Raw genomic sequence first — 71,596 nt, 5'->3', positions numbered from 1 at the left:
AGATACCCTCTTACTCCTGCATCCTTAAGCAACATCGGCGGTTGGAGGGGGATGAGGTTGCACAGATTTGGAGGTTGAGAGGGGCATAAGGAGGGGTCTCTCGAGATTTCATGTGCTCAGGGATGGGGGCAGCCTGTGGGGCCACCACTGAAGGCACAGATCATGGATAGTGTGTGGGGACAGACGGAACAGAAGTGGGACCATGCCCTCTCCTACTGAGAGGATTCCACCACTTTTCTCATGACACAGAACAAATAAATAGCAGTGTCAGGATTCAAACCCAGAGCACAGGACTCCAAGTTCCAGATCTTTCCACTGCCACACAGCAACTCCCACTCGGGAACCTGGAGTTCGGAGGTTCATTCTTTTTTTTTTTTTTTTTAATTTATTTGACAGACAGAGTAGGCACAAGTAGGCAGAGAGGCAGGCAGAGAGAGAGAGGGAAGCAGGCTTCTTGCTGAGCAGAGAGCCCAATGCGGGGCTCGATCCCAGGACCCTGAGATCATGACCTGAGCCGAAGGCAGAAGCTTTAACCCACTGAGCCACCCAGGCGCCCCTCGGAGGATCATTCTGATGCAGAGGTAAGAACACGGGGCTGGGAGTCCAGGGGCTGGGTGTGGATTCTTGCTCAGCCACTGCCTGAGCCCCACATGTGAACAAGCCAGGAACCTCAGCTAGAATCCAGGGGCTTCTCCATGGTCACCTGAGGGACGCGAGTGCCTGCACGCTTGATGGTTTGTGTGTGTTCAGGTGTGAAGCCCTGGGCACCAGCCCGCCCTGCCAGGTCACACCTCCCCCCAAACCCTGCCACCCTGCCCTTACGGAGGATAGAGCTGCTGTGGGGCAGCAGGGAGGGTAACAGACCTCAGCGGTCCTTGGCTGTTCTCAAAATTTTGCCAGCTCTGCCACCCTCTCCCGGATGCCACCGTGGGTTTGGATTTGCCACGTTGGGGTGGGAAGTGCCCAGAGGAGTAAAGGGGGGGTGGGTATGGTAACTATCCCTGTGCATGCTGGAGGGGCGGTGAGTCTCGGGGCTAAGACAGAGCTTGAAAGGTCCCCTGCCCACAGGGAACTCCGGGTAGGAGGGAAGAGACCAGGTTCTGTTCCCTGGGAGCTCCCAGTCTTAGAGAAGAGAAACAGGCCCTGTTCTACAGCAGCTCCCAGTCTGAGAGGGAAAACAAGCCAAGCTACCCTTGACGAACACCTTGTCTGATGAGAGAGACGGATCATACCCTAAAGAAAGGACGCCATACATCAGAGGGACATACAAACGGGCAAGTAAGCCCAAAGTACTTGGTGCAAGCCCCTAGCCCACAGAGCAGAGAGAGCGAAGCAAGTGGGGAAGGCAGGCAGGAATCCAGAAAGGCAGCCTAGAGCCAGGTTGTCCATGGTGCTGAGGGGAGTCGTGAAGAAGGGTCTACCAGATGGCTGGGAAGTCAGACTCCAGCTTTTAGGAGCTTGAGAGGCAAGGTGGATTTCTTTTGGCTGGACGGAGAGAGCTCTGCAGGCACTGGACCAAGAGGAGCAGGTGTGAGGAGGGGAGGAAGTGACGCTAGAGAAGCCCTGGGCTGCTGGGGAGAGTGCCGCTGTCCAGGTGTGGGAGAGCCTGGGGAGAGGTCCTAACCCTTTCTGCCCCTCGAGGGGGAAAAGGAGCCTGGTAACAGCGGGGAGGCCTGCATCAGGGCCAAGAGTCTTGGCTTCCAGTCCCCTGGGCCACCCCCTCATAGTGTGACCTGGCATGAGTCTGTAGCCCTTCTCTGTGAGACAAGGGATGTGGACTAGATGTCATCAGAGGACCCTCCCAGGGCTGTGCCTTTGTGCCGTCCCATCAGAAGCCCAAAGGTGACCCATGCGCAGACTCATATACATACATTCAAACATAGGCCTCACGGTGCCTGGCATCCCTGTCCTGGGCACTGAGCATGGACCTCAGGCAGGAGCACTGGGGCTGCTCCCTCCAGGAGGGGTCCTGCCCGCTAGGAGAACTGACAGCAAGCCCAGGGAGCGAGGGAACGTGAGCAGGGCCCTGGCGTGGCTCTCTGGGTCCCGTGTTTAGCACCTAGCCCTGCAGCCCAGCGCTTGCCTTGAAAGTGGACTCCCCTTTCAGCCCTGCACCCTGGACCTCTCAGGGAGGAGAGTGGGAGAGAGTTACAGAGAGTGAAGTGTCCCCCTAGCCTCCCCTTCTCTGCCCCCCACCACCTCCACACATAGTCTTCCCTCCCCTAGAGCTAGGACACTGCTCCCAGGCCTCCTCCCTCACACACATTTGCCCACCCCACAGGGTCTTCCTGCCTCTGCCCTCCTCCTTGCCGCTCTGGTCCAGATTCCAGTCCCCTGGTGAGATGGCTTTCTCGGGATCCAGGGAAGCGGTGGGCCCAGGGGACGAGAGCTAGACAAGGGTTAACCCTCTGGGCAGGGATGGCTTCTCCCAGGGAAGGGAGAGGGGAGGCGGGGGGAGCCCAGAGCACTGTCAGCAGCTGAGCTCCTCTGGGAAAACTCCAGATATGCCAGAGCCACGAGCTGACCCTCCACCCCAGCAAATTCTGCTCCATGAACAGACACCACGAAGCCCCAGAAGCATCCGGTGACTCCACTGCTGCCTCTGTCAAAAGATGAGGAACCGGGCTCCGGTGAGTGGCTGGGCAAGGAGAACGCACAGACACATGCGTGGGCACACGCACCCAATGTGCGCACAGAGCACAGAAGTGAGTGCCCTCTGAGCACCACTGCTCACCCACATGCCCACCAAGCTTGCTGCCCCGAGCTGCAGGCATGCACACGCAATACACACACACACACACGCACAAGCGCGCATACAAGAACACATAGGCCGGCACACACGTGTGCCCGCTACAGCCCCAGCACGGTGATGGGCAGAGGCGGCTAATGCTTGAGCGCATAATGGGACAGAGCCGCCCCAGCCCCACTGCGCCACCAGGCAGGGTGGCCCAGAGTTACGGAAGGAAGGACAGTGGGCCTCGCCAGAAGGGCCCTGGTGGAATGAAGACAGGCCGCACTCTGGGCTCTCCTGTACCCAGGGGATCTCTGCAAAGAGGCGCTACTGCCCATCAGCAGAAATAACCCTGGGAGGGGTGGTTGGCTGCATGGGACCTTGTTGGAGTCAGGGTCGATCAGGAGCATATTTACCCCATACTTAAAACAATAAATAAATAACTAGTCTCCCAGCACTCAGAAGCGGTCCCATTTACATGCAAGCCATCACTGAGTTAATTACAAAGATTCTTATCTGTTCATTAAACCAGACTGGAGGGCCCTCTATTTGGAAACAGTGCAGGTTAAGGGACTATGTTATTAACTCTAATGAAATGATTTATTTGGACGGGTGCCTGGTGAGGTAGAACCTAGGACCGGAAGCCCTCGTGGGGGGGTGGCACACACCCTGGCTCTCTAGGCTAACATTCTTTGCACCGAAGTCATGAAGTCCCCTGTGGGAAAAGGGGACAGAGATCTGGAGAGGTTAACCCCTTTCCTGTGGATGGCGGGAGCCCCGCTGAGACTACCTGCACAGGAAGGGCACCCCAAGTGACTTGGGGGGGGGTCACCCCGGCCAACCTGACTTTGCCATGGAAAGCCGCGGAAATTGATTTCTCCCTGAGCTCCGTTCCCTGTCTATGAAATGGGGAGAAGATAGCGCTCACCTTGCAGCGTTCTTGAGAAGATAAAATGAGTTATTACATGGGAAGAACAGAAAATGTCCAGCCCATAGCTCACACCTCAGGAAATGCTAACTACTATTTTATCATTTTCCAGGGAACATGGATTTCCTAAAGTGATAGGACACCTGATCTGAGTCTCCATATGATACTCCCCCTTTTATTTTGTCCAGCTTGGTGTTTAGATGTGGAGCTTCCCTCCTGGACGGAGCCTCCTCTCTGGGGTACTTCAACAATTTGGAGGAGAGGCTTGTTGTCCCTAAAAGAAAGATATTGATGTTTTGCTAATCTGGGGGCAAGAGGGGTTCAATCAACTGGTCTGACAACCCAAAAGAGATCTGAATCCGGGCTGGTGTCATAATTCCTACATTTAAAATCGTCTTCGGGACAGACTCTTTACTGATATTCGGGACAGACTCTTTACTGATATTCATTGGAGCTATTCTAAAACTAGGAGGTCTGAACTGAATCTTTTGTGTGTGCTGGGAGGAGAAAGCTGGAGTGCCTTGATCTTGGTCCAGGTGACATCGTAAGGGACAGGAATGCTTGGAGAGGGCGGGCCCCTGGAGCCAAGGCCAGGGACACTGGGCTCAGAGAAGCAGGGCCTTGGTTAAGGTGGGCCAAGGAGCAGCCTGCCGGACCACACCAACCCCGCTCCCACTCAGCCTGGCACAGGGCGCAGAGGACCACCGTGGGCCGTAAGCATGCAGGCAGGCAGAGATAGGTATCTGCAGGTTGGAGATAAGGCCTAGCCTGACAGCAGGGAACTTATCTCATGCTGGATTTCTCTGGGCTGTGCTCACAGGCTGGCTGGCCTGCCGCCAGGGCTCCCCTCGCCATTCCCCATCCCTCTTCCCTTCCACGGCCTGAAGTTCAGTCCCCCCATGAGACTGCACAGGGATAGGGTGTGTGATTCTATTTGGGCTACTCTGCCCTCCAGGTCCCTCTGCTGGAAGGGAACAAATGTGCAGCAAGCTTGCTTCTTCCCCATGGGGCAAGCAGGTGGGGAGACAGCCCCAGCCGGCCCCAGGGACACAGTGGGCGGTGCCTACCTCCTTGATCCTCCTGTGACCCACAGGCGCTAAGCAGGCCTGGCCGGAGCTGCGCTCAAAGACAGCCTGGAGGAACCCCTACCCTCGTGTGCTCGGGCTCACTCCTGCGGGTGCCACCTTGCTCTCCTGTAAATACAGGCTCTACCTTTTTGCCTAGAGGGTTTCCCAAGGGCTAGAGAGGAAGGTCGAACAAGTCCAATGGCCACATAGAAAAGGCCTTAGGAAGGTCAAAACTTTCTTCTAGAAACCTCGTAAGGAGAACTCTGTCTGGAAGGAAACCCAGACTCCAGAGAGAGAAATAAGAGCAGGGCCTGAGGACTGAGAGACACACATGGCTTCTCTCCCGGTGCTCAGCAAGCAAACTGGGGGGCAGGCAGGGCCAAAGTAGGAGTGTGGGCAATTTCCTGGGGCCAGTGTGCACCAGTGGGGACTGACAGAGTGGCCCCGGAAGGTCAGGTCTTGGAGAGATGGCATCAGGGGCCTGGGGCTCACTGAGAGATAGAACTACTTGAGGCATTACCTGAGTCCCAGAATGGGAATGCTTTCCCCAAGAGCTCTCTCAAGACTCTCAAATCCCTCCTTTTAGTTATTTATTTCTCCATGAGATTCCCCACATGCCAGGCCCCCAAGAGTCCCTGCAGCCTGGGATGGGCACATGATCTAGTGAGAAGAAAAGACTGTGGAAATGACAGGGCTGGGCTGGAGTCTTGGGTCTGGCTTTTCCTTCTCGAACATCACTTCAATTCAGCATCTCAGTTATCCCACAGGGCTGGAGTTGTCCTCGACACAAGGTTCTTGTGAAGATCAGCCCTCTTTTCCATACAGTCTAAAGCACACAGTAAGTGATCAATAAATGGGGGGGGGGGATCCATACCATATCTTTCAATCCCCTGTTCGTCATCACTCACAAACACTGGGAGGAACCCATTCCAGTTCTGGAAGAAAACAAGACCCAGAACAGTAGAATGATTTGCCCCAAGTCCTAGAATTTCATGGGAGGAGCCAGGATTCAGGTCTGGGTCTCTGGACCACCGCCCCATCTTCCCAGCAGCCTCATCCCCGAGAAGTCTCGCCCTTTGTGGTTTCAGTGAAATGACGGCCTTGTAGCACAAGGTTTAAGACTGTGTAAGCCCTTTGGACCTGAATGCACAACTGTCCATCTCCCCCTCCTCCCCACCCCACCTCCTCTCTCTCTCTCTGTCTTGGAGCCGCGTCTGCTTCTGAGCGCCGTCCAGGCCAGAGGCCCAGCGTGGGGAGAGAAGGAGCCACAGGGAGGAATGTTTGTCTGGTCTTCCTCTCTCCGCTGGGCCCCAGACAGGGCTGAGGGATAGGCCGGTGCTCTGTCAGCCACCCCGTCCGAGATGGATGGGGAACCTGGTAGGACGGTGTCGGTAACACTTGGTGAGATTCATTCTCCCCGCTGCTCCCGGAGAAAAATGGGGCCTCCGCGTCATCCATCTGCTCTGCAGCAAAGTGGTAAACAGGCGAGCTTCTTGGACAACAGCCTGGAGCGGAGCCCAGCTCCGCGTGCCTCCCGCAGGGGCTGGGAGGCCCACAGAAAGCACTGGGATGCGTTTCCCAGTCGTGGGAGCCCGCGGGGTGGGGCCCTCCGGGGAGTCACACACACCCTCAAGAAGCCGAAGTTAAGAAGTCAGCAGGACCACGAGCCCACGTCGTGACCTTTCTCACCTCTGAGATGAATCCAGGAGAAAAAAAATGGCTGGACTTCCCTTGTTCCTGAAGCCTCCACCTTACCTGTGCTGATCCCCCGCACTGGGCTGTTCCTCTCCTTGGGTCCCTCTCCGGATCCTACCCAGAGCCAGCCCATGAGTCACCTCCTCCAGGGAGCCTGCCCAGATCCTCCCAGCTTTCTTTCTTTATTTCCCACTGCTCTGAGTATGGATCTTACGAGCAATTTGGCTTTAAGCAGTTGAATAATTCTTATCCCGCTTCTGCTTCCCATGGCCATATTATTTCTGGACTCTGTCCCTCCTGTCTACTCCTGTAGTGAGTTATCTGTATTCCATGGCAGTCGAGGGCTGGGCTAGAACATGTGGAAAATCATGGCTCACCATTTCCCTCCCAGGTCGAAGGCCGTCTCCTGTCAAGCTCTGTCAGAGGCTCTTGGCAAGTAGACACCTTGAGTGGAGTCTGAGGCTTCCTTCTCTGGCTCTCCCGGCCCCTTCCTCCCCTCCCCACCTCTATCGCTTCTTCCTACGCAACCTTTCTGGAAGGCTTGTCCACAATCCCACATCCGTTCTCCGTAGGCATCCAAGTGTTTCATGCCCGCCCTCCTGCCTTCTGGCCTTGTTTGCTAAGAAGTGTTGCTACTGTGATTATTTCCCATTTAACAGACGAGAAAACGGAGGCCAACTCATAGACCAGTCTTGCCTAGAGTGACACGAAGCCAAAGCAGGGACTAGGGCTAGATATGGTCTGAACCCTCAGAAGCAATCCCCTTTCCAGGTTTTCGAACTTCCTCACACCAACAGGAAGTCCACCGCTCCTTTGTGGGTCACCACAAGGGACAGAGACCACTTCTTTGCTCTTTCTCTCAGTCCTCTCACCAGGACCACAAGGACACCCTCCTGCCTGGCCTTCACTACAGCCTGTGGTTGCCTCACACCTCCATGAGGCTGCTCTCTGTCCCCTCCCCCTGCCACACACAGGTGTCTTTTGGGAGAGTACAGAGATGGGCTGCCCCAGGTGAGGGGTCTTTACAGGTGCTTTCCGTCTGCCTCCTGGAGCACCAAAGCCCCCTCGTAACCCCTAGTAACTAGGTTACCCCTAGTAACCTCTGGGGAAACAGGCAGGAAGGCTTGTGCACACACCACACATAACAGGATTTGCCAGAATCTCCCGGTCTCACCCTTGCCTCTCACTGCCCTCAGCCCTTTCGCCACGTGGTGTGCAAGGAGAAAGGCCATGCAGGGAGGACCAGGAGACTGGGGGTGCTCTCATTCAGTACCTCCCTTTAGCAGAGATCATGGGGAGATGAAGATGAACACAACCAGCCCAGCCCCTAGCATCTACACACCTGCCATGGGACATAGGACAGGCCCCTCTCTTTCCCTATCTGCTAAGCAAGTGGACAGAATCTTAACTTGGGGTGAGAAGTACCAATCCTTTAAAGAAGCCAAGGACAGCTATGAATGTATCCCCACCACTTTTCTCAAACAAATTCCCATGCATACAAAATTTCATCAGCTACTCAGTGGTGGTGGTGGACCCCTAAGGACCCTCCCATGGTCTCCTCCTTAAAACCCCTTCAGAGGCCCCTTCAGAAGCCCTTGGAAGATGGTTCCTAAGGACCTTCCCAGCTTCAGCTCTCTGAGATGATTGGCTTCTGCGTGCCCAGGTCAGGGCCAGGTGGATAGCAGTCCCCTCCTGTCCCCTGGTGGCAAGCCCCCAGGAAAAGCGAGGGAGGGGGGTCTCTCTCCCCTCATCCCTCACCGGGGGTGTTAGTGGAGCTGGCATGGCCATTACTCACAGAGCCAATCTCTCACTCTGACATTGCCCGACCCCACCCCCTCCTCCAAAGAACAGAATTAAAAGAGATTTGTCCTCGAGCCACTGCGACAGCTCATCTCTCTCCGCGCCAGCAGCAACAACTTCCCTGGGCTGGCGGCTCTATGGGGATTGCCCTGTGAGTCTGGGCAGGGGGCCCAAGAGCCCATCCCCTTGGCCTTGGCCCTCCTGCTCCCGGCAGCCCCTCCCGGTTCAGCCCCTCCCTCCAGGCCTCTCCTTCTGTCCCACTTTCAGCTCAGGAACATTTTAAATGGACTCAATTTTTTAAAACTTCAGAAGCAATCCCTCCCCACATTTTTAAAGTTCACAGACCCAGCATGAGGCCCTCATCTCTCATTTGTTCGCACGTTCATTCAACAAGTGGTCTAATCTGTCACCCTTTGCCCAAGCCTTCCCAAACCCACAAGCTGAATTATGGTGCCCTACTTGGAGCTCCCAGAGGGAGTGCTTCCTGAAGGCTTCTATCCTCAAAGTGAGGACCCAACCTGCTAGTCTCTCTGTGTCCCCCACTGGACAGTGAGCCTCTTGAGGGCACAGACCGTTTGGAGTCATCTGTGTAATCCATACCTGTGCCTGGCATTGAGCACCTGCTCAATGGCTGACCACACGTGAGGACCGGGGAGCCGCCATGTGCCGGGTACTATGTAGGCCCAATGGGACTGACCAAGAAAGATGCATCTACTGGGAAGATGGGTGTGAAATCGAACAAAATACTCCAACAGGGGTGCCCAGTACTGCAATAGGGGTGAGCAGCCCCTACCCCAACACTTTGCCTTTTACTCACTCCTCATCTCTGACCACATTGGCCCCCCTCTGAGTCTGAATCTGACTTCCCCAGGCAGGCGAGGGGCCCAGCTCACCAATATCCCTCGTCCAGGACACTGGGGCCAGAAGACAGAGCTTAGTATCAGCTCTGCTCCTTCAGAGGAGAGTGGAGAATTGTGGGAAATTCCATCATGGCTCTTCTTGTAAGGGCTGGGGACTGACTGACAGAAACAGGGAAGGAAAAAACCATTCTCTTGGTCAGCCCCAACCCTGTGCTTGCTTTGGCCTCGCTAAGGAGAGAATATGATCCCAGATGCCATGTATAGAGCAAATTCACTGCAGAAAACACCTCAGGTCCAAAGACTTTAATTTGGAAGGTGTGCTTTGGGGGGACCTCCCTGGTCCCCTTGATCTCTTCCTTTAAGGGGCTTGCAACCACAGCAGAAGTCTGTCCAGACTCTGGACAGCATAGGAGGTCTCAGCTCAAGGAGCCCCAAGGAGAAGAACCACTCAGACCGAGGCAAGACCCTGCCCTGGGTCGACAAATTATCTTAAAGCTCCAGGTAGCAACTATTTCAGGCCTGCGGCCATGCAGTGTGGTCACTACCATGCAGCTCAAAAGCGGCCCCAGACAGTCCCCGAGCAAATGGGGGTGACTGCGCGACCGCTTTATTATAACACCAGGCAGCAGCTGCTGGAACTCACTACATATGAGTTCGCCCCATAAAGAACACAAGGGCATCGCTTGCCACTCAGGAAGAATACGCTCAGGGCCGGCATCAGACGACCCATGATCCTAAGCGCCTGCCCTCATGATTGCCCAGTGAGGGCCCCAGGGACATGCACCTCCCCATCCATGTCGTTTGCTGCAGATTTCCAAAAGAAACAACACCAGTCAGAAACCTGCCAAGCTTTCTGGGACCTGCTGCCCCGCTGCCATCATGCTCCACTTGATGGAACGGGGAGCGTGGAGAAAGCACGGAGCTGCGGAAACCCTTAGGTAACCAAGAAGAAGAATTAATTAGCTCTTCGAACATCCTCACTTTTAGATAGCATGAATGCAACAGATCCTTGAAAAACAAATATCGCTTCCAAGTAATGCCGAGTGTCCTTTTCTAGCTATCTGACTGCTCATGCTAATGATCCTGGAAGCGCTCACAATTACCGAGTTATTACCTGTAGTATTTGCTACAGTTGACACAGCATCTAAGGAACATTCTGTTACGTGGAGCAAGTCAAATTAATCATATGGTCTATAGGCAGGTCGAGATGTAAAAAGCACGATACTGATTCATTACATTAACCAAAAAAATGGAAGAGTTAATACCATTTTCTTATGAAAATTTTTTATAAAATTATTGAATGAGGGGCGCCTGGGTGGCTCAGTGGGTTAAAATCTCTGCCTTCAGCCCAGGTCATGGTTTCAGGGTCCTGGGATCGAGCCCCACATCGGGCTCTCTGCTCAGCAGGGAGCCTGCTTCCCCCTCTCTCTGCCTGCTGTTCTGCCTGCTTGTGATCTCTGTCTGTCAAATAAATAAGTAAAACCTTCCAAAATAATTGAATGATAAATATCTTTTCCAAAAAATTAAAATAAAATTTCCTCACTATGTAAACAATTTTGATTTAAATTTTTGATATTCGTTAATTATAATATATAATCACAATAGGTAATCCATCTTTTGATTTAAATCAATCATTTTGCGTGCTTTTTAAAAAACGAACAAAATTTAATTTTTGAATTTTTTTCTATCAGTTGGACTTAAGTATTTAAATGAAAGTATATTCAAATTTTGTACACTTGGAATAAGATTGCATGTGATTTTTTTTTTTCATCCTTTAGCGGAGCTGTCCTAGACAGTAGCCACTCTCTATACAATAATTGAACACTTGAAATGTGACCAGTTTTTTTTTTAAGATATTATTTATTTGAGAGAGAGAGAATGAGTGGTGGGGAGAAGCACTAGGGGAGAGAGAACCAGACTCCTTGCTGAGCAGGAAGCCTGATGCATGGCTCATTCCAGGACTGGGAGATCACAATCTAACCCGAAGGCAGACCGCTAACCTGCTGAGCCCCTCAGGTGCCCATAAAATATAACCAGTTCGAACTGAGATATACTCTAAGTATAAAATACACACAAAATTCCAGAGAGAGATCTAGTAAGAAAAAAGAGCACAAAATAATGTCAGCAATTTTTTTTAAAGATTTTATTTATTTATTTGATACATAGGCAGGGAGGCAGGCAGACAGAGAGGAGGAAGCAGACTCCCTGCGGAGCAGAGAGCCTGATTTGGGGATCGACCCCAGGGTTCTGGGATCATGACCTGAGCTGAAGGCAGAGGCTTTAACTCGCTGAGCCACCCGGAGCCCCTGTCAGTAATTTTTTATATCAACTACTTGTTGTAATAAACATTCTGGATGCCTTGGATTAAATAACATATATTATCAAAATGAATTTCATCAGTTTATTTTCACGTTTTAAAATGTGGCTGCTAGAAAATTACAAATGTGACTCCCATCTTCGGCTCATGTTATTTCTACCGGGCAAGGTTGCCTTAGATCATTCCTGTAAATAGAACACGAATTATACAAATATCCTAATTATAACAACAAAATTGGTGATTTTGATGACATCATGGCAAGAGAAATAAATTTTGTGGAGTAAATATGTGACAGTTTAAGCATTGCTCACAGCTATTTTTATGATTTTTAATCCTAAGATCTAAATTTCTCATGATTCTGATGTTACGGGGTTTTCTGTTACTGTGTTTGAGGTGTAATTGACGTACGGTGTGACGGCCTCATTGGAAGTACCCAGTTGGATGAGTCTGGCTCGGTGTTTACCCCTATTCTCCCAACACCCCCCTCTAGATAGAAGACAACCCCAGACAGGTCCGTCATATTCCTTCTCCCTGAAACCCATTTCCCAGAAGCCACAGATGTTCTGATTTCTGTAACCATAGACGCAGCCTGCCTGTTCTTGAACCTCACATGAACAGAATCCTGTGTCTCCTACTCGTTGGCGTCCGGCTTCCTCACATGTTTTTATTTTATTACTCATCCAGACAGCAGCCCACCAACAGGACTCCAGGATGTGCATAGGCATCATCAAATTGTTCGGTAGTTTACCGCCGTAGCCTCATACATTCTCTGCAATTTTGTCATTACGCAGGTATGTTTGCCTGTCAGGTGGCTGTCTCAGTGACATTTAGGGATTTAGACGTGTGGTGTGTGGGTCTCCCTTTGCACCGTTGCCCAAGGCCCCCACAGATGGTAGGCATGGGTGGGCCCAGGCGGGACAGAAGAGAGACCAAAGCTGCAGGAGAGCCTCCTCCCACCCCAGCCCCACCCCCACCGCCACCCCACCGGAGCCCAGGACCCTGGCTGGGTGGTGTGACTCAGCCCAGAGGGAAGGATCCTCTGGCCCTCTGGCCGCCTCAGAAGCAGCAGAAAAATCCCATACGAAGGGCCCAGGGGCGGGAAGCTCAAGGTGGGTGGGAGTGCGGTGAAGGGTGGGGCAGAGCAAGAGGTCCTGGGCGCAGGACTCAGACAGGCCCTTCTCATTCGACGGACAGAGATGTACTGAGTATCTATGGTGTGCCAAGTCTGGGAAGGAGAAATAAATAGACAAGCCCTTGACCCTCAACGAGCTTACAGCTTGGGAAGAGAGACCGACCTCAATCAAATAGTCACGTTCCCAACGGATAAAGCCTACAGGATGCAGCCCAAACTTTCTAGATGGACATTGCAGCCTTACTGCTGCACCCCCAGCGCCTTCTGGCTCTTTCTTCTGCCTGAAGATGTCCTTACCTGTTCAGCCAGGCCCAGCTCCAAAGGCCTCCTCCATGAGAGATGAGCCCACCACCCCCGAGCTATGACTTTGTGCAGGTGCATTGGCGTCTGGCTGCGTCTGTTTCCCTGTCTGTACAATCGGAACAAGGACAGTTAATTTATAGGGTCTTCGGGAGGATTAATGATGTCTACAGGCACACACAGACTGTTAGTACATGTTTGTGTTTGCCTGACCCCCCATCTTCCCACCTTTGTTTGGGAGGCCCAGGATCCCCATGGAAGGGGAGTTGACCCCCCCACCCACCCACCTGCCCTTTGAGCCTCTGCATAGCCTGGCAGAGCGGACAGGCAGCTAGAACAGGGAGTGATAGGGGCAGAGGCAGGCTGGAGGCTCAGGGCCCCTGAGTTCCCTGCCCCCCAACCATGGGATGGGATGAATGGGTTCCCCCTCTATGATGTAGTGAAGGGTAGGGAAGAGGTGGCTTTTCTAGGCAGCATCCAGGCTTGGAATCAGCTGGCAGGATGGACCCTATGTGGCAGGAGGACAGGGCCCAGGGCAGCTGGGATCCAAGTGGGCACTGCCAGGAGCAGAGTCAGGACGCTGGAGCACCGCCCAACACCGCTTCCCAAATCCCATCTTCTCCCCATTCCCAGGGTGGGGCCGCCACACTGCCAACAAACCTGGCAGCCCCTGGCCCCTCCGTTTCCAGGGCAGCCTGGGAGCCTGGGACTCTGCCAAGCCAGTTGCCAGTGGGGTGAGGTGCCCCTGCCTGAGCCCTGACAGGAGAGCCTCTCACCGTCCCATCACCGAGCTCTGGGGTCCAAAACTTGATTATAAGTGGAACAAAGCCCTGCCAAGACCCAGGGACAGCCTCCTGTTCCAAACAGGAGACCGGGGTCCCAAGCTCAAGTTCACTGCTCCGCTGCTGACTCATTCTTGGTCCCAGGCTTGTGCCTGCCTCTTCCAAGAGCTCATTTTCTCATCTGTCCAATGGAAAGAACCTGCTCTGTCCTTCCTTCCTCCCACCATTCTGCGGTTGTAAAATGCGATCATGAAATGGAATGCATCAACTTGCTGCGTAACCTTAAGCAAGTAACTGCCTGTCTCTGAGCTTTAGTTCCTATGAGGCAGCCTGAGGAAAGCAGCCAGTAAGTGCTTCACCCCTTCCTGCCCTGGTCTCCATCTCAGGGAGAATGGTGAGATCATCTCCTAGCTGGCCACCAAGTTTTCTTTTCTTTCCCTGCAAGAAAGCCAAGGATCAGTTCTTACCCACACCCTCGTCTCCATCCATCCTTGGGCACGTCCAGGGGGCTGTTCAGTGTCCTGGAGAAAATCCAGAGGGCTCCTGCCCTGGGAGATAAGTCCCCAGCCAGATGCCAGCTCTCCTACCGGCAGCCAGCCTTAGCTGGGCCCATACCCCTCCCTCCCAAGCTAATTATTGCTGTCCCTGGCAGCTCCTCTTGGCAGCTCAGACCTCCACACCTTGCCCAGCTGGGCCTCTTCTCCTCTCAGTCCTTCCCTGTTCCTCCACTTCTGCCGTTTATTTCCAAAATCACTGTACCCAACTGGGATTCACTGCGAGCCTGCTAAGGTCCAGACACTGGACCTGGCAGGGGGGCACACAAGTAGATGAGACACAGCCCAGCCTGGTGGGGCATATGGTCATGACCAACCGCAGTGACCTGAGGGCCGTGCTCCGTCTTACAGGTGTATATGAGCAGCTCGCGGGCTCTAGCCAGGGATGGGGCTGGGGGATTTCCAAGCATGATTCCCCAAAACATCACCACACTGACAGGTGGGTGCCATTACTGGAATGAAATGGTCCCATTTTCAGACACAGGAACACTGAAGCTCAGAGAGGCTAGCCTTGTTGGAGGTAGCACAGTCTAAATGGCAGAGCCGGAGTTGAGCCCCAGTGTGTCTGATCTCAAGTCCCTTGTTCTTTACCTACACCCTAATAACGCGGCATGGCCGAGGGACGAGGAGTTGATGACGCCTGGGAGAGTCTGGAATGCTAAAGAAAGGTGACTTTCTGACAAGGACGGGCCCTGCCAGGGAATAGGACTCAGGCCGGTGGACAAGAGAGAGCAGCCTTCCAAGCAAAGGAAACAGCATGGACAAAGCCACAGAGGCGTGGAAGGGGGCGGCAGGTCTGGGGAACAGCACGCTCCTAAGTATCACCAGACCCACAGAGAAGTCAGAATTACCATGGCCCTGCTGATCTTACCATCTTACGTCACCCCTTCAACCAGAGAAAGGCTCCACCCACCAACACCAGGGCCCTGGGTGGGACCTCAGCCCCAGGTTTCCAGGCTGACACTTCCTGTTTCCTCATCAAACCACCTCTCAGCTTTTCTCCCTCTCTCCCTGCAAACTTTCCCTCCCCAACCTTCTGTCCCCACCAGAGCCCCTCCTCCTCTCTCCACCTCCTCCCGCAGCCGGCCCTCCCTCAGCTGGCCCCATCGCCTCAAATGTGCTCTGTCCATAATGCAGAGGGCACCTCCAGGGGTAGGGTCACCGGCACTGTTCGGCTCTTCCTGGTGGAGTGCTCCGGCCCCAAACTGCTCACCAGCAGGTGAAATGCAGGTCTCAGAGGGGCCCCTAAGCTCTGCCTGCTTCCAGGTTGTGCACAGGTGGGCCCCGCACAGCCCCTGCAGATGATGCCTGCCCACGGGGGAGTGGGCCGGCCAAGTGCAAGAAGGCAGCCCATTACCACCACGGGGCCCTTCTGATCTTCTTCCCTGGCCCCCTGCCCTGCTGTCATTCACATCCCAAGTGATCATCAGGTAAATAATTCTTGCTCATAGAAATGCAAATTGCTTTCCGGAGGCATGCAACCGATTGTTGTTCTGTGGATACTGACTAGACTTGCCAGTTTTTGCAGCTATTTGTAAATTCATTCCAGCATACCTTATTTGACTATATATGAGAGGTACTTCGAATTCTCCTTTGAACAGGTTGTAACATCTCACGGGGTCCCTCACTAATTAATGAGTTAAATACAATCTTGACACGTGTTCACTTTATTTCTGTGTGAGAGTCATGATGGTACTTTTTCAAAATAAATTATCCTTGAATACTCCCAAGACGGCTGGCAGTTACTCATCTGGAAACTGGGAAGGCGGGGGGCTCGGGGCATGGTGCGCCCCCACTTGTCTGACCGGTCCCGGTGCTGCTCATATGGCATGGCCAAGGCGGTGGGGGACTTCCAGTGATCTCTCCCAACAGCTGTTGCACAACGTTGTTGCTAACAGAAACATGGAAAGACATCAGGTTCCGTCCTGAGGAGAGGCCCCAGCCCCACATTCTGAGCAGAAAGGGACCTCCCTCTTCTCAGTCATGCCCAGAACGTGGGCTTCACAGAAGAGGGATCTGGAAAACAGGGTGTGAGCTCAGGATCTTTATGCTGGACCCCTCTGTCATTCGAGCTACAGTAATTAAGCCCCTGCTATGTGCAAAGTGTTCTGAGTGCAGAGCCAACCAGGAGCGCTCCCCTTTTGGGTCTCTCTCAACTTCCCTAGACCTCTGCTCTGCTGTCACTCACGTTCCAGCTGCCCCCAGCATCAGGTAGGGACTTAAGGAACCAGAGAGACCTTATGTTCCCACCACACCCTGCCCAAGCAAGCCTAGCCAAAGATCCTCCTGTGGGAGGCAAAACTCTCCAGACTCCAGGGCAGCTGCCTGCCTTGACACCACAGCATCCCCTGGGAAGATGTCCTTACAGTGGGGTCTCCTTCCCCAGATTAGAAATTGGCACCCTTCCCCACCAAAGTTCCTGAGTCTTTAGAGTCCCCCATGTGGTTCAGTGGTAGGTGTACCAGAAGCACATCAGACAAAGCGAGGCTGGAGCCCCTGCTCCTCCACAGGGTGCTTGCTGTGTGACCTTGGGCCAAGGGCTTCACTGTCTGCTTTGCCACATGGAGAATGGGGACCATAACAGCCCCTGCCCCATAAGGTCGCGAGCAGTAAATAGGACCATGCCGGAAAGCCCTAGCACAGTGCCCAGCACACACTGAACTCGGAATAAATGCTGGCAGGCATCAGTGTGGTTATTAATTATTAATCTACCCCCCCATAAAAGGCTAAGTGGGGTCAGAGTTGTTAATTCCATCCTATAAACCGGCTAATTGAGGTCCAGATGATAAGGAGATACAAAGTGTCTCTAAATGTAAGTTCAAGTACAAAGTCAGAAAACCAGAATTGCGAGCCCCCCTGACCCAGATTTGAATTCCCCTCTTCAGTTTCACAGGGAGGAAGACGGGCAGGATCATCTAAAGAGCAGATCAGGCAGAACAATAAGAATGACCACAGAGGCCCGGCCACCCAAATCCCAGGAGCCCTGAGCCCAGTTTGCTGTGTCCACCACAGTGTAGCGAAGGGCCATGCAGGAGCACACTGCTCCCAACGCTGGCTTTGGAACACCAGGTACTCCTGCTGGGGAGCAAGGGGGGCAAGAGGTCCTGCACCAAGGGGCTTCCGCTCAAGATGCTCTACCCTATTCCCACCCCACCTCCTCGGGGCTGCACCAGCCTGCTGGGAGCAGTACATAGGCCTCCTGGGAAACAGGTGATCTGAAAGCCCCCAGAGGGGCTCATTAAAGAGCTTTTTGGAGGCTCCAGCTGCAAGTTCACAGATGGATGGATGGATGAATAGAAATGTGGACAGAGATTGTCCCAGGAGACCACAGCCCCCCTGCTTCCCCTCTTTCCAGTCATAGCAGACAGGACAGGGATAAAGGGGGAACTCCCAGAGGAAGGGTGTCGGAAGACAGAGGAAGCCAGGACCGTAGGGGGAGGGGCCGGGATGGGACCACCTCCTCCTGTGGGCCTGGCATTGTGCTAGTAACAACAGGAGAGCCTCTGCTTGATGCCTACTCCGTCCCTGACAGTGGTCCAGTGGCTTTCCACCTGCTATTTCATTTATCCCCCTCACCACCATGGTGTTGCTGTTATTATCTCCAATGTACACATTAGGAAACTGAGGCCCAAAGAGGTTAAATAACTTGTCCAAGCCAAGACTGTGCATACAAGATCTTATTGAACTGTGCTCACGATGACTCTATGGTGAAAGAGACTATTTTTATCACCATTTTATAGAGAAAGAAACTGTGGCTCAGAGAGGTTAAGTAACTTGCCTAATATCACACAGCTAAGAAGAAGGGGAAAATATGACTTAGGACCTGGGTTTTTCGGTGATTTCCCACCCCAAGTTTGGGCTTTAATCGCCAAGTCATACTGCCATCAACCCTGAGATGTAGTATCCCCAGATTATCTTTTAGAGGAAGAAACCAGGCTTTCAAGGGCCAAGTGACCAGTCCAGGGCACACGGTTAGTGACACATTAATCAGCACTGGAGCCCAGCCTGTCCCCATTCTCCAAAGACCACTGTTTTCTGGGATACCACAAGGCTGCCACACGCATGGAGGCTACATCTCCCCCCTCGCACCAGGCCCTCCCAAAGCAGGAGGCTTGACCCCTCTCTATCTCCAGACACAAGGTCCCCAGCTAGGAGTGGCTCAGGGAAGAGATGATGCTTTCTTAGGCACAGCTGCCTAAAGGCAGACTAGCAGACTCACAGTAGGGTTTCCCAACCCTGAGGTACCCCATCAGACTACAGGGAAGGACTGGGGTGCACTTGGTAGGCTTAGCAGGTAGACAGGAGCCTATCTGCGGTAGGCCTCGGTGGATCAGATCTTAGAGAAATTTCACAAAGTTCTGCCCAGGTCTCAAGAGCTCCCCTGGAATCCTTGACCCCTGAGAGCCTCCCATGCCCCCTTGGACTTTACCCCCCCACACACACACCGTCCCAGTGAGTCTGAGCCTAAGGACAAGTGAGGACTTGGGGAGTGATCTGGCTTTCAATCTCGCCTCTCTCTAGTCCCCTCCTCATCTGCTGGGTGACCCTGGGGGGCAAGCTTTTCTACTGTGGGCCTTATTTCTGCAGGGGGGAACAGAGGGCCCCCACTCAAGGCCCCAGACACATGTGGCCAGGAGGTACTTGCCTCAGCTAAGGCAGGCAGGCCCAACTCATTCCAGAGCCACCTCCCCCCGCCCCCCGCCACTCACAGGGCGTCACAACGGCCTAGGAGACCCTCTCAGAGAGGGACTCACCCCCACTGCCTGCAGCCCAGTGTCGTGGGCCAGACAAAGCACCCGGGGTACAGCGGGAGAGAGAGGGATAGAGGGGAAAAGAAAGAGGGGCCGAGACCAAGACATGGGGGAGAGAGAAATGACAGAGAGACAGCACCAAATGGACAGAGAGATCGAGAGGGAACAGAGAGAGAGAGAGGAGCAATAGAGACAGAGATGGAGGAGAGATAGAGACAGAGACAGTGGAGATATAGAGAGAGACAGAGATGGAGGAGAGACAAAGATGGAGGACAGAGAGAGAGACAGAGATAGAGACAGAGCTGCAGGCTTACAAAGATAAAAGCAGAGAAAGGTCAGCCAGAGATGCAGGGAGGCCGAGAACACAGAGAGGGGTAGAGACACCTGGGCAAAAGCAAACAGAGAGGGGCGCCTGGGTGGCTCAGTGGGTTAACGTGTCTGCCTTCGGCTCAGGTCGAAGAGTCAGGAGACTCTTCGGCTCAGGTCAGGAGATCCCAGGGTCCTGGGATGGAGCCCCACATCGGGCTCTCTGCTCAGCAGGGAGCCTGCTTCCTCCTCTCTCTCTGCCTACTTGTGATTTCCGTCTGTCCAATAAATAAAAAATCTTAAAAAAAAAAAAAAAAAAGCAAACAGAGAGCTGAGGAAGCCCGCCAGGGGTAGCAGGGGCTAGTGGACTGGGGAAGAGGGGGAAAGGTGAGCCAGGAGAGCAGAGGCGTGGAAAGGAAACAGACAAGATGCGGAGGACACAGAACGGACCGGGGCCAGGAGACAGTCCAGCAGCGCAGGGGAGGCGCGGGGCCAGTGTGGCCAGTGTGGCCAGCGGGGAGCCGAGCGGAGGCGCCCCGGCCCCGCCTGCCTGGGCATATGGCTCCTGATTTCCTAAAGGCACAAGAACGATCACCATTCATCTCTATAAATAATTTTATCCGCTGAGCCTCCTAAATGGGTTCTCTGTGTCTACGAAAGCTTTTAAAAACCATTTGCTTGGTAAACATGCAGGCGGCAAACAAAGACCTCTTCCTCGAAGAGGGAGGGGAGGCTGGGAGACCAATTAGGCCGAGGGGGTAATTAAAAGGGAGAGTGCGCTCCGCTAGGCCCCTGCCCGCCTCCTTCCCTCCCAGGGCCTGGGAGCCAGCTGAGGCTGCCAGTCTGTCTCCGACAGAGCACTCCCCGGGCTCCTCACCCCACTCCCCACTATGCTCCTCTCTTCCTGGCTCAGCGCTCACAGCCATGCCCTGGGGGGGAGCTGAGAGGGACACCCCGAGGGCACCAGGGCCATTGCCCTGCCCTGAGCCAGCCCATCCACCCACAGAGGGCATCTTCATCCCCACAGATGCCTGAGCCTGGTATTCCTAACAGTTCACAATGTGCTTTGTTTGTCTCTAGCCCTGGCCCTCCTGCTTTCCCATGCCCTACAGCCTTTAGTCTAAGGCATTCTTGGTCACTGCTGTCTAAAACCGGACAGAGGCCAGTGCCCCCCAGGAAGTTTTTCATCCCTAACTCTAAACCCCGATGTGTAGTGCCAGGTCCAGACCCCCCCCACACACCAGGGCTACCCGTGGATGTGGACATCCTGCTTTGTCAATATCCTTCCTGAATCTTCCACTAGGAACTGGACTTGGCCCCAGAAGAACCCTCTGGCCCCTCATCTTGGCTCTTGCATCAGCAGAGCCTAGGAGAACATCTGCCTGGATAGCTATACCTTCCCCCAAAAGACTCACTGCTGCCTGCTGTCCGCTGTCTATCTGTTAAAGCCCCCAGGTCACCATCCCTCCTGCTGCTGGGCCCTGTCTTGGCTCTTGGGACACCCATAGCGGGATGCCCCCTTTGTCCCTGCTAAACCTCACCTTGTTCAGTTCTGGTGTTTGCTCCAGTCAACCGAGATCCTCGTGGACTCTGACTGGAGCATCCAGTTTATTCCCTAGTCCTTCCTGCCTCTACTCCACTCTGGCCGCTGGGCTCCTGAGCTCCGATGGGGACACTCTGAGTGTTGTTGGGTACAAGACAACCCCATCTCCCCTGACTCTTCAGGGGTGATCCACGCGTGGGCTGCTCAGGCTCCTTGAACCGCCCACTGCCAGCAGGCCTTCCATTCCTACCGCACATTGTTGCCATCGCGCCAGAGGGCCTCACTGGGGACCCTGGCTTCATAAAACATGCCCCCCAATGGCCCCAGGTGGTCCAGTGGTGCCAAGGCACCTCCAGCCAGCCCTTTCTGACCCCCAAGCACCCCACAGTTCCCCGACTCTATGAACCTAGAAGTCACACAGACTTCAGATAGCAAAGAGGGCTTGAACGCCAACCCCCAACCCACTCCCAGCTACAGCTGTGATGAAGCAGGAGCCTGCCACTGTCAATGGCCGGGGTAGGGTGGGGAGGAGGGTCATGGTTGACCGAGCATTCAAGAGCTCTCTGCACACAGGTCATCCAGGAATGTGGAAGTTAGGGGTTCCCAACCTCTACCTGATCAGAAAGGAGGAACTGAGAACTCCAGCCAGCCTTCCTCTGAGTCCCAGGTCCAGTAGGACCAAAGTGGAGGATGCACAGGACAGAAGTCATGGGATAGAATTTACCCTGGATTGACTCTTGGAAGAACGAGTCCCCTGATGGTGGACATTCTAATTCAGTGACTTGTAGAGTGAATAAGCCCAGGAATTTTGTGTTTGAGTGCCGCTCTGTTTCTTAGCAGCTAGACACCCCCGAGAAAGTTACTTAACCTGTCTGAGCCTCTGTTTTCTGACGTGTAGAATGAGAACACTACCGCCTCCTTCCAGGGGTCATCTGAGCATCTGTCGAGTGCCCACAGCATCCCAAGAGCCCGAAGAAGACTGCTTCCTTTCAACCCCATAGCGTGGAAGCAATGGGTCCAAATGGTTTTCAAAAACCCTGGGAACCAGATGTTTTAAAAGTAATTTGGTGCATAAAATGTTTATTTGATAAAGCCTCCAGGGGTGCACCCCATCATCAGATACATTAACGTGTCTGCAGTGAGACTTGTGATGCTTCACATCAAGCAAAATAAGTAAACTCGGTGTTCATAGTCTCATGTCAACTCAAATCAAATCTGTCACCAAATGAGTTTCGAGAAACAGCTCAGTTTTCAGGGACTGTAGGCTCCCTGAATTCCAGGTAAGGAATTTGGACCTCTGTCACTGTCCCCTCACTCAGAGGCAGAGGGGCAGAGGTCCACTGCATTTGGTATGTGTGGGCTTCATTGTGAGCCAAAGGCAAGCATGGAGAGGGAGGATTCAGGACAGAGTGCCTGCAGTGACCGAGGGACTGGGGGTCCGGGGCATGGCTTCACAGTGCTCTGGAAAAATCTCTCCACCCCAGCCCCCACCGCAGTCACCAGGCCAAGGGCACAGGCTTGAGACCTCCTCCTGCCTGCCTCCCCCCAGCTCTCCCCTCCAGCCCAGCCCAGAGGCCAGCCCCTTCCCCCAGACGCCACCCTGCGTGCTGAGCGGTCCCCAGGCCCAGCCACCCCCTCTGCTCAAGCTCCCGCCCTGAAACCAGGCAGCTTCCAGACATGATGTGTATTAGTTTCCTGTGACTGCCGTAACGAATGACCACATACTTGGTGACTTAACCAATACAGATTTAATATTCTACAGTGCTGGAGGTCAGAAGTCTGAAACGGGTCTCACTGGGTTGACACCAACATGTCACAGGTCTGGGTTCCTTCTTGGAGGCGCTAGAGGTCCCCGGAAGATCCCTGGCTTATGGCGTGGAGGGCCAGCGGAGCCCTCCCATTGTGTCATTTCACTCCTGCCTTTGCCATCACATCCCCCCTGCCTCTTCTGCCCTTCCCTTCCATGTCAAAAGGCCCTTGTGATTACTCTAGGCCCACGTGCATAACGCGGCACTGTGCTGCCTCGTCGTAAGCTTAGCCAAGAACGAACAATTCCATCTGCAGCCTTACTTGCCCTTTGCTGCCATCTAACATGGTCATCGTTCCAGGGGTTAGGATGCAAGCATCTTGGGGAGGCTGCTGTCCGTCTACATCCTGCCAGCCGCCACAGAAGCCTGGAACGCCGCGTAATGAGGGCAAAAAGGTCTAGGCTAGCAGGTGAGGTCTGCCACTTAATGCTGGGCTGGAGCTAGGCAAGTAACTCCACCTCCCTGTGCCTCACGGGTCTCATTCATGCAATACCTATGCGAAAAATACCCCCTCTAGGCTGGTCTAAGCTGGAGATAAAGCAAGGGTTTGTCCTCCCTCCAACCCTCTGTTCTAGTAGGAAGGAGAGGGGAAAGAACCGAATCAACATACAAAAGGTCAGGTGGTGGGGATAACTGTTATGCAGGAAAGTTAGCAGGGAAAGGGGCTGAGGACTGAAGGGTAGGGTAGGGTGTTATTTTAGGAAAAACGGTCAAGAAAAGCCTCTAGGGTGAGGTGACACTTGAGCAAAATGAAGTGAGTGGATCAAGGCCTGTGAGTGTCCAGGGGAAGCAGGTTCCCGGCAGGCAGAAACAGTAAGTGCAAAGGCCCTGAGGCGCGAGCGTGCCTGCAGTGAGTGCTTAAAGAGCATGAGGGAAACCAAGATGGTAGAAGGAAGCAAACTGTAGGTGAGGACTTTGGAGAGGCAATGGGGACCTCAGTGAGTAGGACGTGCCAGCCGCAGGAGGGAGCACATTGAGTTTTATGCCAAGCGAGATGGTCAAGTTGAGCATCATAACTTTGGGGAATTAAGGTTATGTACAAATACCTTGCACTGGGTCTGACATATAACAGTCACTTAATAAACTCGAATTCTTAACCTCCAGGACAGAGACCATGTCTCCTCAGCAAGTTGGGCAGTCCCTTGGGCTGTGCTGTGCCCAAGGGGATCCCCCGCAGCAGGGCACCTTCAGACTGCGCACCCACCCCAGCCACAGCCCAGAGCCCGGTCGTCTCCAGACGAGCTCCAGCGTCCGGGTCTGTGTTTGTGCAACATTTCCCTGCAGCCCCCATGGTTCTGTTAGTTTTCATTGCTCCTTTATTAATTGGCTTTTCTGTTCTTGGGATTATTTGATTTCCAATTAATTGCATGATGACAGCAAGGTTTGTTTTTGTTCTTTTCTTTCCCAGCAGAGGGGCAGATGCTGCAGAGCGGGCCAGGCTGGCTGCTCAGGGCTATCTGGCCTCCTCAGGGACAGCCTTTCTGCTTCCCAGGAGACAGAGGTGGGAGGCCAGAGCTGTGGGGGCAAAGGGTAGGGCCACCTTCTGGGTTTACAGCCAGAGCCTGGTGCCACAGATTCAGCTAAAACCCTAGGTTGGTTTACGGGTGGTGTATCCTTGAGCCAGCTGGGCCGGGCCTGGAGCACAGGCTGACACTCAACCTCAGGGGCCGGAAAGCAAAGTGGGACCCGTGGGGATCCCAGCTTAGACAAAAGAAGCTTCCAGGGAACTTGCCTGGGGCCAAGGAGCCAGCCTGAGGCAGGACTAAAGCCAGATCCAGAAGATACTACAGGCAGACCTCCTCTCCTCCCTGGGCGAGCCCTGCCTTGGGAGCTCTCAGACTAACAGTAACAGGCAGATAAACTGACAGTGAATTCTGAAGGAAGAAGACAGCCCTGCCCCACGGCTGAGTGAAAGATGCAAGTTAAAAAAAAAAAAAAAAAAATCCTACAGGGTGTTCCCACTTTAGTTAAATAAACTACACACACACAGACACACAGACACAGACACAGACACAGAAACACACACACACACGGAAGGATTCATTCCTTTAACAGATATTCACCGGACCATTGTGTGCTGTTTCTCATCTAGCTACTAGGGAACACAGGGTAGCAAAAAAAAAAAAAAAAAAAAAAAGAAAGAAAGAAAGAAAAGAAAAGAAAAAGAAAAAGTAAGGTCCCACCCTCGTGGAACTTACATCATTCCAGAGGGAGAGATGGACCCAAGAGGAGTAAATCAGCAGTTTCTAATTTTAAACAATAATACACGTTGTGAAAAAAAATAATAATAATAATAAGGAGTGTCGCTAGAGAAGAATTCTCCAAGAAGGTAGCATTTTTTGGAAACTTAAGTATGAGGAGCTGGTTATGTGACCATAAGGCCAAGATTGTTCCTGGCAGACAAAACAGCCTGTGCAAAGGCCCTGAGGTGAGAAGGAGTTTATTTAGTGTTTAGAAGCCAGGTAGAAGCCTGGTATGTGCATGATGGAGGGAGAGGAGGAAGGGAGCAGAGGGTGAGGTCAGAGAGGAAAGCAGAGGCCGGCTCAGAAAAGGTTTTGTCATCTACAGTATGGAGTTTGGATTTTATGTTAAGGGAAGGATTTTAAGCTATGTAAAGAAAAAGGCCTGGAGGAACACCTGTCATGCTCTGAACAGTGGTTATCACTGAGAGAGGGTTGAGGGGCAGAAGAGGAAAGGACAGGATATCAGAGACAGCAAGACTAATGTCAAGTTATAGGGTGGGATTTAAATTTTGGGCCACTCACAGCCTCAGAGGGACCCAGCTTCAGGGAAGCAGGAGGCCTCAGCCAAGTCTGGGGTGGAGACAGGGCAGGGAGCAGGGGGGACAGGGTACCCAGACACCAGTGGGAGAGGCCACTGGACAGGGAGATAAGAAGGATCTAGAAGCTGGGTCTAGCCCCCGGGGACTGCCAGCTTATAGCAGACAGCAGACTGGTCTCCCCAGACCGAGCAGAGAACCAACTCTATACACTGGGCGCTCACGGTGGAGAGAAGGAAGAGTTAGGTGAAGAGGTAGTAACCTCCAGATTCCAGGTACGGCATCTCTAGGAATCATTTCTACATGCATTCTTTTATTTAGCAAGCACATATTAAACACTCAGGAAGTACCAGGCGCACCCTCATCATTGAAGAGGGAAGACCTTCTTGGACCCTGCAGCACAGCGATTACAGCAGTGTAGACAGACGGGACCAACCCTACCTCCTGAAGGAGGAAGGCGGAGGGAAGGGAATTCGGGGTACACACCACGTGCTGGACACCCACTGGGCCTCTTACATTTGTGCTTCATTTAATCTTCAGAACAACTCTAGGTGGCAGAATTATCGATCGCGACTTACAGATGAGGTCCCTGCAGCTCAGAGAGGATAAGAGATTTGCTCAAAGTCACACAGCTCTTAAGTATGAGCCAGAATAGGAACCCAGATCTGTCAGGATCCAAACGCCGGGCTCTTTTAATACCACTGTGCTGGGAGCTGGAGGGCCCCTGTTTTTGTGGGCTGGGCCATGCAGGCATGAATCTGTGGATGGCTGGGGTTCCTGGGTGTGGGGATTCCGGGACAGGCTCCTCAAGACTGCCGGTCCTGGGGATAGGGAGCATGCTAGGGAATCTGACAGAAGGTGCCTCCTACATCCACTGGGGACCTGGGCCCGGGCCCTTGCAAGGAGCATCCAGCAACCCTCTGAGCTGCCTCCTGCCCTTGAGGCCTTCCGTCTGGGAACCCTCAGAGCCTTCACTTCAGGCTCCATCTGCCCCCTTCCCTTCCACTACATCTGGGCTTCCGAGGCACTCGAAAACTTCAGCGACCCTCCGTCTGCATACAACCCACAGAGTTACATGTGATCTGGAAGCACACCGTTCCAAACCCTGCCCAACCTGGTCCCCATGCCTCGGACTCCTCTCTAACACCTGCCCCCTCCCCGGCACACATGCACCATCCTATAGCAAGCCAGAGCCGCCCCCCCGCCCCCAGGGCTTGCTGGTGCCAGGAACATAAACCCGCTGGTACTAACTAACTCAAGGGAGTTTCATGGAAGCAGAACAGGATACCTTGGATAGGGTCTCCAGGGTCATATCAGCCTCCGTCCTCTCTCTACTATCCTCTCCTGCTCTTCATTACACGCCGGCTTTTTCTGCTTACTCAGGGCCCCATAGCCCTAGGCTGGCAGGCGGCTTTACCTGGTCTGCCCCCAATCTCTGCCGCCATGATGGGCTTCCTGCCCGCTCACCTCCCCACCATCCATCTGACTAGCTCTGAGTCCAAATTCCCAATTCCCAGGAGCAGGGCTCTCTGCTTGGCTCAGCATACCGTAATCCAATCAGCTGTGCCAATAAGAGCCAGAGTTCCCTAGACATAAGACTGGACTGTCAGAGGGTCCTGGGTCTCTAGAATGAGCAATGGGCCTAGAAACTATAGCTGACATCGGGCCACCTCCTGTTCCTCCAACAGACCTACACTTGCCCGCCTCCAGGCCTTGCGTCATGCCATCCCTTGGCCTGGAACACCCTGCCGACAAATCTTTGTCCTTCGTGGTCCGCACCCAGTGACCTGATTCCTCCAGTCCTCCAGTTAGTTGACAACCCTGGTCCCCCAATCACTTGAGATGGCCCCGTACACCCCCACCTCTGACACCATGGCCACGGCCAAAAACTCACTCCTGGCCTGCTCCGGCTCTTCCCGACATAGCCTGGTTCGGTCCTGCCTGGCCCCAAATTGCACTGGGCACAACATCTTTTGTGCCAGTCCTCATTTTGACCCCAGTGGCTGGCACTGATGTTCAAGCAAATTCTACAAGAGGAAGCCGATGCAAATTCTGAGCGGAGGCTGCCTCACTGGCAAAAGCCATTTGCAAGGCTTTTCCTCAGCAAAACTTACTCCTTCTCTAGACTGAGAAAATTTCTCACCAGTCCAGCCTCCGAGCCACCCCCAACCCTCAGACCAGCCATATTTGGCCCGATTCCTCCAGCTGTCCCCCACCTGCATCTTCCCCTGTTTCCCACTCTGAGGCCTACCTGTTTCCTGTCTAACACCTAATCTGGAACTCCCCCACCCCCTCCCCACACCTGCAACACTTTTTAAATCAGAGATAACAGATTCCAAAAGCTCAGATGCTAAAGATAATAACCCTCCCCCCCAACCCTCTTTGCCCACAAAGCAGGTTGCACTCAGACTTTCCATTCTAAGCCCCATTAATTTTTTTTTCCCCCTCTCTCTTCTTTTTTAAACACAGGGTAATTTAAACCCTCTTTTCACGGATGAGAGGCTTTCAACTTTGGCACTAGAACCTGGGTTTGATTCATTTTTTGATCCTCAGAATAGATTTTTTTTCCCGGCCAGAGGGACCCCCTGATCCTCTGGGCCAAGCTGGAGCTTTCACAGAAATGATTGCTCAGGACCCAGGGAGGAGAGGTGACCCGTCCAAGGCCACACAGCACAGGAAGGGTGAGAACCCACATTTCCTAAGGTCCCTTGTGTGGCTTTCTCTCTCCTCCCTCTCCTGCAGAGGGTCATTTTTTTTTTTTTAAGATTTTATTTATTTATTTGACGGACAGAGATCACAAGTAGGCAGAGAGGCAGGCAGAGAGAGAGGAGGAAGCAGGCTTCTCGCTGAGCAGAGAGCCCGATGTGGGGCTCCATCCCAGGACCCTGGGATCATGACCTGAGCCGAAGGCAGAGGCTTTAACCCACTGAGCCACCCAGGTGCCCCCATTTTTTTTTTCTTTTCAAAGATTTTATTTATTTGTCAGAGAGAGCGAGCGAGAGCGAGCACAGGCAGACAGAGTGGAAGGCAGAGTCAGACGGAGAAGCAGGCTCCCTGCGGAGCAAGGAGCCCGATATGGGACTCGATCCCAGGACGCTGGGATCATGACCTGAGCCGAAGGCAGCTGCTTAACCAACTGAGCCACCCAGGCGTCCCCCCATTTTTTATAACATGCACAAACCACGCACTTAAAGAGAAAAGCAGGAGGTAATAGGACCAGCAAGTGGCACCTGAGAGAAGGCAGAAGCTGCACAGAGAGCAGCACGAATATGAGGACAGTCCTGGGGTAACCCGCAGTGTGAGAACCACAGCCACCTCCAGAGCCCCCTGGCGCACCAAGCAGGACCTTGGGCACTGAGCAATAGTGGCTCTGTTGCCTCTATTCCCCCAACCCTCCCAGTGAGGACTTGCTCTGTGCCAGGCACGATTGTCATATCCAGCCCTCCCACAGCGGCACCATTCCACTCTGCCCACTCTACAGATGAAGAAACTAAGGCACAGAGAAACTGAGCCACTTGTTCAAGATCACAGGCAAGTGGGAGACCTAGAACTGCAAGCTGTCCGGCCTCAGAGCCCACGCTCCCCCCAGTACTATTTTTTGAAAATCCCACAAGCTGGGAAGCTTGTGGAGAGGTGGAGAGGGTCAGAGTAGGGCTGGGGGGGGTGGTCATCTCATCCACTGAAAAACAACACTGTTGGTCACAAGTGCTAGGTCTGAGCAAGCCGGCAGACAGCTAACCTTGCTTCCGGCCAAGGTGGACCCCAGCCCGCGGCACCCGCAGATCAGACACTTGCCTGGGATCTGGCCTTTCTTCTCTCCCCGCAGATTCTCGCCCTGCCTGTGTGCATGGCCCAGCTGTGCCAAGGCCAAGGCACCTGGACGCCCCCAGAACAGGCATGGAGACTAGATGGAAACGCACATACTGCACCAGGAGCACGGAAGGACCTCCCCCCCCATTCCAGAAAGTTCTGGATAGGTGGAGGAAAAAGGGGCAGAGGAGGAGGCTCTTGCCAGAGAACATGGAAGCTGCACTCCTGCAGGGCTTGGGTCTGAGGAGGATTCCCCCAGGGATCAGAGCTCAGCCAGAGGAAAAGCCCACAGTCCTGTGCTGGCTGCCAGGGACCTGTATGACCCAGGCCCTCTAACCTCAATGACCTTACGTCCTACTTTAGTCCAGGCTGCTCGCCCCTCCCCAGTCTCATGGGCCACCTCCCCATTCCTCACACACCACATGCTCAGTCCTGCCTCTGGGCCTTTGCAACTGCGGTTCCCTCCGCCTGCACTTCCTCTAGACATCACATGGCTGGTTCACTTTCTTCCAGTCTTGACTCACATATCATCCTCTCAGAGAGCCCCCTCCCCCAGCAACATCAGTTAGAATTGCAAGTCAGCCCCACTATGACCTAACCCCCCTTCCTCGTCTTTTCTCCTTAATACCTCTGGCCATCTAGTACAATATATTTTGTCCTAATGCATGGATGTGTTTGTCTGGGAGAGCATGGATTTCGTCCAGCTTGCTTTATCCCTGGAGCGTCTCATCCTGCCTGGCACACATGTGCACCCTCCCCGGGTCTTTGCCTTCTGAAGGTGGGAGCCAGCACCACCTGGGACACAGTCTGGGTCCATGTTCGGAAGCGACGGGAGGATATCACAACCATGCACCTGTAAACCCACCCAGCCGCAAGCAAGTGTGGGAGTGAGGGCGGCGGGAGCCAGGCCAACCCAGGCAGGACATTTTCGCTGCGTGGTCCCAAGGATCATGACCATTAGGACCGCCCATTTGTTCCCACTGCAGCACAAGCAGCTGTTCCATCAGGAGGGTCCCTAGAAGCCACGGAGGGTGTGAGTGCGAGGGAGGGAAAGGAGAGGGGAAAATTTAGAAAAAGATATGCAGAGTCAACAGGCAGCCAGAGACTGACGGGAAAGCAGAGGGGGTGAGCGGGAGAGCACAAGTTGCCGAGAATATCTCACAGTTGCTGGAACACGGCCGCACCTCATGCTGCTGGAGTTCTTGCTGCATGGATCACACGCGTGGACTTGGAAGCACCCGTCCCCCTCCTGCTGCAGCGCGGGCTCTTGGGAGGGGGGCCAGCACTGCTCTGACCTTGCCCTCCCACGTGCCTCACTGGTGTCTGGCGGGCAGCTCCAGCCGGCCGCCTCTGAGGACCTGGCTAGCTTTGAATGGGACTGAAGTGGCCAGGCGGGGGTGGGAGCAGCGGGGGGCCCCTCCTAACCCCTTGCCCTCCACCCTCTGGAGACCTCATCCAAGGGCTGCACCACATTGTCCCTCTGGGTGTCTCCAGCTCTAATGTTCTCTGGATTTAGGAGGGTTCTGTCCCAAATCCCATGACCTACCTCCTGAGGGAGGCCGCTGTGCCCTTCCCCGGAGGGAAACTGAGTAACTACCACAAAATTCGTGGTGTGTCCCACCCTGCTGCTCACACCCTACTTCTCCTGGCGGGATGTGTCAGCTCTCCGGAACCCGCCCTTCACTTTACGTCGGGTCGCTGTCCACTCCATTCCACAGCCCCTCGCTCAGGGCCAGGGCACCCCACCCCCAAGGCAGTCTTGCCCCCTTCTCTCCTGCCGCCACATCTCCACCGCAGAGACCATATTACCATGCGGCTCTGATTTCCTCCCCTGCTGCACAGCCTTCGACGGCTCTCGAGGCCTATGGGATCAGGCACAGTCCTTCACGGAGCTTTCTAGGGCCTCCACAATTCAGCACCACCTTCCCTTTCCAGCTGAGCTCCCTTTCTCATCCTCTGTTCTCCAGACCCTGCGCTTTCCTGTCTCTGTACCTTTGCTCACGCTAGTGCCCTCCCGCCAAGTGTCCTCCCACACCGATCATAACGACTCATCCTCCAGGGACCCAGCAGAGGCCATCCTCCCTCTCCCCATCAGATCTTCCCTGACTCTCCAAACGGTTGGAACATTCGACCCAGGCCTGCCCTCTGCCCCTTGCCTGCAGTCGTTATGGACATCACACAGGAGCATGACGGAGACTATTTCTGACGGACGTTTGCACACTCGTGTATACCAGCCAGGGACCTGCGCCCTCTGGATGCTCCACACTCTTGGTAGAATAGGGGTGTCAAAGACCCAGCCCGGGACAGAAGTCCCCACCAACGCCGGACTGTGTGTCCTGTTCCAGTCACTGCCCCGGCTCATTCACACACTGACTGACTTCACCCCACGACGATCCTGTGAGGCAGGCACTATTACTACCCCTGTCTTCCAGATGAGAACACTGAGGCTCGGGGGACCTCCTGAGGCCACAGAGCTGGTAGCAGAGCTGGGATGAGAGCCCAGAGGGTCCGGCAGCCTAGCCTGCCTTCTTAGCAGGTGTACCTACTGCAGCCCCCCCATCCCCACCCAAGCCCCTGGCCTGGCCACGCCCAGCTCCTGTACCCTCCTGGCCCTGCGTCTCCTCCATCAGGAGCACAGGAAACCCAGCTTCGTCCAGGGTTGGGCAGGGCAGGGCTGGTTTCTTGGAGTCACTCCGTGATAGGCTGGAGAGGGGAGAGCAGTTTGGATTACTGACTCTGAGCTCAGAAGAGAACAAGAGCAGAAGGGCTGCACAAAGCAAGAGAATGAAAGGATGCCTCACGAGAGAATGAGAGAGGGCGAAGGTGAGCGGAGGCTGGGTCCAAATGCTGGAGGGGTGATGGAGGGCAGATGGGGCGGTCTCCTCTATCTCCCCCTCCAACAACCCCAGCCGCACCAGCCACACAGCCAACCCCAGTGCAAGAAGAATCCGCCTCAAAGCACCTGAAAAAAAAAATGTGCCAGCAAGAGCAACTGGCTTCTCCCTCTTATTAAATCCCTCACAGGGCTGTGGGGCCCCACATCAACAAGAGGGGTTCTAGGAAAGAGCAATTAAGGGCCCCCAAGGCTGTATTTACCTGACATCCAGCATCTGGATGAAAAGTGAAAAATCATCATCGTCAAGGTGGGGTGTTTTTTTGTTTTTTTGTTTTTTGTTTTCAGTACAAAGCTCTGGGTATTTAGAAATATCTGAGTGATGGGCTGGCTGGTTGTGCTTTTCGTCCAGATGTTCAGCATTCCCTAGGTTCAGGCTGACAGCGGTTGCTGTCGTGACAGGCTCGAGAGGAGGAGCCTAGGGGATGGTGAGAGAAAAGCGGTGGTAGTCCTGCCCTGTGGAACCTTCTGCCCCCTGGCTCACTCTGTCTTCACCACCTGCCCCTCGGCTGGGAAAATGTGCTCTCCCCAGCCCCCGCACACAGCCTCCAGGTTGCACGGAGCTGAGAGACATTGACGTTCATACAACATCTTCCGCTGGGAATCAGCAGGCCCTGCACAGAATTAGCTGGCATCTTACGCTCCTGGATTATGCAGGCAGCGACTTTGATTGAATCTGGCAACCAGATTTATGAATCAGTCGATATTTATTGCGGGGAGCAATCCATCTTCATGTCTGGTCTGTACACACAGAGCCCCACTCAGGGCGCACCCGAGGCCCTGGTGCTAAATGGTGGAGCGGTCTCAGTGAACACATCTGAGGGAGGGGGCCACAGAGGGATCTGACACCAATCAGAAGGGAGACAGGATATAATGTGGGTAGGTGTTACTGGGTAGGGGTGGCAGTGGCAGCTACCATATTCATCCCATGTTTGTCCCTGTCTGCCCTTCCCAACCTTCTCCCAATGCCCCACCCCATCTAACAGAAGTTAACTAACGGTTGCATTATTTGAAGTCAAACAGGATGTAAAATTGTGATATAACGCATTTCAAAGTAAACTGAGAGAGAGAGAGAGAGAGAGAGGTGTGTGTGTGTGTGTGTGTGTGTGTGTGTGTGTGTGTGCGCGCGCGCGCGTGTGTGTTCTAATTATCTACTCTCGTGTTCCTTCCCCTGCCCACTGGTCCAGTTATTCAAGAAAAGAACAGCCTGAACTCCCAAGCTCAGTCTTGTGATGGACCAATCATAGAGCTGAGGGTGTAAGTCTGGCCTATGAATGGCCAGGGAAATGGCTACTCGGGAGTCTCTCATTTGCATGCCTGCACTGATTGGCTAAACCACTGCCCCCTGTGGTGGAAAGCAAGCTCCCAGTTAAGTCGGAGGGAATCCAGTTATCAATCCACGTGAAGGCTTTCGGCTTATTTTGAGGTCCAGGAAGGACGCTCTGTTACCCTTCTGAGCTTCTTAGCCTAATTGGAAGATGGGAAGGAGGGGCAGAATTTAAGATGTGTGGGAAGAGAGGACAGAGGTGCTACTCCCCAAATCACCTTCTGCTGCCCCTTTCTCAGCCCTAACTCTGCCTTCTGCCCCCAACACTCATTCCTTTGTCCCCATCTCCCAAGGCGACCCCCTTATGGAACTGTGACCGGAAGCCCACCCGCTCAAACCCTTCCCCACGTGGAGCTTCTTGTGAGAAATACAAGACACTAGGGACACTGAGAAGGGAAATAGAAATGTTGGGAGGAGATTATAGTTCCCACCAAATCACACAACAGAGCATCTACAGCAGGAAGGTGAGAGACCCCTGGCCCTTTGGCATGTCCTCAGCCTCCACACCTGGGATCAGGGAGGCTGCTGGCAGCTGGGGCCAGGGGCTTCTGGCGGGAGGGGCTGGGCTGGGGACTTGGGATCTGACACCATCTCCACCCATTCACAAGACCTGGCCCTGAGGTTGGGCTGGGGAGGGGGGGGGCTGCTTTCTTGCCTTACAGAGACAGTAGGTCCCTGGGAGGCCAGGGCAGGCAGGAGGGGAGCCAAGGCAGCTCAGAAACTAACCCCACAGATGGCACAGACAAGAAAAGGGCTGGGCCAGCCCACCTGATGGGAGGAAAATGGGAAGCACCCAGAGGAGATAAAAGACAACTGCCCCCACCCAAGGGCCAGGGTACTCTTACTAGCTCTCGCTCAACCTCCGGTCAATTACTTCACCCCCGAGACCCCTAGAAGATGAAGAATCCTTCTCAGACATCCCCCACTCCCCATCCCCCACCCACCCCTGCCCAGAGCTAGTCCAACAAGACAACACCTGCGAAGGGCTGGAATCTTGGGGACTCCAAGGACAGAATCACAACCCATGGGTAAACTGACAGGCACTCAGGCATCCTCTCAGTATGTAGAAGCTTTCTCTATTCAAAGCGTCCAGTAATGGAAGCAGTTAAGGTAGTGATCGAGCACAGATCAAGCATTCAAGCCCAGTTTGGACCATCTGTTATAGAGTATAATTTCTGGACACTTGCATGCACTGGATGAGAATTTTGGCATAATCTGTTGCCTGCCTCCAACTCTTTGATTCTGTGATTCATTCATTTAGCAAATGTTTATTGGTTACCCGCTAGCCCCAGCTTTGTCCCTAACTACTCGTTTCCTCTCTCAAGCCAGTTTCTGTATATAAAGTGAGGGTGTTGGGCCAGTGGCCCTCTAAGGGCTCTTCCAGCTCTAACAGGCTGCCTTGTTCTAAATGCAATCACAAGGAACCACAAAGCCCGCCCTCCTCCCCTGAGGCTCCTTTCTCCCTCTTCTTCCTACACGACGGATAACTTAGCAGAGTTGGGACAGAATGAACTTCTCCTGGCCTGGGATGCTGTGTGAAACAGATGGCCCTGTTGCCATGGAGACCAGGGGGCTATGTGTCCTGGGGGGCTGGGACTGGGTGGGGGCTAAGTCAGGCCCGGGTGATTTACTCCTGCAATAGCCCAGCCTGGAGTCTACAGGACTGTTAAACAGGAGTGGCTCTAGGCAATGGCTCAGCCAGACAGATCAGAAACCACTTAAGATGAAAGACCCAGAACATCTCTGCCCATGGATGCCTGCTACATCCTGGTTCCCCACCCCCACTGCACAACTTTAGGCCAGTCAGGCCCTTTCTGGTCTAGGAGATTTGACTCCGTCTTCCCACGGGCAAAGCTGGAGGAGCACACAGTCTGTCCTGAAGGACTGGGGATAGAGGCTGCTCGGGAAGGGACTCTCTGGGGATTGAGGGAGACTGACTTCTTGGGCTTGTTGGAAAAAAAGAGTTCTCTGCCAATCAGCCCTGTGCAACCACAGGTGGGCTGCCCCAGGAGGGAGCAAGCTCCCCACCCCTGGAAGCATTCAAATTGGGCTGAGAAGATCCTCTGTCAGAGACTCTCAGAACAACTTCCACATCAAGTAGGAGATTCTAAAGGCGGCTCTTCTAATTCCGAGATCTTGTGACAGCAGAGGCAGCGGGATGGGACGGTCTCGAGCACACACTTTGGAGTCAGACAGACCTGGGCTCAGGTCCCAATTCGGCATCTTACTTACTGTGTGACCTTGAGGAGTTAACTTTCCCTGAACATCTATTTCCTCGCCTGCGAAATGTGAGTCATAATACCGGCTTCATGGGATTTTGGTGGGGGGGAGGATTAAAGCGAAACAAGGCATCTAAAGTGCTTAGAATAATATATTGCACATTTTAAGTACCAAATAAGTGGCGGTTATCATTATTAGTCTGTAATGAGTAAACCTACGCAGAAACGGGAGCTCCACAGCTGTCTGGATTGGACTCAGCCAAGACGCCTGGCTCCTGATCTGCCATTCACCCTGTGATTGTGGGCAGATTTCTTTCTTTTCTTTTCTTTTTTCCTTTTTTTTTTTTTTTTAGTATAGTTGACACACAATGTTACATTAGTGTCAAGTGTATGACATAGTGATTCAACATCTCTATACATTACGCTCTGCTCACCACACGCATAGCTACCATCTGACCAATTTCTTAAAAAAAAAAAAACTCTCTGTGCCTCAGTTTCCTCATCTGCAAAATGAGGCTAATAAGTGCTTACCTCAAGGGATTATTCTGAGGATTGAATTTGCAATCCATGCAAAGGGTTTAGAATAGAACCTAGCACAGAACAAGTGTCCCAGAACCTGTGTGCTCATGTCATTGTCCCTAGCATCTGGTCACCAGTCTCAGCTCTGGGTCACCTTCCCAAAGACTGGTTCTTGACCGGGCTTATTCAAAGATCAAAGTGGGTTTTTTTGGTTTTTTGTTTTTTTGTTGGGAGGGTGAGAACAGGGTTTTGTTTTTTTTGTTGGAAGGGTGAAAACATTTAAATTCTCCTGTTAATAAATTTCAGTTATACACCAGAATGTTATCAACCACAGTCACGGTGTCACACATTAGATCCTCAGGCCTTAGTGATCTTATACCTGAAAGTCTGACCCTTTTACCAACCTCTTCCTATTTCCCCCACTCCTCAGTCCCTGCCAACAACCTTACTTTTTATTTCTATGGGCTCAATTTTTTTATTTTTTTATTTTTTTATTTTTTAGCAAAGAGTATCTGTCTTCCTCTGTTTGGCTTATTTCACTTAGCATAATGCCCTATCTGAGGTGAGGGAATGTGTGTTGCTTAACTTGAGGGAGGGAATCGGGTCACCATGTATACGCATATCATCATCATACCACTTTAAATATCTTATAATTTTGTCCATATACATCAATAAAGCTGGGGCAGTGGGGAAAGACAGACATAAAAAACACTGGCGAGGACGCAGAGAAAATGGAACCTCTGTACACTCTTGGTGGGAATGTAAACTGGTGCAGCCACTATGGAAAACAGGAGGAAGGCCCTCACAAAATTAAGACTACTCTACGATCTAGCCATCCCACTTCTGGGTACAAAGCCAAAGGAAATGAAATCAGAATTTTGAAGAGATATTTGTACTCCCGTGGCCACTGCAGCATTATTGATAGTAAGCCAAGACACAGAAACAACTTAAACATCTACTGCGGGCGAGCGGTTAAGGAAGATGTGGTACACATACACCACGGAATATTCATTGACCTTAAAAAAGAACGAGATCTTGACCTTTGCGGCAACAGAATGGCATGTGAGGACATTATCCTAAGTTAGGTAAGTCAGACAGAGAAAGACAAGTACTGGATCCTCTCACTTACATGTGGAATTTTGAAAAGCCAATCCTGTAGAAACAAGGTAGAAACACCTTGGAGCATGATGGTTGCCAGGGGCTGGGAGGTGGGGAAATGGTGAGACATCAGCCAACGGGCACAGACTTCCCGTTACAAAGAAAATAAGCTCTGGGGACTGAATGTACAGCATGGGGACGACTGTATTAGCTGCAGAAAGAGTAGATCGTAAATGTTCTCACCATAAAAAGGAAATGGTAATTATATGAGGGCATGGGGGTGTTTGCTAACCCTCCTGTAGTGATCGCTTCACCATGTATACACGTATCAGACCATCACGTTGTATGCCTTAAACCTGCACAATATTATATGTCAATTAAATGTCAGTAAAGCTGGGGGGGCAGGAAATAAAGATCAAGTGAGCGAATGAGCCAGCTGTGAGGTGAACAGGAAACCCTCCATGACAAGAAGCGTCTGTGAGCACCTGCCCTGTGCTGGCTGACAGGATGAACAGCAGCCGCTCTTGGAGGGCTTATGCAGAGTTCAGGCAACCAGCACTTTCAGGAAGGAACAATCAAAGAAAGGGTCATGATATCCCTGACGATATAAGCAGTCAGGCTTCCTGGAAGAGGTGAGAATTGCATGAGGCATGAAGGAGGGGTGGAAATTTGGCAAGTGTCCACAAATGGGGGGGGGGGGGGGGGGGGGGAGCCTTCTGGAAAGGGGATCAGTGAGAGCCAAGACCCAGGGTAGCAGCACATGGCCCTTCTGGAAGACTGTGAAGGACACACAAGGATAGGCCCCAGGGTTCTCTACAGGGCATTTTTTGTGTGAGGTCTCAACCTATCAGTGGTAATGCTATGGGCTAGAAATGCCTGGGGGCACTCACCTGGGCCTGCGTGAGCATCCTGCAGACGTCTCCCCTTTCCAAACCAACGTCATGACTAGATCAGCCCTTGTGGTTCTCATTACAATTGCAAGATATGCTTCAGCAACAACCACCAGAAAACTTTTAAAAAAAGAAAAAAAAAGGATTATTTCTTATAAGACTTGGAAACTACACAGCACACCTGGGGCCACACGGTAAAGTCACAAGTGGAGAGAGGCCACCTGGACCGGGCTTCTGTTTTCACGAGGGTCAAGGTTAGAGGTTGAGCATCTCTCAGGCTCACTCTTTATTGGTGAATTTAAAATACACAGGCGGGAATTTAAAGCACAGAGAAGAGAAAACACAAGTGGCCCCAATTGTCACTTATCAAAATCGGCCACAATCTCTAAAACAGAAAAGCCTCAGTTGGAGGAGGTGACTCGGCTTTTTATCCAGCCTGTGGCCAGCTAAATATTTATTCCAGATGGCGAGATCGCGGTCTTTGAAGTGGATGCTCTAGTAATCACAGCATAAACCAGCCTTCGCATTACAAAAAAAGAAAGAAGAAAAAATTGTGAGGGCTTCCACTACTGGCAACTTTGCCTAAAGATGGGGAGAGCAGAGAATTCAGAAACAAGGTTCAAGCTTGCCAGGGAAGGCAGGGATCTGGGTCCATTTCCTCCTAGTACTTGAACGACCTTGAGTAAGTTATGGTTCTAAGCTTCAGTTTTCTTTTCCTTACCAGGACACTTATACATGCCCCTAAAATGTAACACTAAGCGAACATGCATATGCAGCACATGGAAGGCAAGGGTACTACTACTCAGTGAGAACTATGGTTTGGCCTGTGAATGATGAAGAGTGAGGGAAGCTTTTTCCTGTTATATATTTTTTAATTCCAGTATAGTTAACAGTGTTGTATCAGTTTCAGATATAAAATATAGTGATTCATTGCTTCCATACCTTACTTATTGCGCTCATCACAATAAATGTACTCCCCTTCACCTGTTTTACTCATTCCCCCACTCACCTCCCCTCTGGCAACCATCAGTTTGTTATCTGTAGTTGAGAGTCTCGTTCTCGGCTTGCTTCCTTTGTCCTTTATTCTTTTGTTTCTTAAATTCCACATAAGAGTGAAATCATATGGTATTTTTGTCTTTCTCTCACTTATTTTACTTAGCATTATATCCTCTAGAGCCATTTATGTTGTTGCAAATCGCAAGATTGCATTCCTTTTTTACAGCTGAATCATATTCTAGTGTGTGTGCGTGTGTGTGCGCGCGCGCACATGTGTCCTTATCCATTCATCTGTCAGTGGACTTTTGGGCTGCTTCCATAATTTGGCTATTGTAAATAATGCTTCAATAAACACAGGGACACAGGGCACCTGAGTGGTTCAGATGATTAAGCATCTGCCTACAGCTCTGGCCATGATCCTGGGGTCCTGGGGTCGAGTCCCACATCAGGCTCCCTACTCAGCGGGGAGCCTGCTCCTCCCTCTGCCTCTGCCTCTCTCCCTGTGTGTCTCTCATGAATAAACAAAAATTTTTAAAAATCTTTTTAAAAATAAATAAAATAAACACAGGGGTGCATATATCTTTTCAAATTAATATTTTCATATTCCTTGGGTAAATACCCAGTAGTGGAATTACTGGATCATATAGTAATACTATTTTTAATTTTTTGAGGAACCTCCATGCTGTTTTCCACAGTGGCAGCACCAGTTTGCATTCCCAGCAAACGAATAAGGGTTCCTTTTTCTCCAAATCCTCACCAACACTTGTTGTTTCTTGTGTTTTTTATTTTAGCCATTCTGGCAGGTGTGAGATGATATCTCATTGTGTTTTTGATTTGTGTTTCCCTGCTGATAAGTGATGCTGAGCATCTTTCCATGTGTCTGTTGGCCATCTCTCTGTCTGTCTTCTTTGGAGAAGTGTCTGTTGATGTCTTCTTCCCACTTTTAATTGGATTATTTGGTTTTTTTGTGCTAAGTTGTATTGATATATTTGGATACTAACACATTATCAGATATGTCATTTGCAAATATCTTCTCCCATTGAGCAGGGTGTTTTCTTTTTGTTGACCTTTCCCTTGGCTGAGCAGAAGCTTTTTATGTTGATGTAGTCCCATTTTCCCCAATATGTTTTAAGGAAATGAGTCATTGCATGGTAGGAAAGACGGATTGGAGTGGGGCAAGGAGACGTCTAAGAACTAGATTTTGAGATAGTGGTTCATGAGTAATGTAATGCTGCTTCAAAATTTAGTGGAGAAAATACAGACTGATAGGAGGAAAAAGCAAAGGACCCAGCAGAGCAGAAATCGGCAAATAATGAAGAGCAAGAACTCACCAGTGACATCACACTTTTAAGAAAGGGAGGAGGGTTAAGAGAACAGGAGAAGAAAGGACTGATGGGAAAAGGGTGAATAGTTCCACATTGGAAACCCTGATCGTCACAAAATGCGAATGTTCTATATTCAGTCAACAAACATATGTCGAGCCTACAGTGTGCACTAAGAATATAAATATAAACAGACATGGTTCCTGCCCCAGGGACTTTAAGGTATCAGTGGGGGAAGCAAAGACATCAACAAATGCACACAATGAAGTAGAACAGATGCTTTTATCCACAGTAGCAGTCCAAGTAGACCGCAGAACAAAAAGGTGATTGATTTCATCAGACTTCAAGGAGGAAGTTACTCAAGGACTGTGTAAATGTTCTCCAGGAAGACTGTGGGGGAAAAACATACTCCATATGGAGGCAAAGCCTGAGAAAAATACCAGTGAGTGAAACATGACATGTTCTAGACTTAGAAGTCACTCTGATACTTGGGACTGTCATATCCAGAGCTAAGGCTGCAGATGCCTACAGACACCGTGGCACAGAGAGCAGCGTGGGCCATAAAAGGGAAAGAGGGAAGCATCAAGAAGAATGTTGTGTTCTTGTAGGTATGTAGGTATTGGAACCCTAATGGGAGTTCAGGATATGGGTTTCCTGTCAGAGGAGCATTCAAACAGGAAGAATTAAGGACAATTCTTCCTTTAAGGTCAGAAGGAAGGAAGAAAGAGAAGATAAAATCATGTTGAAGTAAAGAGTGGTGAACTGACTTGCCTAGGAGGTCCACCCTTGACTTTCCCAGAAAATCAGAGCCAAGAGCATTCGTTTGTTTTTTTTTTAAAGATTCTATTTATTTATCTGACAGACAGAGATCACAAGTAGGCAGAGAGGCAGAGAGAGAGAGGAAGGGAAGCAGGCCCCCTGCTGAGCAGAGAGCCCATGTGGGGCTCAATCCCAGGACCCCAGGATCACGACCTGAGCTGAAGGCAGAGGCTTTAACCGACTGAGCCACCCAGGTGCCCCAAGAGCATTAGTTTAAACAAAAAAGTAGGGAATGGGGGAGGGTCCATAGGTTGAAGAGGGGTAAAAAAGAGCACAATTACTAATATCAGAGACTTAAGGGGGCCTATTGAAAGAGGGACTATTACTATATTTTCCACAGACATTAGAAGGGTAATAAGAACATTATGAGCAACTTTAGACAAACTGGACACATTCCTTGAAAAATACAGGTTACTAAAACTGACACAAGATAAAATAGAAAAATTTAAATAGCCTTTTATCTACTAAATAAAGTTAATTTGTTATGAAAAATCTTTCTACAAGCAAAATTCCATAACTGGAGGTTTTCACTATGAATTTAATCAAACATTTAAGAAAGAAATAATATTAATCCTATACAAACTCAGAAAAATAGAGGAACATGAACATTCCCAACTTGATTCATGGTGCTAGAATAACCCTGATAGTAAAACCAGACAAAAACATTACAAAAGGGAAAAAAAAGAAAGAAAGACAAATCAATATCCCTCAAGAACATAGATCCTTAACAGATTATTAGCAAATAAAACCAGAAATACACAAAAAGATACATCACAAGCAAGTAGGTTTATCCTAGGAATGCAAGATTGTTTGAACACTCAAACTCATTAATGTGATTCACTACATTAACAACATAAAGAAGAAAAACCATGACTGTTTTTATAAAATCTAATACCTGTTCATCTTTGTTTTTAAATCAGAGAAAATTAGGAGAAGAAGGAATTTCTTCAACCTGATAAAGTACACCTATGAAAAACTAGAGCTAACACTATATTTAGTATAGTTAATATACATTCTCCCTAAGATTAAGAACAAAGCAAAGATGTGCACTCTCACTACATTCATATAATGTTTCATTGGAGGTTTTGGCCAAGGCAATAAAGCAAGATAAAGAAATAAAAGGCACAGAGATCAGAAAGGAAGAACTAAAATTTTATGCACAAGTGATATGATTTTTTTTTTTATGTAGAAAATCCCCAGTAACCAACAAAATAGCAACAAGGTGGAATAAATGAATTTAGCAAAGTCACAAGGTAAGGGCACCTGGGTGGCTCAGTAGGTTAAGCGGCTGCTTTCAGCTCTGATCATGATCCCGGGGTCCTGGGATCAAGCCCCCTTCAGGCTCCCTGCTCAGCAGGGAGTCTGCTTCTGCCTCTTCCCCTGCTTGTATTCTCTAACTCTCTCTCTCTCTCTCTCAAATTAATAAGTAAAATCTTAAAAAAGAAACACAAGATAAAAGAGCAATACTCACAAATCAATTATATTCCCACATACTAGCCACAAACCACTGGACGAAGACATTTTTTTCTAAAATTTCATTAACAATACAGCAAAAAAAAATTTTTTTAATACTTAAAAATAGATTTAACAAAAGATGTACCAGAACTATACACTGAAAACTGCTTAAAAATTACTGAGATACATTTAGGAAGCCTTAAATAAATGTTTCTGTCTTCTGGGAAGACTCAATACTGTTCAAACATTAATTCTCTCCAATTTGATCTACATGTGCAAACACAATCCTAATCCCATTTTCCAGCAGGCTTTACTTGTAATAGTTGATAGACTTATTCTAAAATTTTTATGGAAATGCAAAGGACCTAGACTATCCAAGGCAATCTTGATAAAGAAAAACAAAGTCAGAGGACTTAACACTGCCTAACTTCAAGGCTTGTTATAAAGCTGGTAAACTGTCTTGGAGACAGGATGGTAGTGCAAAGAAATATGTATAATTCAACAGAACACAACAGAGAGCCCAGAAATAGACTGACATGTATATGACCATTTGATTTTCAATGAGGAGCCAAAATGATTCTATGGATAAGGCAGTCTTTTCAACAGGTGTGGTTGGCACAATTGGCTAATAATACGGAGAAACATAAACTGATCCTTACCTCACAAAATACGCAAAATTTAATTTGAGGTGAATGACAGACTTAAAGGTAAAGGGTAAAACTATAAAGCTTCTAGAATAAAACATAGGAGACCTACAGATGGGCAAAAGTTTTTTAGGCGGGAAGCAAAAAATAATAATTATCAAAGTAAAAAAAATCACCATTTAGATTTTATAAAAATTAAAAACTCTGCTCATCAAAAACCTCATTAAGAAAATGATAGTGTGCGGTGGCTGCACACAGTGGCCTCCTCAGTGGTGTACGCAGTCTGTTGCTGCATAGGGGCTGTCCTAAGGGACCTTGGAGACTACATTTTCCAGTGAACATGTCTGATCTCACACTGTCTCCCAATCTAGGCTCCAGTCAGGTATTTGGGGTGTCTTTGGAAAGCCCCAGGGCACAGTGACCATGGTCCACACTCGCCAAGTCATCATGTCCTTCCACGCCAAGCTACTGAACAAGAAACATGTGGCTGAAGCCCTTCACAGAGCCAAGTTCAAGTTCGCCGGGGCCAGGTGACCCCACATCTCCAAGAAGTGGTGATTTACCAAGTTTGATATGGATAAATTTGGAGATATGGCAGCTGAAAAGCAGTTTATCCTGGTTGGCTGTGAGGTTAAATACATTCCTAATTATGGCTCCCCTTGGACAAATGGACAAATGGACAAATGGTGAGTTGTGCACTCCTGACAGATTCTGCATCGTGCGGTCCTTACTCACGCCCCACCAATAAAGCCTACTTCCTATCCAAGAAAGAAAATGGATAATAAGTCACAGATTAGGGGGAAATATTTGCAAAACATGTCCATTAAAGAAATTATACCAAGTATATATAAGGAACAAAAACACAATAAAAGCACAAACAACCCGATAAAGAGAAGGGAAAATATTTGAAGACATTTCAAAATAAGGTGGCTATATTAAAGGTATCCTGCTCTATGGCCCAGCATTTCCACTTTGAGGTATTTACCCAAAAGAAAAGAAAATATACATCTACAAAAATACTTTTACAAGAACATTCACAGTAGCCCCTAACTGGAAACAACTCCACACAAAGGGGGAAAAGGGAAAAACAAATTGTTACTACTACTCAGTGATAGAAAAGGAAGAAAGTGGCGACACATGCAGGAAAATGGGTGAATTCCCAAAACATGAAGAGTACAAACTATTTGGTTCCATTTACATGAAATCCTAGAAAGGTTTTTTTAAAAAAATGAAAACTGATTGCTGCTGCAAGATAAGATCCATGATTGACTGGAAAGGGGCATGAGGAGACTTTCTATGTGATAGAAATGTTCCATATCTTGGTAGGGATTTGGGTTACACATGTGTAAGAAGTTGTCAAATCTTCTGGAAGAATATACTTATAATCTGCGTTTTTTAACCATTTTACTGATACAAACTTAACACCCCCTGACACATACACACACACACACACACAAAGAACCACTAGCAAACACTGAATTCTGCTTCATGATATACATGATGAAGTGTTTGGAGTAACATATACTGATGGTCTGTGTCTTACTTTACAGTATGCCAAAAATAAGATGATTGAGGAGTAGACATATGGATAGGAGATAGAGCAAAATGTTCACATTCGTAGACTCTACATGCTGAGTACTCAATGGCGAGTCCTTAGAGTTCTTTTCATGTTTAAAATTTCATAATAAACATTTGGGGGATGGGGAGTCCAAAGAGGGGATGCAAAGCTGGTCAAAAATGGAAAAAACTCAGAAGAGCCTTGGGGTGAGAGCAGGAAGGAGTGGTCAGGGTTTCGTGGGTGAAATAAGGGATCAGCTAGGCTGCTACAGCCCTTGTGCATCAGAAAGTCAGTCAGCATGAGTCCCAGCAGTTCTGTCAACAGTCATGCCCAGCCGGCCTGATCACACCTATCAAATAGGACATCTGAGGGACAGCATGGTGCCATCCACATTTTCTACCTCCCAATGAGTGTCCCTCCCCCTAGGACTGGAGGTTCCCCAGGGCAGGGACTAGGTCTCCCCCATCAGACTAAGTGCTTACTTTAAGTAGGACCTTGGTCTTTCCCCATCACACCAGGAGCTTCCTTAGGCTAGAAGTTGTCTTTTCCATCAGCTTGGGAATGCTCTTAGCATGGGGACTAACTCCACCACCGGAAGACCTCTCTGGATGTACCTGCCATTTGATAGGGGATTTTCAGAGGCCTGCCCGTGGTTTCTTGTGTTTCCCCCCCATGATTCCCGCTTGGGGCTGTGCAGGCTGAGCGCACACAGCAGAGAGTGAGGGAGGAATGATTGACAGTATCCAAGCAGGAACGCTCTAACTTCAATCATCCCAGAAGCCGACACTCACTTACATTTAGCCGGGGAACAGCAACATTAATTCAGGGTAGTGATTGAGACTCTACACGCCCTGAAGTGAAGAAATTCTAACTTGAGGTTCCCCCAGCAACTGTAGCTGGGCAACGTCACCCCCAGGCATTGGCAGCAGGTCACAGAGCTCAACAGCTTATTGGGCAGTTGGAAGCACGTCCGCCCTCACACACCTGGGCTCACAGGAGTTGGGGGGGGGGGGAGGGTGCCCAGATATCCAGAGAAAGGAGGATGGTGCAGAGGCCCCAGGAAGAAGAACAGACAGGAAAAGAAAGAGGGGCAAGAGCCGAAGTGTTTTCTCTGCTTCTCTTCTTTAGAGGACTCCATGAGACAACTAGTATATCTCCCCCTTATCTCATTCTCTCCCCTCTCTTCCTGCGCACCCCACCCCCGCCACTGTCTCATGAATATACAGATGCACAGCTTAAAGTATGACTCGTGCTCTCAAGGGTAAGTTCCCTAGCAACTGATGACAAGGGGCTCCATGATTGGACAACAGACACCTAGCTGAGAAATGGAACAAACTTGGTTATTGTATGGGATACAGGATCTATTCATCTCCCATCCTTCAAGCCTATTTCTCCCAGAGCCTTCCCCAACCTTAGACCCCTATAAGTTTGATTAACTTCCAGATTTTCTTTCGGACTCAGTTTCTAATGTGATAATACAGCTTGTTTTTATTATTCTGGGTGAGATGGAGAGAGGGCCATTAAGCTAGGCCATGAGAACTAATCTCCCATTTTCTATGTCAGAGTTTTTCAATGTCAGAGTTTTTCAATGTTGCTTCCAGTCATTGGAGACTAAATAGCCTAAGAGGTCTTTTCTACAAAATGACTAGCTCCTGCAAAAACAGACTTAAGTGCATTTCTAGGGTCAACATAAGTAAGAAAAATATGTAATAGTCCCATCCATCCCCCAAAATTACTGAAACTAGGGCAAGGAGTAATAAGAAGCAAAGTAACTCAAAAGACAGGTGTTAGGACAAGACGAGGATACTTACTTTCACCACTGATATTTAAACTACTAGAGCAATTAGACAAGAAAAATAAATAAGAAGCATCCATGTTGGAAGGCATGAAGTAAAACTACTTATGTTTATAGATGACATGATCCCATATGTATAAAACCCCAAATAACTCACAAGGAAGCTGTTAAAGCTAGCAATTTAGCAAAGTTGTATGGTGTAAGATCATTTGTGTTTCTATGTACCAGCAATATAGACAAGGAAGTTAAGAGAATAAAAATATTTATAATTGCATCTAAGAAAATAAAATATTTAGGAATAGACTTAACCAAGGAGATAAAAGACTCATACATTGAAAACCACAAAAATGGTCAAAAGAAATTAAAGAAGACCTAACTAAATGGAAACTTAAGGGAGCAAAATTTACCACCCCAAAAGGCATCTCTTTGGCATGTGGGTTATTTTAGGTTGATTATTTTTAAGAAATAGGAGACTCAAGAAGTTTTTCTTTTTTGCCTCCCCTCTTGCTGTTTAAAAGAAATATAGACAGAGAAACTGTTCCAGGAAGGGAGGTATCACCCTAGACAACTACAGTATAATGTGAACTAGGTGTGGTAGACAGGAAGAAACCCAACAAAGTCATGTTAAAATTCCTCTGTGTCCCATTGTTTCTGCACAATCCAGCAACTATTTGTTTTCCAAATATTTACTCCTTTTCATGCTCCTATGAATTGTCTTCCTTCTCTTCCAGACCCATACCCCCTTCTCCTTAGCTTTAGATGGCATATAAGCCCCAGTTGCCCAACTGCCTGGAGGCCTCATATTCTTATGGAGTTCCTGTAAGTGCATGATTAAATCTGATTTTCTCCTGTAGCCTATTCATATCAATTTAATTCTTAGACCAGCCAAAAGAACCTCAAAAGTAGAGGAAAATTTTCCCTCCCCAACAAACATATCACATATTCATAGGTAAGAAGACCATATTGTTAAGATGCCTATACTAACTGAAGTGATCCACAGATTCAATGCAATCCTTATCAAAATTCCAGTAGCCTTTTTTTTTCTGAAATAAAAATAAAATAATAATGAAATAAAAAAGAATCATAATTAATAACCATAATTAATTATAAATAAATAAAATCAATAAAATGAAATAAAAATAAAGCCAATCTTTAAATTCATGTGGAGATGTAAGAGGACCCTAAACAGCCAAAACAATGTTGATAAATAATAACAAAGTCAGAGGACTCACAATTCCTCAATATCACAACTCACTACAAAACCATAATAAGCAAGAATATGGTAACTGGCATTGAAAGGTATTATCAAAAAATTGAAAAGACAACCCAAAGAATAAGAGAAATTACTTGCAAATCATTTGACCTCAGATACTGGAATTATCCCACTAGAGTGTAAGCTGCATGAAAGCAGGTATTTTTATATATTTTCCTTACTGCTGAACTTCCTACTTCTCCAACAGAAACTGGCACATAGTAGGCATTAAATAAATACTTGATGGACAGTCAGATAGAAAAATAAAATGAATATGAATAAATGTTTAAAGGAAACTTGCATATTAAGGCCTTTTAAGACATTTACCGAAGGCCACACAGCTAAAAAGTGGCAGAATCCAGGACTCAGTCCAGGAGTGTCTGACACCAACACTGGGTCCTTAACCTCTATGTTATAATTCTGCTTCCCCAGCAACCCAAGGAAAACCAAGGTTTGTTTTTTTAAACATTTTTATTTATTTATTTGACAGACAGAGATCACAAGTAGGCAGAGAGGCAAGCAGAGAGAGAGGAGGAAGAAGGCTCCCTGCGGAGCAGAGAGCCCAATGTGGGGCTCGATCCTAGGACCCTGGAATCATGACCTGAGCCGAAGGCAGAGGCTTTAACCTACTGAGCCACCCAGGCACCCCCAAGGTTTGTTTTTTTAAAGGGAGACAGGAGAGTGGAAGTTTTCAGGCCATGTCCAACTTGAGTTGTTTCTTAGTTAAGATTCCATCTGGACTCCCTCTCAACACCTACTTGCCTTTCGAAGAAAACATTTCCCAGGAAATAGGCACCCCATGTCTTTCCATACATGTGAATAGAGTGGGAGGAAGGGAGAGTTGTTGAGGGTTTTTTGTTTTTTTATTTCTTTCTTTTCTCCTTTTTTTTTTTTGTTTTTTGTTTTTGGAAACTGTCCGGGGGATGTGGTGCTGCTACTGGTGGTGGCAACTGCCACAATCAGAGCTGTTTCGAAGCAAAGAACTAATTTACTGCATGAATGACTTTAGCTCAAAAGAAGAAATAAGGATGATCAGGCGTCCTAAGGGAGCAGAATAATAGGGTAATTTACACGGGGAGATGAGGGAGATGGGAGAAACACACAGGGTAATTCTTCTGTACAATCTTCATTTTATATTTTTGCCCTTTTTCCCTTTGCCTCTCTGGGGACAAAGCCTCAGCTCAGAGATGCTTCCTGGTCATCCCCAGGGTTGATATCTGAAAAAAATGAAAGGTCAAGGGAGAGGAGGCTTCTCAGACTGAGGAAGAGAAGGTCAAGAGGTGGTTTCACGGCTGTTCTCTAATGCCAGCTTCTACTGGGAGGATGGTCTGTGGGAGGCTCCCATTAAGCCTTGTGGTTGGTGGGGATTACAAAGGACAGCTTCAGATGTCTGCATGCTGTGTACAAAGGATCTGCTATCCGTACCACTAGCTTGGGCTGGCCGCAAGCTAAGAGCTCACTATTAACCCCTATTATAGCCTGAATGTCTATGTCCACCCTAAATTCATATGTTGAAATCCTAGCTTTGAGTGTGACAGTATTAGGAAGTGGGGGCCTTTGGGATGTAATTAAGTCATGAAGGTGGAACACTCATGAATTAGATTAGTTCTCCTACAAAGGAGTTGGTAGAGATCTCTCTCACACTCTCTCTACTATGTGAGATCATAAGAAGTGGGTAGTCTACAACCCACAAGGGAGCTTTTACCAGAACCCAACCATACTGGCAATTTGATGTCAGACATCCAGACTCCAAAATGGCAAGAAATAAGTTTTTGTTGTTTATGTCATCCTGATCTATGGTAATTTATTGTAGCACCCCAAATTGACTGAGACCACCTCAGATTCTTATTTTCCAAGCACAGAGAAGACAAGAGCTGGAAGGACCCTTGGACAGCATTTAGTCCAAGACACACATAATCCACATCAAGGAAACCACCAAGGCTTGGGTTCTAGGACTTACGTCAGAGCATACTAGTTAGCCTTGGGCTTTCTTGTGGGGAAAGTCAAGATTGTCATCTTCGCTGGCATCTGTGAGGATCAAATGAGATGGTGCCTGACAAAGCACTTTGTAAACTACACAGTACCACATGAATGTGAGGTATTGTTGTTATCTGTCAATGAATGAAGCTCAGTCCCAGAGGGGTTAAGCGACTCATCCAAAGTCACACTGCAAGTAAATGCAGAACAAGGGCTTGAACACATGTGGCCTCCAGAGACAATGTGGTATAGCGGTTAACGGTTTAGACTTTGGAGCAGGCTGCTCGGTCTGCCATTTGCCACTTAGAGTAAGTTGGTTAAGGTCCCTGTATTTCGATTTTACCATTTGTCAATTAGGGATAATAATAGGACTGACCTCATAGAGTTGAGTGACTGTATGAGTTAATACATGTGAAGAACTTAGAACAATGCCCACAAATGGCATCTAGTAAGTGCCAGCTATCACGACTATTCAGGGGATATGGGTTAAACCCAGAGATTTTAAATTATGTGGGGATTCCCCTTGTGGAAGCTTTCCAAGTCCAAGAATGAAGAAGTGAGAGTCATGTTCAGCAACAGGTATTCAGGTTAAGATGAGGTAGAGCTTCCGGTCTAGTAGAACAACAAGGTCCTTCCTTGGTGTCAGGGGACCTGAGTTCTGGTCCCAGCTCTCCACCTGAGGCAATCTTTCTGAGGCTCTAGCATCTTGTCTGTAAAATGAAACTGACAGTTCTTTCCCAACTTATCCATACTATAGGGCTCTGCTTACACCCAAGTGGAAAGACTCATCAACTACAAAGTTCTACAGCCATATTAAGATTATTCCTGGCAGTATAGATCACTGAAATAACTGTTGCAGGAGAGAGGAGGAAAGGGTATGACTTTTCTCACCTCTGAAAAAATGAGAACAAGAGCCAGCTTACAGAATATTGGGTTGCCATCTGACAGGGGAAGGATGCTCAGGGTTTTCTGTGGCATAAGCCTGGTCAGGGTCCTCCCCAGAATACACACAAGGGAGGTGGAAGAGGGTAAGTCAGCTACCTGTCCCACACCAACCTCCACATCCTACAACATTCACAGATATGAAACCAAGCTAATTATATATCTCTACATCTTTCAAAGTCCCATATCTCATGCTACCCCTCCTTCAGAAAGATGGCCTAGAGTCCCCCAGCAAGTGACCCTCACCCCTTTCCCCAGGATAGTTCTGCTGCTTATATAAATGGCTAAATCTCAATTAATTGGGCATGGAAGGAAGCCGCAGATAGAGCTGAGTTACAAATAAAAATGTAGTCAATCCTCCATCACATGTTATCTGTGGGTAAGGGAACACTGGACCCAGAGGTACTCACTTCTCAGAAGGGGCTTGGAAGTTGGGGGCAGGGGTAATGAATGCAATGGCAGAAAGGAATTAACCTTGGGATCAGAAGGGATCCCAAGCTGGAGAAGGGACGGAGAAGATGAGGTGGGCTCTTCCGGCTGGGAGATAAGTAGGGGCTTGGATATGACCCTCCGACAAGGAATCACAGACATTCTCCCTTCACAAAAGAGGTCTTAATATGCACTACTCACCTCTTCTAGGTCCCTTTGTGGGAGTTAAGCACATCCCAGTTCTTAAAGTATTTTAGCCACAGGTAATGTATTAGTTAGCCCCCAGATAATGACATGGCAATAGTCTTACTGTTATACAGCCCCTATTACATAGTCTTATTGTTATAACATCCCCTATTACGTTATCACTTATTTGTTACTTTCACAACTCCCCCACCCATCAGATTGGGAATGCTTTGAGGGAAGGGATTGTGTCTAATTCACTTTACACCCCTGTGTCCAGAGCCTGGCATACCATAGGTGCTCATCAAATTTTGTTGAAAGCATGTTTGTTGAATTTAGAGATTAGAATGTATCACTCCTTGTTAGAGACATTTCTGGATAATGGCCAACTGTGCCTCTAAGCCTTTTCTAGAACTCAGGGAGGGGAAAAAAAACCCTACTCTACAAATCCACCTTTGTCTTGTGAACCTGACAGATCAGGGGAGGTCACAGAAACCCTTATCAGATGGGAAGAGAGGAGCCTAAGCTCAAAAACCAGCCCCAGAGCTGAGTTCTCAATGTTGACAGTGGCCATGACTCACTGAATAAAAATTGGGTTGGTGGGGGGAGAAAAACCCAAGGAATACTTCAAAACATTCTATTTCCATGTGGCAAGCTGGAACCTGGGCAATTGGAAGGGCCTGGGCTGGCATTGTCCTTGGAGTTAGCAGAGAGAGAGGTACTCTACTGATGAGGCTGGAGCCAGGAAAAACAGAAGGACTAGGAGGGAAAATAACCTGCCACCAAAATGCTCCAGTCTTATGGACCAGTATCACATTTGATGATAGCTCACGAAACACAACAGGACTTTCATTATTCATGGTGTTTCAAGAAAAAAAGCTCTTTCTGCTTCTGCTCTATGCTGAACCATTTTTAAATTACCTGGAGTTGGAAACCAGTTTGAGAGCTCCAGGTTGGCAACCTGCACCCACCTTTAAGGAGGGCCAAGCCCCCAAAGCTGATCCAAATCCATCATAAAGTCTTAGCAAGTGAAGCCAGTATTACTGAAGATTTCATCGGAAGATGAAAGATAGGGTTACACTGCATACCACAGAGCAAAACTTAATGAAAATGTTGATTAGAAAAACAACAACAAGCAAACAACATCCTGCTTCCTACATCCCAATGTTATCATTACCCATCTGACCTGAACACTGGGCCCATGCTCCTTGGAGGCTGGCTACAGTTTTATATACACTGACCTACCCCATCCCAGACCTCCATCTATTCAACAATAAGCAGTCACAAGAACTCCATAAAGGGGCAGTAATTGCCACAAACAGAAACACGACAGTTGCTCTCTGTTACCTGTACATGAGTGTTTCTGCTTAATGTGTAAAATCACCTATTCGATGATCGAATGAGCTCCATATTTATGGTTGTGGCTGTTACATTGCTATAGCCTGTGGTTTTATGGCCCTAATTTTATAATAAACTGTAGTTTTAATTTTTCTCCTTCTTCCCTGTAGCCAGAGTCTCCTGGATGTGGGGGAAGGGAGAGGGTTCCTGTCCAATCGCTCTAGGCCACCTGTCACAGCAAAAAATCCTCACTAGAGCCAAACCGACCCACCTGCTCCTTCATCAAAGAAGAAGGTCACCTACCCTGTGGGGAGGAGGCCTGAGCAGCCCAGATGCCCTCCGTGTCGGAGGCCTGAGCTTTGAAAAGTAGCAAGTTCATCCTGTAAGTATGCCAGGACAGTGCCAGCTGTTCACAGCCCCCAGGAGATGCCAAAGCTAGGGCAAAGGGAAGGCAAGGGTCAGGAAAAGGAGGCCTGCCAGTTGGAGGACCTGACCCTAGCCATAGGCAGAGCATCCTTAAAAAGAGAGAAAGGGGGAGGGCAGATAACAATCTTCTGTCTCTGTCCAAGGTGCTGACTCATGCTAATAAACTTTATCCTGATTGTTTTCTAAACCCAGGATTCTGGTGACTCTCATCCTGCTTCCTTTGCTTTTACTTCCTTTCTTGATGACATTTTAGCAATTTTTACACTGAAGCAGAATAAACAGAATCCTGATTTGTGTTTCACAACTGATGCAATTGGTTTCTAGTTATGTTGACAAATCCATCACATTACCAACATTTACAGGAAAGTGTTTTCCTTTGGGCATTCGAGGGGGCTCTTCTCCCTTAACACAGTTACTACTCACAAATTCCCTGTACACAATGTAGAGGTGAGAAGTGGAGAAAGAACGGCATCAGCAGGAGATACTGGGTGAGTAGAGTGTGTCCCAGCAGGATGTCTCCCCACCTGCAGATTTAGTATTCTAGGGAGCCACCAAATGACCCTTGTGGAGAAGAGTGGGCTGTTTGAACATTTCCAATCTTGCAAAGCCACTTAGTGTGACAAAAACTCTCCCAAGAGGCATATTTGAGATCTGGAGGGCAAGGATAAAGAGAGAGAAGCCCCGCCCAGCTTCACTCTTCAGAGAAGGGAGAAAGATGGACTGACTCTGAGAAGAAATCTGGTATTTTGCCTGTCACAACCAAGACAGGGGTGCAGGTAGAAAGAGATGGGAAATCTGAAAGGACTCACTAAGAGGTTCTTGTAGACCCATTCTGTTCTTACACCTAGTCAGCCATTCATTTTGCAGTGGAAGAAGTATGGGTTCTATACTGGAAACTAAGATCTACCACTTGCTAACTGGTCGGTTTGGACCAAATATTTAATTTGTCTGGACTTCTGCTTTCACATCAGTAAAACTAGTCTGATAATAACAATCCCTCCTCACAGGATTCTCCTGAGGACTTAGTGAATGACAGGTTCTCTTCTGTCCTCTCTTCTTTGCTTCACTCATCTCAGATATACCACAAGACTTTGAACACCGCCGCAGAAATGCAAGAAGTCAAAGGCCACTTGAACTTCAGATTACTTCAATCATGACTGTGATTGGGCCAGATGGGAGATTCTCATTGGCCCCATGGTCTTCAGAACCACGGACAGATCCTGCCTCCTTTCCTCCCTTCCTAGGGTAGGCATACGGCTACAGAGCTATAATGAGTAGACAATGTACTCTGTGTCTGAAGGTGGTAATGATGAAGTCCTGAAAGTCAAAAAGACCTCATTCTAATTCACTCACCACAGTCCTGATGCCCTAATGTCCCTCCAAGCTATTCGTGGTTCTTGACTCTGGGTTTGGGGAGCCCCAAAACTCTCCCCTCTTAAGCACAGAAAGACAGCACTAAAAGAAGCTGGTTGAGAAGGCTTACAAGGGGAAAAACAAAACAAAAATAAAAACAAGAATGTTGGGGACTAGAAAAGATCTGAGAGACTTTCTAAATTCCGTCAACCCGACTAAGGCCCAGAATGGGGAAAGACGCCTTCTAAAGTCACACAATGACCAAATGTGCTCTTGAGACTTCCAGACATTTTTCTCATAACTCAACAAAGAGTACAAAATCTAACAACTTCAACTTGGTAGAGGGAAGCATGATATTTATACGTGTTTCCAATTTGAGCGTTTCTGCCCCAGATGATGAGGAACAAGACAAGAGAATCCTTTTCTTGAAGTTTCCTTGTTACAGTCTCTGTCAAACAAAGGAGTTCCTGTCCTGGGTATGTGACTGCATGTGTGCGCATACACACACACACACACACACACACACACACACACACACACTTCGACTTTACCCCTGGGCTCCCTGAGGGTGACTTACCTCTCTCCCTCTTCCCTCCAGCATCAAGTTGAATGCTCTTCCTCGGTTATATCATCTTTTTGCATTTGAACTTTATATTTTCTGCCTTCAGTCCCTTTAACTCCTTCAGTCCAGCCCCCTATTACCCCCACTAGACAAGGATTCTATCTTCTCCACCAGCCCAAGAATGCCCCAAGGGAGGCAGCCATGATAGCTTGTTGGGTTGGACGCTCCTCCTCATTGGGAGCTATGTCACCCTCACTGGATTCACATTCCCACAGGACAACGGCTGGTCTCCCCCAGGAGGCAGAACCCTGCCTCTTTCTCTCACTCCTCAATACTTACGATGATAGTGTGAGCTCAAAGGAAAGGGTTTAATTACAAGAAAATTATACTTGGGTCAGGAGTCCTTTCAGGAGCCAGACACCTTCCTAAAAGTGTGAAGGAAGTGTAACACCCAGGAGTCTGAAATCTCTCTTTCTACATTTTTACAGGTTCACATCCTACCTCCCATCCTTCTCTTCCCAGCCCCAGAAACATCTCCATTATTCAGTGTATCCAAAGACAGGAAAGCATCTTGGGAACTTTGGTGCTAAGCTGTTAATTGGGGTCTGTGGCTTGGAGACAAGGGTTTCTTGTGTCACAGAGAAAGTACTGGCGTGTTTCCTCACCTGCTGGATCCCAGAGATGGGGCTGTCTCTTTCCTCCCTTCCTAGGGTAGGCATATGGCTACAGAGCTAGAATGAGTAGACAATGTACTCTGTGTCTGAAGGTGGTAATGATGAAGTCCTGAAAGTCAAAAAGACCTCATTCTAATTCACTCACCACAGTCCTGATGCCCTAATGTCCCTCCAAGCTATTCGTGGTTCTCGACTCTGGGTTTGGGGAGCCCCAAAACTCTCCCCTCTTAAGCACAGAAAGACAGCACTAAAAGAGACATTAGAAATCATTTAGTCTAATCTCATTTTACATAATTGGTAAATATAGGCTCAGAGAGATTTGCATAGTAAGGTAACGTTCTTTCCTTGTCTGAAACTCAGAACTCCCACCTTCTGGGCAGGGCAGAGGCATCATGGGAGAATGGAGAAGGCTCTGGAGTCAGATAGGGCTGGTGTTCCAATCCTTAGCCTGCCATCTGAGATGCTCTGTGTTCTTAGGCAAATCACTTAACCTCTCTGAGTCTGTTGCAGTATTTTAAATGGGCCAATGGTGGGTATTGTGGGGATTTAATGAGATAGCACAAGCAGAAGAGCTTCGTACACAGCAAATGATCAAAAAAGCAAATTCTCTCTTCCTAGTCTGGACTTCCTCTGTACCTGCAGTCTACCCCCAGCTCCCTCTCAACCCCATCAGCAAATTTGCTCTCCCTAGAGGGCCTCTACCCTTACTTTTCCTGCTACTACCTAAGTGCCCCTGACTCCCTCCCCACCAAAGTGAGCTGGGGAAGGAGAAATTGATGAACAGGACTTCGAGGTCTCTGCCCCACTTCTGAGCTCTTTGCCCTACTGCTTGTTTTTTCTTGGGGGGGGGGGGGTGTCTTTCCACCCATCTCTGAGAGGAAGAAGAAGTTCTTATACAACCAAGCAGAGGTAGGGAACAGAGTAAAGGTGGGAGGAAACTGACAGGGTCAGTGAGCTGGCCTCTTTGTTCCTGGAAAATGAGTGCAATTTCCCTCCTTTCTGCAGGAAGCTGGGTCCAGGGAGCCAGCAGCAGCGAGGTGTTGCCTTGGTGAGTAATGGTCCAGCAATAGCTCTGCCCTTCGCTTGTACCTCATGCCCCAAAGATGAACTTAGGGCCAATGAGCCTCAACTCAGCTCCACCAACCCTACATCAGCCCCTCAGCCCTGCATTATTGCTTTTCTCCAAGGAGTCTTCCAGACCTGGTCTCAGGAGATGTTGCCCGAGCTCATTTGATTCTCAGCACCAGAGGGAGTCGGAGGCCCAGAGAGGGGCAGAGCCTCATCTGAAGGCACACAGCTGCTCAGAACACTACCACCTGCCATCCACAGAGGCTGTGGAACATTCTGACCCTCCCAGGGCCCTGCCACTAGCCTCCATGCTTATCTACAAAGGAAAGAACTAAAAGCAGAGGGACCTAGGAAAATTACCCAGCCTCAGTGTTTCCCTCTATGAAAGGTGGTAATGACAGTCTCTCTGGGCTGGTTAAAGGAATAAAAAGGTCAGCCCAGCACATGGTAGGTGCTTAATATCCACAGAGCCTGTGCACTTTTCCACTCTCCATTTTCTCCCCAAACATGACCAGGGGGAGCAAGAATATCCAAGAATATCCAGAGTGACGCTCATAGCCAGTATCCTCCTGCCCCATGCTAAATGGCTTCCAGAGGAAACGGAGGCCCAGAAATGGACAATCCCATCGCCAGAGGAGTCTAGGGTGTCCCTTGGGGCTCAGTTCCCACAACAAGATAAGAGAAGCTCCTGCTGAATCATGTTCCAGCCCCGAGCCTGAGCATGTTAGATCTAGACAGAGAAGTGTAGGATGTGCTAAATTTCTGCATACGTGGTTGTGTCTGACCACCACCACACCCTAGAGGGGCTGCCGGGCTCTATGGCCGCACCGTGGCTGGTGTGGGCCTGGGTGAAATGATGCCCATTTTCAGAGCCAGAGATGGACTTGATCAGGAAGAGCACAGAGGAGTCCTTGAGGGATGAAGAGGGAAACTTTCAAAGAGCCTGTCCCTGAGCACATGCACAGACAGACACTCCTACACACCTGCTTGGAGGCAGGCCAGGCATCCTGTCCTGCATGCTGATCGGGGCTCCCTCAAGGGCCAGTGTGAGCAGACATGCCTCTTGATCCACGGCGCTGCTTCCCAGCATTTGTCACTTGTCTCATCTCGCATGTCCTACCCACAGAGGGACGGTCAGAATCCCAGGTCTCATCTTCGGGCTTCTTGGCAGATGGCAAACCTAAAAAGGACCAGGGAAGGAAGGTGACCTACCAACGTCACCCAGACTAGAAGTAGCAGATGTCCTATTCAAAGTCAGGCCCTTGAGTCCAAAATCAGTGCTGTCTCTTTTGAAATGTTACACACACACAAAAGTACACACACGTGTGCCCTCACCCCTTCTCCCCAGCACCTGGGTGTGGCCAACATCAAGGGTTACCCTCACCAGGACCTGTTCAAAGGGTTTATTAAGTCAATTTGAACGATTTCAACCTCACTTTTCAGGTAAAGAAACTGAGGCACAGAAAAGTTAAGTAGCCATTCGAGGACATATAATTAGAGCTTAAATGTCAATCTGGACTAGTCTGGCTTCTGAACCCAACCTCTTGAGCACTCTGCTATCTCTGATACACTGTCTCTTTGTGCACACACACACACACACAGCACACACAACATACATTAGGAAAAGGGAAGCTGATTTGGGCCCTAGAGTGGACCCCCTCTCCTCACAATCCCCTCCCCTGCCCTTCCCTCCCCTGCATGGAAAAAGCCCCCAACATTCCCCTCCCTTGCCCCACACCCATCTCCCCAAGGCCCCAACTTCTTGGCCCTCCAGGGGCCTTGGTTGCATTACAGAGATGTCCTGGCTGTTGGGAGGCAAGAACAGAAGGAAATATATGTAGCATCTTATTAGTAAAGGACATCTGAGCCTCTAATTAAAATTTGCCTAATGACCCAACTTCTCCGTCATTTTCGCTCTCAGAGACATTAATTTAAGGTGACAGGTACTTAGGCGAAGGGAAAATTAATTTTTCCTTTAAAAAATTAAAGGGGAAAAGAGTGGCCTGCTCTCTTATTTATTGATTTGTTTTTTTAAACGTTTATTTATTTTTCAAACTCCCTCTCATTCTTTCCCAGTAAAACCTGACACTGGAGAATAATTCAATGAAGGGAAGGGGATGGGGGGTGGGGAAGCGTCATGGGGTTGGGTGGCCTGGTGCCCACCTGCTGTGGAGAGGGCAGGCTCGCTGATACCCCGGGGCAGGGCTGTTGCTGTTCCCTCTGCCTCGGACCCTGGATCGTTCACTGAGACGCTGGCTGTTGGTATTGGGATTCCGGGAGAACCTGTTTTCATCCAGGCTGTTTGACTTGGCTGAGCTGATGGTATCTGTTTCTTTGCAGAGCAGATGGTGGGCACCTCTCCCTTGACACCAGCCTGCAGGCTCACTTTGGGTCTGGGCATAGTTCCCCGAGCAACAGGCTGATGCCTAGAACATGCTCCATGGGTGCAGGAACCAGGGGCAAGATGCCCGGGGAGGTGGCGCTGGTCTGTCTGCATGACCTCTCCCTTGGGCCTCCGAACTCCTCATTCCTGGGTCTAAGGAAGGGAAGGGCTTTGGGCAAGGGTGGAGCCATCTGAGCAGGGAAGTAGGGCAGATAATAGTAGGGTCAGATAATATTCCCAGCTCAGCATGTAGAGTCGACACAAACCCACTGTGGGGCTTGGTCTAAAGAATGCAGAACCATTTCTCTGCCTACATAGGCTCCTCCAGACTCGCTGATGTTCTCTGCCTCTTCTCAGGGGCCTGCTCCCTCCTCCCCATCCATCCCACCCAGCTCACTGCCCCACACAGTCCCCAGGTCCTTCTGTGGCCCTGTCCTCATCCTTCAGGATGTTAGCTTTGCAGTTGGGTTCCAGGTAGATTAAGGGAGAGAGGGGAGGGGACAAACAGCGAGGGGGAGAAGGGAGAAGGGAGAAAGGATCCCCCTTTCTGGAGACGTGCAAGTCCTGATACTCACCTCTCTCTGTGCCCCTCTCTGATTCTCTTTGTCTTCCTCCCTCTCTCTCCATCTTCCCTCCAGCAACATGACGGCTGCTGGGAAATCTGTCAGCTTTTGCTTCCTGGGGAGCCGAGGGAGGCTTTTCTAGCAATTAGACCAAGGCCTCTGATCCGAGAGATTGCTAAACACCTGGCAAGCAATAACCCGCTCCACTGGGCCCCGTGGGGAGGGCAGGAGGAGGGCAGGGCAGCAGTCAGAGCCTCTTTCCACCTCCTGGCCAAGGGGCCAAGGCCAACTGCAGGAAGGGCTGCAGGGGAGAAGGTACTTGGGACTGTGGTGGGATACAAGCCTCAAAAGTCCCTCCCTGCATGCCACATTTCAAGGACTACAGGCCCAGCTGGGCCCTAGCCAGGCCATTGAGCTGCATGTCCCCCCCCTGCAGGAGAGCTAGAAAAGAAGTTAGTGCTGGGGCCGTGGGCAGAAGAAGGGGGTGCGTGTGCAGAGCAAAGAGCATGGGGTTTGGAGTCCAAAACCCCAGACCTGAGCTCCGCTCCTTCCTTTTTACGTGACCTCGAGCATATGTCACTTCACTGCTTTGACCTTCATTGGCCTCCCAGGTAAAATGCGGACCCACGGCAGAGCGTCCCAGGGTCAGATGAGTTCACGGACAGAAACTTGCCCTGAAACATGACAAAAGACCCCCTCCCCCAGGCCCACCCACTGCCACCACCCCTCCACCCACTGCCTGGGGAGGTCTGCAATTCCATTAATGGAAAGGAGGGGAAACAAAGTGCCAAGGTTTTAAAGATGTCTGTTCATCTTGCTTTGCATACATTTGCATATTGAGTTCAAGAGGCTCGTCCTAATTCTAAGGATGGAAAATAAAATAAATTAACGAATGCAAGATTAACAAATGTGATTCCTGCAGCCATTGTCTCCCTGGCTGCTCTGGGCTTGACACCAGGGAGACAAAAAATGTTCTCAAGGCAATCAACTTAATCATCTCCAGGAAGGAGTCTCAGACATCAGGACCCTGCCTCTCCCACCCGCCTACTCCCAACCAGGTCCCCAGGTCTGTGCTGGGGCAGCGAGAGGCCAGGAGCTCGGGGGGCCAGGGCAAGGAGGGACATCTGTGCACTTCACGGTGAAACTGCATTACAGGCCGCAGTGGGCCATGTGACCTGTGGATGTGGATCACAGCTCTCACCGCATTCAGCTCTGCAGCCTCGGGGAAATCACTTAAACCTGTCCGTTTTTCGGTGCCCCCAGAAGTCAAATGGGCGTAAAGCATAACACCGACCCCACAGGGTTGGTGTGAGGATTGAATGAGTGACCGTGGGTACAATTCTTAGTAAAACCCTTGGGAAGCAGATGCTGGTACTACCGTTTTATCACCGTCATCATCCCCATCATTGCCATCATCATTATGGGGTAAGAAATGCACCCAGGACCAGGAGCCTGAGATTTAGGGTTTTGCTCTGACCCTGCCCCTCGTCCTCTGGCCCCCTTGGCCTTTGTACCCCCAAAGGGATGGCAGTGGCGCCCTTCAAGCTGTGACAAGGTCCGGCAGCACAAGATCCCAGCCTGCCCACGGGCTGCTGGCCATCACACACGCAGCACATGGAAGACACGCTTTCCTCAGTTCTACACGCGGGAAGGGCACTGCCCAACCACCCGGGGAAAGCTCCGTCTTCCTGCTTCCACCCCTCCCCTTCCACACCATCCTGCCCCTGCTGCCCTGGCGCCCTGTCCCGCCACCTGGCCGGATCTGAGATGCCTCCCACGTAGGCAGAAGGCCCCGAGTGGCGGATCAAATCTCACCGAGGTGCTCAAGCGCTGCACTCACTTATCACGCTTCTCCCTCGCTGCTGGGAGGGTGGCATCAGGATCCCCAGTTTAAGGTCAGGAAGCTCAAGACCCAGACCGGAGCCATCAGAAAGCAGCTACCCTGCTAGAATGGTTGGCCGGGCAGGGAAGATCCCGATTCTTTCCCATGGGCAGTAGTTCGAGGGGCAGAGAAAGGAGAGCAGATGGAGAGAAATGGCTGCGGCCCCACTTACCACCATCGCGTCCCTGCTCGGGCACCCACAAGGCGTCCTGCTCGAGAAGCTGGCACCACCAGTGACTCAGGCTGAGAGTCACTGCCGCTGCTTGAAGGACATTTCTGGAGCTCTCCTGATGGATGGCATCTGAAAGAGCCACCCCTGGGTGCCCCAGCCATGACCGTGACCACTGACCCACCCCTCAGTGGGCTTCTCCACCTTCCCTCCAGCACACCCTGAATTCATGATGCTGCTAAGCTAAGTCAGAAGTTGGAAATCTAAAGGCCAGGGTCAGGGCTCCCAGTTCCCACCAAATCCGGGAGGAGCCAGGCCGGGGCTAGGGCAAGGGTCAGGAGGAAAATGATGAAGGTCTCAAAAGCCAGCCCAGATCCCAGGCTCCCCCCCACAGCAGAACCCTTCTCTGAAGCCCTGGAGTGGGCGGCCTAGGCTGCCATCCCCATCTTTCCTAGCTTCCGAGGCCCCTGCTCAGTCAGAGGCCCATTAAGTTGATTAAGAAGCACATTCCGGAATGAAGGAGCCATATTTCAGTCCCCAGAGGACCCTCCGCCTTTTCCCACTCCTCCCTTCTCTCCCTGCTGTTCCTCTCCTTCTCCTTCTCTGCCAAGCCCCTCCCCTGCTCTCCTTGGCCCTGTGGCTCACCCTCTGGTCCCCCAGATTCCAGGGGACAGAGCTATGAGCCAGACTCAGTCAGGACCACAGGAGGGGGGGTAGGTCAAACTGGGAGGGGCTGACATGGGAGATGTGTGGTCCGTAAATAGGAATCTTACCCCCATCGATCATAGAATTTAATCCTCTCTCCTGCCCTTCCAGGGAATTATTATTATTACTCCACTTTTTATAGATGAGGAAACAAAAGCTCAGAGAGGTTAAGTAACTTGTTCAAGGTCACACAACCAAGAGACAAAAATGTCAGCTGTTCTGAAGCCCAGCCCTGCACTTCCCATGTTCCCCTATAATACCTCCTCAAACCCCACTCCAACCAGGCTCACACAGTCTGGCTTCTCCCACCCACCTCCTGGTCATCCAGCCCACAGTGTCCAAATATCAGCTCAGACATTAACTGCATCCAGTCACCTGGGAAGCTGGTTAAATTCAGAGGTTCCTGAGCCCTCTCCCCGGGGTACTTGGCCAAGGGTGGGGCCCAGGGAATCGCGTTTGAACAACCTGCTTTAGTGGCTCCAGTTTGCAAATGGGTTTAGAAACTACTTTATTTGCCCAAATTCCCTATTTTAGAGGTGGGAAAACTGAGGCCCAGACAGGGTATGCAAGCAGCCCAAGATCACACATCAAAAGCCTGGAGTAAGACCTAAATCCCAGCTCCCTTTCAACCTGGAGGGCCATTAACAGAGAGCAGCCAGGCCCCAGGCCTTCTCAAGCACCACCCCCCCTCACCTCCAGCCCTACTTCTTCTCAAGTAACCGAGTCAGGAAAGCTAGAGCCGGACATTCGCAGGGAACAAGTGGCCTGACTCCACATCCCTCCCCTTCTGGGCCTAGCAAGGATGTGCTGTGTGGAAAGTCTTTAACTTCTCTGGGCCTCATTTCTTCTATCTGTCACTCAAATCTCTGAGATGCAATCATTCTATTTCCTGGAGGGGAGAACCCAGTTAGAAGGAAAATCCCACAAACGCTAAGCGGTGACTCTGGCCAGCTCCCCAGGCCACGTGGAAATGGGTCACCAGACAAGAGGACAAGCCACCCCCAAAGCCTCAGGTTCCCCCTCACAGACACTGCCATCCGGGTCATTCAGGTTAAGACCTCGTGGCCACGTCAGAGGGACCCTGCATGGCGGGGGTGCTGCTTGTTTCTGACAAACCTGTCATGCCTTCGTATGGCAGTCGTCCCCAGCGGATGGGGGAAGGAAGTCAGGGCCCAGAGACAGCAGCGGGACTTGCCCCTTTGTAGCCCTAAAGCCCTAAAGCTCCGGAGAAAATCCTCAATTTCAGACCCACCAGACTGAGGGCCTCATGCTTGGGGTCACACGGCACATGCTCTCCCCCACCAGGAACCAGTTTCCCATGAGGGAAGGACCGGCTGGTGGCATCCAGGCCTGCAAATCCTAATGGCCATAAACATACAAGAGAAACAAGAATGTGACCTTTCTTCAATTCTAAGAGGCCACTGATTTCTAGGGGAAGTCCAGTTAACAGCTTTTCAGGGAGCAAAAGGGGGGCCACATTACATGGGAGAGGCATCATGATGCCAGAATTAAAATGTCTGCAGGGAAGAGAGTGGGGATCTTCAGGCTGGGGAGGTGCAGCTGTGGTGAGTACCCCAACACACGGGGCCCTGGTCCATCGACGCAGCACCCTGGGTCCCATCACGATTCTCGCCACCGTGGCAAGGAGGAGCTTCCCCAGCTGAGCCCAGGCATAGGCCTGTCTGTGTCGGGGACCCATCGGCCCCTTGTTCTTGGAGGCTCTTCCCCAGGGGCTGACAGCTTGGCCAAGAAGGGTGGAGTTGGGGGAGGCTCCCTGCACCCTTCTGGGGACTAACAGCATTAGCTCCAGCCATATAACACCAATGGCCTCGTAATTTATATAGCGGTTTTCATTACTTCCCTTCTCCAAAGGCTTGTTCAATAAATTACCATTTTATGAATTCCAAAGTGCTCTGTGGAGCGCAGAGCTCCACCTGGCTCTGACTCCCGGAAGAGAAAGGACAGAGGGGACTTCGGAAAGGGGAAGAGGCTCCCCCAGATCCCACCCACCAGAGGCTGCACAGCTTGCCTTAGCTGGGGTGGGGGGAATCTCACAGGCTTGGTGGTTGCCAGCCGGGAATCAGAATCGAGACCTGGTTTCTCTCCGCACCCCATCGTTCTGAACTTGGGCCTCATTTCTGCATCTGTAAGCAGGGGAGGATCAGGTCTCCTTTGTGGACTGTGAGGGAAGGAAATGGCGTGATGGGATGACCATACCCCGCACACTGTAATTATAACAAACACGATTTTTCTGTCGCTCAGCTCATCAGTCACACCCTACCTCCTTCAGAGACTGCCCCCCCCCGCCCCCGCCAGGACTGTCCTGCTTCAGTCCTCCTCTTTCTCTACTCTTAATCCCCTCCACGGCAGTATAAAATAGATCGATGCTTACCGATAGGGAAAATCTCCAGGATACACTGTGAAGTTAAAAAAGCAAGAAGTAAGCCAATTTGCAGAGTATGATTCTAATTCGATACGATGTGTTTTTACAGATATGAATGTATTTAGAGAGAGATGGGTATCTCTGCCTAAGCATAGAAATAATTAGTAGTTTTCACAAACTTAGTTTCTAACCTCTGAGCGATAGGTCTTGCTTGGGAGGGGAGTGTCTATTTTAATTTATTTTGGGGTAATTTTATGTAGTGGCCCTGGGGGTGACTTTTTCCTTGGGGTGTGTATTTTTAATATATTTTTCAAGTTAAAAAAGAAAAATAAAAGGTGACCCCTCCTCCAAAGAAGATGAAATCCTTTTCTCTTCCTTGCTCTGGGAAGATGAGGCTGGGGGTTAGATGCTGATGTTCTGGTGCTGTGGACTCTAAAGCAGGAATTTCGAGGGGAAATTTTTCCACTCGAGTGAACCAGGCTCTGAGTCCTGTACCTGCCCTTCCAGTCTCCGCCCCGCGCCCAGACCCGCCCACACCGGAAGCCTAACCCGGTCCTTTGGCATGTGCCTGGCGAGTTTGCATGTCCCAGGACCTATCCGTGCACCTCTCAGCTCTCAGAGGGAAGGAACTGGAGCTGTATCCTTCACCGTCGTGTAGATGCACCTGTACCCACCATGGTCTCCATGGCAACAAAGCCGCATCAGGGGGGGCGCTGTCCAAAAAACAGCGGTCTGGAAACGGCTGAGAATGAGCAGGGTCCAATGAGGGGGACCCCCATCTCCTCTTTCTGAAGAGGAAGCCAAAAGGATGGGGGAGGGCAACCAGGCAACAGACACAGCTGACAGCAAGAGTGGGGCGGCCCAGCCAGCCTCTCCTGGCCCTGGCCTCAGTTTCCCACTACGTAAAGAGACCATGGCAGATGGTCCTTGAGACGTTTCCAGGCCTCACAACTGGTGCCCTAGCTGGAGATGGGTAGACCCAGAGCCTGACAGAGTTCGGGCTCTGAAGCGCACAGCCTCAGTTGGTGAATAAGCTGTCACAAAGTGTTGGCATATCCCCATGCCTCGGTTTCCATATCTATATAAAAGAGGGATCTCGGAACTACCTACTTCTGTTGGTTATTGTGAGGAATAAATATCATCCTGCTTGCACAGTATACCCTCACAATATATGTCACCTGTTGTCATTAGAATGCCTGGCACATAGTAAACACTCAATAAGCTGGTTTATTATTCATTCCTCCCTATACTGGTAGGCTCCAGACAGCCCGCACCCTCTCTATGGATGCATTCACAGTTATCTGTCAAGCCCTTACACTCTGCCACACTTTGTTCGAGGCCCTGGGGATACAGAGATTTAAAAAAAAAAAAAAATCATAATAATTCTTCACTTGTGGGTCTCACGGAGGTGGCAGGCCACAGAAGCCCACAGAGAGGAGAAGCCCACACTGGGACCTGTGCTGGATGGAAGCAAGAGGGGACCAGAAAGGTTGGGGGGGGGAGTGGAGGCAGTCCTGAGTCACTAACGCCGGAGCTCTGGTTTGAATAAGAAACTGGCCCAGCCAGGGACAGAAAGCCCTTCCAGGCTTCCACATCCACAAATGCACCCAGAAAAGCATGAAAATGAAACGAGTTCATAAAGCAGCAGGCGGGGTGCCGGGTTAGAGTAGGGATCTGGGGCAGGCGATGTGGAGAGCACAGGTCGAAGGGATCACACATGCACAGGGAAGCTTCTGAGGTCCTGGAGTTCACCCCAGGGGAGCAGGGGACACCTGGAGAGGTGAGGGCAGAAGTAAGGAGAGCAGCAGGAGGGCCATGTTTGGGGCAGAGGCCAGAGAGAGTGGGAACGTCAAGGAAGCACCCCCATCCTCTTCCCACTGCATGACCTGTGACTCATGGTGCTGCCGGCAGGCTCTGCAGCCCGCAGGGTTAGGGTTAGGGATTGAAGAACTAGCCAAGTCAGGTGCCTGGAGCGATGCCTTTGTGAGTCTCCCCACCCCACGTCTCCCAGGGGCTCTGATGGCCATTCCCAAAAGGAACCTCCCCCGGATAGTCTGAGCAAATACAGCATGGCAGGAGTAAGTGCTGTGTCTCCTAGGAGAAGGCGAGAGAACATCAGCTCTTGAGGGACACTCACTAGGATATAGGCCCTCCCGTCTCTTTGTTCCAGAAGCTCCAGGTGCGGCATGCTACAATCACAGCTCGGACTCCCAGTCAGGAGCTAGGATGTGGAGGGACCTTGGAGAACTGCAGTCCCACCTCTAGGAAGGAGTCACCCTGGTTTCCCCAGCCTCCCTGCTTCAGAGGCCTGGGGCTCCTGGAACTTCAGGGAATAGGAAAAGGGGGCGGCGAGGGTTTCTGCTGGGAGCCTACAAGCTCATCCTTCCGGAATTCTGCAGATGAGGAAACGGGACGGCCAAGGAGTGACTTAGTCAAGGCTGTATATTGGCAAGCAGCAGCAGTGGGCTCCTGCGGTTCGCCAGCGGGCCCTCTTCCCTACCTTTCCAAGGGACAACATGGTCCCTACCAACACAAAACCCCAGCGCCAGCCCAACCCTAGGGCCAGCTGAAAAGCCAGACCGACTCCTGTTCTTTTTTAAAAATCTTTTTTCTTCCAACCTGGTCTTGAGCTCTGTTTGGTTGAGGAAATCAAGTGAGGGTTCTGAATGGCAGGAGGAAGGGGACGAAACTCAGCGCTGGGAGCAAAGATCAGCCATTTCCAGTTCCCCCACAGGCTCGGGATTTTACCTATATTCAGCTGGGCTCAAAATAGAAAGGGTTTGCAACACAGCCCTAGAAAGGGACCTCACTCAACTCAGAGGTTAAGGGAAGACAAGGCCTGGGGATTAGGGAGACAGAGAACACAAGCTTATATACACTGGGCCTGTGAGCATCCCCTTCCCTTTATTTATTTATTTTTTTATTTTTATTTTATTTATTTATTTGAGAGACAGAGAGAGAACAGGAGCAGAGGGAGTGGGGGAGGGACAGGGACAGGGAAGCAGCAGACTTCCCACTAAGCAGAGAGCTGGACATGAGCCACACAGGGCTCAGTCCCAGGACCCTGAGATCATGACCTGAGCCCAAGCCAGACGCTTAACCAGCTGAGCCACCCAGATGCCCCCCAAGCATCCCCTTTTCAACAGCAGCCAGCTTGAGCCCTTCTGAGCTTCCAATGACTCCCCTTATCCCCACCTGCTGCCCCAGTGAAGCAGGAAGGGAAGGAGGGGAGGGGTTGGAAGGGAGCAGAGGGAAGGGGAGAGGAGGGGAAGGGGGAGGGAGGGCTTCTCCCACTGGACTGTGGCACCCAGAGAAACAGCAATTAGATCTTACTCCTTGTTGGGTCCTCAGTATCAAACAATAAATCGCCTTACATCAAATTTCAACAAAAACGTATCAATAGGAGGAAAAAACAAGTATCCATTAAGCACCTACTATGAAGATTCACAGATTTTTGCCTCATTTAATCTGCACTCTAATGTGCTCAGAGAACTGTGGTTGTCCCCATCTTGCTGGAGAAGACACCAAAGTTCAGAGAGGTTTACTTCATCTCCCCAGGTTGCACAGCTCTCCAGTGACTGAGTTGGGAGTCACGCCCAGGGCAGCCTGACTGAACTGTGGTTGTCCCTCCTCGCCTTGCCACCCTTCCCCTGATGGGGGGGAGCTGCAGGGGGAGGGCACCTAGCTCTGACAGCCAGGCCTCCTGGAACAGCCCTGGGGCCCCGAATCCTGGCACAGCTCTGCAGCGAGAGCACCAGCTTTCATGTCAGCCTGGCTCCTGGTCGGTGCCTCTTTCTGTGTTCCTGAATAGAAATGTTCACATGGGCGCCTGGGTGGCTCAGGTCATGATCTCAGGCCTGGGATGGAGACCCGCATCGGGCTCTCTGCTCAACAGGGAGCCTGCTTCCTCCTCTCTCTGCCTGCCTCTCTGCCTACTTGTGATCTCTGTCTCTCTCTCTCTCTCTCTCTCTCTCTCTCTCTCTGTGTCAAATAAATAAAATCTTTAAAAAAAGAAAAAAAAGAAATGTTCACAAGGAAGCAAAAATCCATCAAAGATGACTTTTTCACCAAATCTGGCCTTTGGGCCTTGCTTCTGAAAGGCGCTGTGTCTGGGGTTTCTGCAGCAGGCTGGGCGTCACAGGAGAGATGGAGGCAGGGAAGGTGCAGGTCCTGGGGAGACAGGCACAGCGTGACCCCCAGGTGGCAGTTTCACCCTCCTGCTACACTGAGACCAGGTGCCCAGGGAAAGAGGGGATTAACCCCCCTGAGAAACAAGTAGTGTCCATGCCCAGAGCTTCCCTGGGTCCTCAAATAGCCCTGGGAGGAAGGCACTCCTGTGCCCGCTTTATGGCCACAGACGGGAGAAGGACAGGCCTAAAGCCACACAGTCTAGAAATAGCAGAATCAAAATTTGAACCCAGGTCTGTCTGGACCCCAGCTTACATTCTTTCTGTGACATCGCGCTGCATGAGTGGAAGCCCTGAGTTAGACATCCCTTGTTGGAGGTGCCAGCAGCCACACGAACTGTGTCCATGGGGAGACCAGTGAGGAGGGGGCGTGTGGCTTCCTGGCAGTCACCCAGCACATTGGACCCATGGAAGGGACCACTTCCTGGATCCCTCCTTCCTGAGAGGAAGTCTGAGTAATGGAGAGCCCGTGTTCCTCTACCCTGTCTCCTCTGGGACCCCGGGGACTCCAGGGAAGGCTCAAAGAGCCCAGGGATCTGCATCTGCAGGACCACCCCAGCCAACTGTCCTAGAATTTGGTAGGTGAAGCAGTTGGGGTGCAGAGAAGAGGAGGCGTTTAGGCAAGCCTCCCAGCCCAGGTTGCTGAGGCAAAGGCACTCCGGCCCTGCCCCACCCCTGCACTGGGTGGGAGCTCCTCCCTCCACAGGCCTTTTGAGAAGCCTGGGTCCTTGGGCTTTGAGGGGAGGACAGGATTATGGTTGCCTTGGGCCAGCTGTATTGATTCCTCAGGGTTTATGTGGGGGTGACAGGCCCCAGCATCTGGGAGGATGGAGCTCTAGGAACATAGTAGGTCTGCTGCCGTGATAAAGGGCTTGCTATGTGCCAGGCATCCCGCTCGTCATCTTCAGCAGCCCTGTGTTAAGTGAGAGATGGGTGTGAGCCTCGCTGACCTGTCGTAGCCTGACCAGGATCAGAGTTGCCATGTCAGGGACCCCGACTCACACCTCCACTCAGCGGGGCTCCCTCCTCCCCCTCCTCAGGCTGGACCAGCCTTGGTGAGGACAAAGCATCCCCTCCTCACAAGCCAGGTGTCTCAGTGCGGGGAGCGGGGAGCAGGCTGGAGACCGAGCTGTCAGCTCCCATCTGCGTGGGTTTGACGCCTGCTTTAAGTTTCCGCTCGCATTCAGGGTGGTGATTGAAGGCACCGGAGGGGAACCGCGCATCTTTGGGATTATGATAGGTACTCGCTAGATAATGAGTCTGTGTCTATTCTAAGCAGGAAGCTGGTGCCAGGTGCCCCCTCCTCCAGTGACCTCAGCTCCATCCACAGTGAGGTCTGCTTTCCACAGGCTGCCCTTCCGAGTCACAGGAAACTTCTGCTCAGGCCAGGGGGCTGCACGCAGCTAGGGGTCAGGGCCGTCCTTCCTGCCTCCCAGGGGAAGCTCTCTCTGGCTGCCCTTGGTTGCCTAGCTCCCTAGAGCTCTCTGTCAGCTGACTCTAAGATGCCCATGTGTTTGTGTCAACTGACAGAAGCAGGAAGTTCTTTCTCAAGTCTGACCTGGAATGATCAGGGCTAAGACACCAGGCTGAAGGTCAAGGGACCCAAGTCTCATTCCCCGACTCCATCCCCACCGTGCTGTGTGCCCACCCCTGGGTCACAGAAGTTTAGCTGGGGTCTGCTGAGGCTCTTTCAATTTCTAGTTGACATCTAAGAGGTCCTATAGATCACGCTCATTCTGTGGCTTAGCCCTCGGGGAGCCCCTTCTCTTGCTTGCCTTGCCCACTTCGGTCACCATAAAACAATGAAAAGGGAACTAATCCCATCTACTCCAATCTCAGCTCCTGGGGCCAAAGTCTCCAGCGGTCCCTGCTTCCAACACTACGGTATGGCTGACAACTATCCCCTCCATCCCTGTAAAGAACTGGGCCTATCCGTGTAGGATGGAGCCTCCCCTAGGCTCAGGCTCCCACAATCAAACACAACAGCCCCATTTTCCATATGTGCGGCTCCTCCTCTATTCTCAGAAAGCCCAAGACCACTGTTCATTAGGCTCACATTCCACCTCCTTCCAGACCATGGAGCACCAGGCTGGGCTAGTCCCGCCGAGAGCCACACGCCAACACTTCATGCAGATGTCTGGGTTCACAGAGAATGGAAACGAGGACACAGAGATGCCCCAGTCCCTGGTAAAGCATGGAAAACCATCCAGATATCAGAAGACTCCCCCAATTCCAGTGTCCATAGGCCCACCATGTGAACAGGAGAAGAGGCCACAGTTCCCCCTCCTGTGAAGCTCCTCACTGCTCCAAACAGAGAAATGGCCACAGCTGCCTTCAACTCCGGGCAGCGTCCACAGTGGGGACTCCTCCCTTCAGAGTCTCCAGAGGAGTAGAGACAGGGCTGAGATCAGACTGGGGGCCA

The 71,596-nt window shown here is 50.5% G+C and overlaps 1 long non-coding RNA gene and 1 pseudogene across 1 annotated transcript; one reads left to right on the top strand and one right to left on the bottom strand.

The window, feature by feature from the left end:
• Positions 1 to 15,863: 15,863 nt before the first annotated feature.
• On the bottom strand, positions 15,864 to 59,454 carry LOC132004172 (uncharacterized). Its single transcript, XR_009400437.1, has 4 exons — positions 59,066 to 59,454; positions 57,886 to 58,082; positions 38,110 to 38,229; positions 15,864 to 16,057 (listed from the first exon to the last, which is right to left on the bottom strand). It is a non-coding gene; the product is annotated as an uncharacterized LOC132004172 (long non-coding RNA).
• On the top strand, positions 43,550 to 43,672 carry LOC132004610 (small nucleolar RNA SNORA70; annotated as a pseudogene).
• Positions 59,455 to 71,596: the final 12,142 nt, after the last annotated feature.

The sequence above is a fragment of the Mustela nigripes genome, chromosome 16, assembly GCF_022355385.1.
Source record: "Mustela nigripes isolate SB6536 chromosome 16, MUSNIG.SB6536, whole genome shotgun sequence".
In the NCBI taxonomy this organism is placed as follows: Eukaryota; Metazoa; Chordata; class Mammalia; order Carnivora; family Mustelidae; genus Mustela; species Mustela nigripes.
The sequence above is the reverse complement of the archived record's forward strand: the minus strand, read 5'-3'. Positions and strand labels throughout refer to the sequence as shown.